General features: G+C 46.0%; 3 protein-coding genes and 1 long non-coding RNA gene across 4 annotated transcripts; all 4 read left to right on the top strand.

Annotated features, from left to right (window-relative positions):
• Positions 1-9,639: 9,639 nt before the first annotated feature.
• On the top strand, positions 9,640-10,104 carry LOC127309028 (uncharacterized). Its single transcript, XM_051340013.2, has one exon. The coding sequence runs from the start codon at positions 9,747-9,749 to the stop codon at positions 10,080-10,082; it is 336 nt and encodes a 111-aa protein (XP_051195973.1). The 5' UTR covers positions 9,640-9,746; the 3' UTR covers positions 10,083-10,104.
• Positions 10,105-10,116: 12 nt separating this feature from the next.
• On the top strand, positions 10,117-15,332 carry LOC127309027 (uncharacterized). Its single transcript, XM_051340012.1, has 4 exons — positions 10,117-10,146; positions 13,880-14,302; positions 14,618-14,779; positions 14,908-15,332. Exons 2-4 carry the CDS (start codon positions 13,886-13,888, stop codon positions 15,004-15,006), a joined length of 678 nt encoding a protein of 225 aa, XP_051195972.1. The 5' UTR covers positions 10,117-10,146; positions 13,880-13,885; the 3' UTR covers positions 15,007-15,332.
• Positions 15,333-24,421: 9,089 nt separating this feature from the next.
• LOC127310856 (uncharacterized) lies at positions 24,422-25,263 on the top strand. The gene is made up of 2 exons (XM_051341487.1): positions 24,422-24,851; positions 24,968-25,263. Exons 1-2 carry the CDS (start codon positions 24,422-24,424, stop codon positions 25,261-25,263), a joined length of 726 nt encoding a protein of 241 aa, XP_051197447.1.
• A 25,820-nt stretch (positions 25,264-51,083) lies between these two features.
• Positions 51,084-51,689, top strand: LOC127310911 (uncharacterized). The gene is made up of 2 exons (XR_007857426.2): positions 51,084-51,314; positions 51,406-51,689. It is a non-coding gene; the product is annotated as an uncharacterized lncRNA (long non-coding RNA).
• Positions 51,690-72,089: the final 20,400 nt, after the last annotated feature.

Raw genomic sequence — 72,089 nt, forward strand, 5'->3', positions numbered from 1 at the left:
GAAAACCATACTGGAACCATCTGCGAGTAAAAACTCAGTTTTCGGAACTTGCCCGGAAGTAGGGCGGAAGTTCCGCTGGCCGGAACTTCCGGCCTACTTCCGCCGAGCTTCTTCGTGGGAGGCGCTGAGATGCTGCTGTCAGGAGCATCTGGGCGGAACTTCCGCCAGCAGGGGCCGAAACTTCCGCCTAGAGCAAAACAGCTGTCAGGAGCATCTGGGCGGAACTTCCGCCTGCAGGGGCCGGAACTTCCGCCAAGAGCAAAATGGCAGCAATGACTCCAGATTTGTCAATCCATTCCACCAGCCATATATGTATAATGAAACCATGTACCTGTCTACATCAACACACATAAATAGGTGCCTGTTGTTGACATCAAACACACAAAACCCAAAAGGGCGGAAAATGTTCTATCAGGTGCTTGAACATTTGAATTGAAGTAGCGAATAATTTGCTTCGCCTATAAGATGACCTATAGTCGCCCGGCATGTCGATTTCCGATTATTATTCATGGCTATTTTACCCAAGTAATAATAATTTAACAAGCGCACAAAATTTATCTTTACAAGGCTTCTTGAAAATTTAAAATGTAGTTCCGAATAATTTGCTTGACCTAGAAGATCAATTGTAGTCAACCAGGTGTCAGTGACATGGAACCTAAGTATTGGCAAGTTTGATTATCTTTTGTGTATATATTTAGGGGGCAGAGGCGGAGCTGCGCCCAGGGCTACCCGTGCTTTAGCCAGACAAGAAAACCCAGGTAATAGCATCCATTGATTCTTGACAGAAAAATGAGAAATATAGTGATATCAGGCCAAAGTAGTCTGTTTAGCACCGGCCGTTCTTATTGGCTGGCTCCGCCCCTGTATTTAGGTACTTCAAAATTTAAACCGGTGCATGATCGATGTATTTGTAGGAGGGTTCTTGAAAAGTTATGTTGTGATGCCGAACAATTTCACTTGACCTATAAAATGACTCGTGACATCGGAAGTACTGCTACGCAAGTTCTGGAGATATTTTTACCAAGATACCGTATGATTTATTGGGTAAGTTTTCACTAAATGTATAAATTTCCAACTAATGATGCATGAGGTGTTATCGACTAGCCCATATCATTGCGTTCCACGCATGGCGCGCATGTGTGGTTCGCTCCTGAACTTTTTGTTTGCATTCGCGTGGAACCAACTGTTAATGTGTTAAGGGTGGTGCCAATGCATCACCCCACTATAGCCTGTTACGTCAGCTTTTTTCCTCACTCTCACCCCACTCTCACCCCACGGTGCCAGTGCACAGGCTATAGTGTCAGCTCTCACTTCTCTCTCCTCCACATCACCATTTCTTTTTCAGATTAAGTTATTTCACTCGATTTTTTTTAGACATTTAAAATAATGCAAGAAAATTATTTTATTCAACTCAAAATGTTACCGATTACATAATAATTAATAAAATTGCATAATAAATTTTAAAAATTACATAATAAATAAAAAATAAATTCTACTCCTCTTCCTCCTCCTCCTCCTCGTCGTCATCACCTTCCAGACCAAGCTCTTTTTCCACCATCTGGATGGCCTTCGCATGTTTGCGCTTTTCTGCTTCGTTCATGTCGGCGGTTGATCGGTTTTTCATTTTGTTCCATTGCTTGAGTAGCTTAGCCTTCACTAAACCATTCCACATGTTCTTCATCGCGAAGGATTTACTTGCTACCTCACTGCTTGATGAGGATTCCTTCCCCTTCCTCCTATCCTTACGTGCCGCGGCCTTAGCCCTATCGCGGCCCGTTGGACGCTCCTCCTCCGTCGTCGCCTCGCTAGAGCTGTACTTACCAGAAACTCCCAGACGGCTTCTCTTGGCAGTGGAATCGGTTCCACTACCAGGACCATGTTGTCCTTTCCACTTCGCTTCATTGCGAACAGCTTCCCACCATATGGCGCCGGAGGTGGAGCGTATGGCCCATATGGCCCCGGAGGTGGTGTGCCGGAGGAGTATAAAACTCGGGGAAGCGGCGAAGAACCGACATTGGAGCGACGATGTGTCGGAGAGACATCATCTAGGTGTACTGGTGACCCGTCGGGCTGTAAGAGATCCGTGAACGAGGTCATATCTGGAGTCCAACCAGACATGGTGGAGAAGATTTGAGAGAGTGAAGGAGATGAATGAGATGAAATGGGTGTGGAGTGAGTGAAACCATATGGGGGTATTTATAGGGGGTGGGGATGAAATTTTGGGGTTTTTTGGCTTTTTTTTCGAATTTTTTGAGCCAGCAACGGCTACCCCAACGGCTAGCTGACGTGGACGAATCAGATCGCGCCACGTCAGCTAGCCGTTACCCCCTCCCTCTCGCCCGCGCTGTCGCCCCGTGCTGCCAACGCTGCCGCCCCCCTCTCGCCCGCCTGTCGCCTCCCTCTCGCCCCCAACGCGGGCGGCAGCCGGGCGGTAGCGGGCGCTACCGCCGGGCGGTGGATCCACCGCCCCGCGCTGCCGTCTCGCCTGCCTGTCGCCTCCCTCTCGCCCCGTCGCGGGCGGTAGCGCCCGTCCTCCAGCCCGCGTTAGCACCAGCCTAAGGAGAGCTAGAGAGACGGTCTCAATCTGAAGTGGAACCTACTGTTTCACGCATGGCATGTGTGGTTCACTCCTGATTTTTGTGCCGATCGACACACGTGCTGCCCTTGGTCTTAGTCCATCATCATCCGCAAAACGCACAGCGCCACCTGCACGTCCCGTCCGGTCGCCCGCAGGAGAGCGGAACGATTTTTATTCCCGCATACGCGCAGTCCGTCGGCCGGCGTCCGTCACGCCAGCGAAGCGCCCACGTACCAGGACCTCCAAGGGCGTACAGAGCAGCTTGGCCACAAGCACAGACCGGCGTACAGTTTCAAACGACGTCTCTGATACCTTTTTTTCCGAGATAGACAGGCTTCTGTCCAACCGAACACAGAGCGTTTTGAATTTTTGTTTGCTCTAACGGGGAACCGCACACCCAGAGATACGATGGGGCCTGGGAAGCTTTAATTCGAAATCTCCGCGCTACGTGGCCCATCTCTCTGCACACGACCATACAAGTGGCGATTTACACAAAAATAACTTTTTTCTGAAAGTATAACACAGACCCTCCGGCCAAACTATTTCACCCATCTAACCCTTTTGTGTGGCGCCCCTCCCATCGGCGCCACACCTCACTGTGTGACGCCCATGCGAGCGGCGCCACTCGCCCATCCGACGTGGCGCGGCCGACGCTGATGTGTGCTCGCGTCTGACGTGGCAGGATGTGTGGCGCCGCTCCCATCGGCGCCACACACCGCTCGGAAGGGCGCCACACATCCACGGTCGCCAAAACGGCTAAGGACTAAGCGTCCGGAGCCCCTGGATATGTTCGCCATATAATTTGACATGTGTGGCGCCCATGACATCGGCGCCACACAGTGAAGTGTGGCACCCATGGAAAGGGCGCCACACGTTGACTTGTGCTAAACCATGCAAATTCCTATCTTATTTCAACAGTTTTCAATACAACATTGTACACAACAGGTACGAGACAACATAATTGTTCAGATAACACGTAAGGTTCGACGACATCAAGGTTAGAATTACAATAAGGTGCGACGACATGAAGGTTCGAGAAGATCAAGGTTCACACAACATCAAGGTTCGACAACAAGAACATAGCCAAATGGACATCACTGCGTGGCAAAGGCTCCCTCCCCCTTCGCCTTCTTCTTCTTAGATTGTTCAGCCAGTTCTTCCTTCTCCCTTATGTCACGAGCCAACTGAACCACCGAGTCGAAGAAATGGTGGCGCTCCTCTGTCTTTGAAGCTTTCTCTTGAGCTCTTTCCTCCTTTATGCGCTCAGCCTTCTTAGCCACCTCCTCTAGGTGCATCCTATTGGCCCTCTTCCTCGCTAGTTGAGCAAGTTCCCAGTTCCTCTGGAATTTTTCCCTCCATAGACGGTCCCGTTCAGCCTGGAGCTTCTCATTCCTCTTCTTCTCGCGCCTCTGGTATTCCTCATACTCCCTTTGCATATGGGCACGCTCGGCCATCTTCTTCTCGTGCTCCTCCTTCTCCTTCCTCACAACTTCTTCCTTCTCCCTCTTCCGCATCGTCCTCACAGCCTCCTCCCAAACGGAGTCCTCCTTCTCATTGCCCTCCCACGCCCCCTTCCCCTTGGTGGGTTGAGTTTCCATACCTGAAAACAAAATTAAAAAAACTAAAGTTAGTCACGGAATAGGAAAATAGAAAGTACAATACAATTAATATCTTAGCGTACAATACATACGGACAAGGCCCCGCTAGGTATCTTAGCATACTAGCACCCCGACGTACACCATAGCGACCTCTACTAAGCCCTACATGAATCCTTGGTTGCCTTGGAGGTTGTCACCATTGTGATTGATGCCTTGGAGCTTGTTGCCTTGGAGCTTGTTGGCTTGGAGCTTCTTGGTTTGGACCTTGTTGCGAAGGAGCTTGTTGGCTTGGACTTTCATGGCTTGGAGCTTGTTGCCTTGGGGCTTGTTGGCTAGGAGCTTGTTGGCTTTGAGGTTGATTTAAAGCTTGTTAGCTACTTGATTGTTGGCTTGTGCTAGCATCATTGCTCTTTGACTTTTTGCCGGATGTACATTTTCTTCTATTGTGCCCCTTACTATTGCATGATCCACAATTAGTTGGCTCGCGAGCCTCTTGGAATAACTTGTTTCCCGAATTACCCCATCTATCCATATCTCCGTGATACCTCTTTGTCTTTCTTCTTCCACGTTTCACAACCTTCCATTTCGGATCTGGCCAAACTTGCACTCCATGATAAAAATAAAGCTTTTGGTTTCGAGAGATCAAGATTCTTCGGCAATTATGGACGTTCGACAGAAGGCAATTTTAGTCCCTGCTCGAAGCTTTACTTCGGCCAGTCACTCGGGGGCTACTGATGTGGGCATTACCCTTCGGGTAACCAATGTTATGCTACCTCCTACGGCCCAACCAGGGACCCAGGAAGGTCATCCATCGACCAAGGTTGGCCGATACATCGGTTTCAAGAAAGGATACGTGATGAACAAGGCAAGAAGACGAAGAACAAGGAAAGTTTAGCTATAGAACTCTTTGTAACCTAGTCGAACCCGGACAGAACTCTCGGGACCAGGCCTGCAATATAAGGGCCAGGAGAGGGTCTGCCGAGGGACACACAATCAACACAGCCAGATCCACCGCAAGTCTAGAGCTAGGTCATTAGAAATCTTAGCCTCTCGACGAGATCTTAATCTTAGGCTTCGGCTACCCCATTGTAACCCGATAATTTCGACAATCAAGATCAGACAAGCAGGAAGTAAGGGTTTTACCTCATCGAGGGCCCCGAACCTGGGTAAATCTCTCTCCCCGTTTGTTTGGTATCCGATGTCTCGTGTCAGCCTGCAGGATTCCGTCAATCCTAAACCCCAAAAGATGGACATTGCCGAGGAGCACCCTCGTCAGTGGTAAATAGGGCTTAGCTTCGCTATAGCTCCGCTATAGCTTTTCATAGCTTCTCGTCGAGCTGCCGCTAAATAGCATAGCCCGCTATTTTAAATTTTGGTTTTTATACCACAGGGGTCTATCTATGGGCTATACTGGAGCATGAGCCGGGCTGAAAATTCAAATAAGACTTGTTTATACTAATACAGGGCCCAAACGAAATTGCCAAATTTTGCCCGAAATTCGATTTTTTCGTTCGAAATTCAAAACTTTGATCCGTACATGGCAACAAACAAGGCAATATCCTAACTAATCAATGATAGGTTTGTATCGTAGAATACTATGTGATAATGTGTGAGAGATGAGATTAGATTCAACTGGCCGCTTGCATCATATATACTATATACTAGGAAGGTTGGCTTGGCGATACACCGCGCCATTGGTATCTAGATCGTTGGTTAAAATATTGTAGATGTAGTACGATATTTGGATTGCTAAAGTACTGCAGAAGTGCTGGTGTGGAAGCCCTATTCAAATAACTAAAAGTGGTACCATAGCGGCACGTTTCAGAATTTTTTCCAGCGCCCGTAGGTGACTGTGAAGCGATGAAAAAAGGGGATAGTAAAAATCACCAGATGATTTTAGCGCGATGGAAAAAATAGGGTAGTATACCAATAGCACTACACCGTAGTTGTAGTGCCGGGAGCGAGGACAATGTGCCGCGGTTGAAAAAGATGACAAACAACAGAGCAAGTTTTCTCCGGAGATACCATAGAGAAGACAGTAGTATTTTCGATGACTAAAAGAGGCGGCGGATGGTGAAGTATTTTTATTTTTGGAGTTTCTATAAAAGAAGAAGGTATTAGTTTCTCTAGCTGGCACAGACGGTGGAAGATGGAGCAAGGATATTTTTCCAAAAACACCGTAGAAGAAGGCAATAGTATTTTCTCCATATAAAATGGATGACGGGCGGTGGAGTAAGAACATTTTTCTGGTGGTACCGTAGACAAACACAGCAATATTTTCCCATAGTAAAAGAGGCGGCAAATATTGGAGTATTTATTTTCCTAAATCAACGTATAAGAAAGGAGTAGTATGTGGGAAAAATAAGTATTTTTTTGCAGTATGCATTAGTGCTTTTTCCGGATAAAAGAGTCGATGAATGATAAAATAATTATTTTAAAGTAGAGGTATGGAAGAACTAATGTCAGAGAATCATGGTTCATTCACCAAAGAAATATTATAGGGAAATTAACGCCAAAAAATTATGCACCATCGAGTATTTAATATCGTGTAATTACCGTACGATATTTGGATTGCTAAAGTACTGCAGAAGTGATGGTGTGGAAGCACTATTCAAATAAGTAAAAGTGGTACTCTCGGGGCATGTTTCAGAAATTTTTCCAGCGCCCGTACGTGACCGTGAAGAGATGAAAAAAATGGGACAGTAAAAATCACCTGATGATTATAGGGCGATGGAAAAATAGGGTAGTATACCAATAGCACTGCACTGTAGTTGTAGTGCCCGTAGCGAGGACAATGTGCCGCGGTTGAAAAAGATGACAAACGACAGAGCAAGTTTTCTCCGGAGATACCATAGAGAAGACAGTAGTATTTTCGACGACTAAAAGAGGCGGCGGATGGTGAAGTATTTTTATTTTTGGAGTTTCTATAAAAGAAGAAGGTATTAGTTTCTCTAGCTGACACAGACGGCGGAAGATGGAGTAAGTACATTTTTCCGAAGACACTGTAGAAGAAGGCAATAGTATTTTTCCCATATAAAATGGATGACGGGCGGTGGAGTAAGAACATTTCTTCTGGTGGTACCATGGACAAACACGGCAATATTTTCCCTCGGTAAAAGAGGCGGCAAATATTGGAGTATTTTTTTCCCTAAATCAATGTAGAAGAAAGGAGTAGTATGTGGGAAAAAATAAGTATTTTTTTACAGTATGCATTAGTGCTTTTTCGGTTAAAAGAGTCGATGAACGATAAAATAATTATTTTAAAGTAGAGGTGCGGAAGAACTAATGTCAGAGAATCACCGTTCGTTCACCGAAGAAATATTATTGGGAAATTACCGCCAAACAATTATGCACCGTCGCGTATTTAATGTCGTGTAATTACTATCTGGAACTACTGATATGAAAAAACAGTTGAAGCTAAAGATTTGTACCGATAAATTACTTTTGAAAAAAAATATATACTTAACGACCCTCGAAAAACGACTGTTCAATATTTAACGTCCGGAAATTACTGACACGAAGCTGAAAATCTTCGCTGACAAATTAATGTATTTTTTTTTTGCCAAAGCTAAGAACTTCTACTGATAAAAGTCGAAAATTATTACGAAAATCATTGAAAAGTTATAACGCAATTCTGTCATAAAAAGAAAAAAAAAATCAAGGCCAAAACACTGTTCATCTGCAGGGGCACTGTTTGCCCGCGCATGAACATTGCCCTAGAGGGCCGGGAGCGAGGCAAAGTAGTTCGGCTTTTATTTATGTAAAATAGATACTTAATGACCTCAAAAAATGACTGTTCAATAGTTAACGTCGGGAAATTACTGGGGCGAATCTGAAAATCTTCACTGACATATTATTGTAATTTTTTTGCCAAAACTGAGAACTTCTACTGATAAATTACTGACGAAAATTATTAAGAAAATCACTGAAAAACTATAAAGAAATTCTGTCAAAAATTTAAAAAATCATAGATACTTAACGACCTCGACAAACGACTGTTTAATAGTTAACGTCGGGAAATTACTGGCGCGAAGCTGAAAATCTTCACTGACATATTACTGTATTTTTTGTGCCAAAGCTGAGAACTTCTACTGATAAATTACTATAAAAAATTATTAAGAAAATCACTGAAAAATTATAAATAAATTCTGTCAAATATTTTAAAAATCAGGCCAAGACACTGTTCATTCGCGCGCACTGTTGGCACGTGCATGAACAGTGCCCTGAAGGGCTAGGCATAGATCTTCAGACTTCGGGTTTGTTTGTTGTTTGACATCTGTGTTTCTCATAAAGGTGGAATATTCATTCAGTGGAGGTGACGTTCCCGTCGACAGCGAGGCGCCTGTGGTGACTTCGTCAATTTCAAGATCCAATCCGCCGGCTCAGTCTTCCGAAGGTGCTCATAGGGGTAGGGTGTGCGTGTGTGCGTTCATAGGGGTGAGTGTATGCGCGTGTATGTGAGCGTCTGCGTTTGTACTGTGTTTCTCAAAAAAATATTATTGGGTTTGATTTCCGTGCGGTGAGAGAGAAATATTTTTTGCTACTTGAAAGTGCATTGAAAAGATAGATGTCCACACTTAATCGAGTACAGAGGGAGTAGGTACTTATTATATGTTAGGTACGTTCACTGTACGAGAGACAATTGCTATCCATCCATTGGCCGCTGCGTCTGTAACCTGTTGCGTCGCTAAGGGAAACCGCCCCGCTGGCGTCTGCAACAGCTTCATTGTCTGTTTGCTGGTTACTGGAGCATGGTGCGTACATTATTGGCTTTTGGTCCTGGCGAAATGGATTGGCAATATGGCCAGGTGGGCGTATGGGTGATGGGGAGATTGCAGCCATGTGACATGTGAGAGAGAGAAGATCTTCCCACTTCAAAACAAAAGTAAAAATATAAAATCTTTTTAGAGGAGTACGATGAGAGAGAGCTACAGCTTTTTAAGAAGGAAAGAAATAAGGAAGGAGAGAGAGCGACGGAAAGTGCCAAGCTTTTTAAGGAAAGAAATAAGGAAGGAGAGAGCGATGGAATTTCATTCCATTTATTCACTTCACTCGCACCAAACTTTTCATCCCAGCCGCTAGGTCCTCGCGCCGCCGCTCTTGGATATCAATCAAAGAAGATGAGGTGATGTTCGCCGACGCGGGGTTCGGCTTCTCGGCCTCCTCCGCCGCCGCCGACGATGCCATCTACGCCAGCTCCGATCGATACATGCTTGGTTACGCACATACATCCCTTACCTAGTCTCATGTCTTGTCTTTTTCTTGTTCCCTCGCTTTGTGCGGCAGAGCCGATAATATAATTAATTGACTACAATAATGCAATTCCCTCGTGTCAGCTAGAGCGGAGGTAGTTGTCAGTACAGGGCTTCAATCACATCGTACGAGCACAAGAGACAGTGATGTTTCTATCTACTTGTGCTGCATCACACAAGCTGCAGTGACCCTCGTTATTGTGGCCTCGAATCTTCCACATCTTTCAAAGTCACTCACAGAAATTAGTTTCCCTTTGCTAGCTGCCCTGCCAAGGGATCGAATTAGGTGGAGTCTTGACGTAAGAAAAACCAGGATACATGGGGCAGTCGTACTTGATCTCGGAGTACGACCTGGGAGGAGAAGGGGACCTGTTCAAGGCTCCGGAGGCCATCATCGAGGAACCACCGCTGCTTGGCCTCGACCACACGTTCTCGATGATGCCTGGCTCTGGCGACGAGAACGACGACATCAACGTGGGTCTGATCAAGGTGCTGTACGAGTGCGAGAAGGAGCTCATGGAGATGTCGCTGCTGGACGTGGACATCTCTACGCTGCAGGTTCAGGAGGAGGTCCCAGCCGGAGAGCTGCACAAGAGCGTCAGCTCCTGGTGCCTCAACTCGACGGACTGGATGACCGGGACACGTCATCGGTGAGCGTGAGACCCAACTTGCAAGGACTCGAGGGCCGGGGACAGCTTACAGTGAAGGACACATCCAGGTATGACTATGATATGATGATGAACCTTTTCTTTCTAGCTCTCTTGCGCCACACTTAGCGTGTGTTTGGTTGAGGACCAGAGGGTGGATGGGATGGGATGGTCCTAATTTTGAATGTGTTTGGTTGTAAATCAAGAGGGATGGTACCATCCACATAACAGAATATACCACAAAGATGCTGACTCAAGTGATCCCTTCAAATTGGCCGGACCTCCTCATCCACGTATTTCCAATCGGTGGACCGCTCCTAATCTTTTTCCCTAGTGCTAATATCAACACGAGCCGTCCCATCGGAGCACACTGTCGCCGCGGCGCCGCCCCATAGGAGCTCACCGCTGCTGCCCAAAGCCACCACCCCATCCAAGTCCGATCTCCACTCGCTAGGCCACCGCTCGCCGAGACGCCGCCCCAGGCCTGCCCGCTTCAACCTCCGTGGCCGCCGGCCGGTTTTAGGGGAGCTGCAACCGGCCGAGACTAGGGAGCCGGCGGCGGCCGGGAATTGGAGAGCCGCTTCGCTAAGGCGCTTGCCTCAAGCTCGCCCGCCCGCCTCAACCTTCGTGGCCGCCAGCCGATTTTAGGGAGCCGCGGCCGACAGAGACCAGGGACCCGCCGGCGGCCGGGTATAGGAGTGCCGCAGCCGCCTGCCTCAAGCTCGTGGCTGCTCACCAGGGCGCGACCGGCAAGCCGTCCAAGATTAGCAGGCTGGCAACCACGCAGACCGGCGACGACGGTCTCTGCTCCCTATGCCACCCAGGACTCTGCTAATTGTTGTTAATTACTCTTAAGATAATTCTTAACCTGCTGACCATCTAAGCCGATTGCTGCTGGTTCTAATGGCGTCCTGATCCTGGTCCTGGTCCTTCCGAACCAAACAAAAGCTAAAAAATGGACCATCCAAGATTCCCATACTCAAGGTGTGGATGATCCCATCCCATCCCTACAAAGCCATCAACCAAACGCACGCTTACACTACACTGGATGTGGAATTACCCCTCAATTTGGCTGTTTAATTTTGCGCGTTCAATCATGATAGCTAACATATCTGCCACTACGTTGAACAACTTGGGTGATAATGGTTCGCTATTTTTTTTCCAAACCATGCAGGAAAACTGCATGTGTTATATTAGAAGGAAAGAAGATGCAGGGCAGAGCCCAGCCATTGAGTACAGAACGTACAAGAAGGAAGATCAAAATAAAAAACAAAGCCTAAACAAGAAGAAAACGGCCTGAAAAAAATGACCTAAATCGGACCGACCAAACACGACCGGCTAGGAACCTAGCGTAAACAAACAGCAAACAAACCCGAAGTCTGAAGATCTATGCCTAGCCTGCAGGTATACTAAGACGACCCCCACTCGCCAGGCTCCAACGCTTCGCGTCCACTTTGATTTGATCCATGATCTGCTGAACTGGCTTGTGGGCATTGTCAAAAACACGACCGTTTCATTCTCGCCATATTGCCGAAAGAGTTATCATCACTAGGGAATTTAGAACTTTGGCTTTAGGTTCCTGAAGCCTTTCTCTCGCTCTAGACCACCATCACTGAAGAGAGATGTCGCAGTGGTTGGAACAACCTGGGGGATGCCAGCCCAAATCAGAACAGAGCTCCAGATGATTTGCACTACCGCGCAACATATGAATAGGTAGTGAGGATCCTCCTTCACAGATTTGCAGAAAACGCATAATTCCTGGTGTGGGAGTCCACGTTTGGCCATTTTTTCATCAGAGGTAATGACCAACGTCGTCATTGACTTTAGTGGTCACACTAGCTCCAGTGACAAAATTATGGATCTAAGCGCGCCATACTTCAGGAAAACCTTCCATTCTTAAGGTATGCTGAAGAAATGACCATTTGACCTTGTCATAAGTCTTTTCAAAGTTAATTTTAAAGATCACCTCATTCATCTTTTTCCAGTGTACTTCGTAGACCGTCTCATGAAGGATCACAATCCTGTCAAGGATATTTGTACCTTGCATAAAAGTCGTCTGTGTTAGTCGAACCACATGGTCTGCCACCAAATTTTGTCTAATAGTTGCGGTCTTTGTGAAAATTTTGAAGCTCACATTAAGGAGTCGGATTGGTCTGTATCGTTGGATCCGTTCGGTCTCATTAATCTTAAGCAGCTAAATTATCTCACCAAAATTGAGCCTAAACAAGTCTTGCTGTTCGACGTGGAGATAGCCAAACAAATCTAGGAAGTCTGGCTTGATGACAACCCAAAAGTTTTGATAGAATATAGCGAGGAAGTCATCCGGATCTGGGCCCTGTTGTGCTCTATTTGAAAGACTGGTTTCCCTATTTCATCCTCCGTATGGTACCCTTAAATTGATATGGGCCATCTATTTTTGTGGATCCAGTGGACAAGATTAATCCATACTAGTGCTCCAAACGTGAGTAGTACGATCTATACTAGTGCTCAACACGTGAGTAGTACAAATCATTGAGGGTAAAATCGGAGAAATGCTACACCTACAAAAAGCTTTTACAGAAAAGTCTTACGGACTCATAAAGCAGCGGTGGAAATCCTGAGTCAGGCCCGGGTTTTCAGCACTGGATCAAATTCCAACCAACCAAGGCAGCCCACCTTGGTCCGTAATCTTTCCGTAACCCAATCCTTCCGTATGTCTAGGATTACCGGTAAAATCGGCATCATGCTCAAAACACTAGTGATGTCACTGTCTTCTCGATGAAGCATCGCCCGCCGGACATGTGGTGGCGTTGCCATATACAAGCTTGTGGTAAAGGCTTCGCTAAAATTGCAAGATCAATACTGCGGCACCGGTGTAAGAATCATATTATGTGTCCTTGACTTCATGTCTCCATGGTACAATTCGTTAGATGGTACAGGGCGCCATTAATGGACGCAAACGTTGTGCTTTGCCGTTGTGTCCTGCGGCCGCCATGCACACAAGAGCTCTACATGGTCTTTTTTTTACACGTACATGGCCATTAACATTACATGGAAACGAAAGAGAAAGGAAATCGGGGTGATTTGTTTCCTCAGAATATCACGGATACTAATGATCAAAGGAACGTTTACAGCATGGAGGCCGGAAATAACAGATCCGTTACCTGAATTCCGGTATAATTAATGCGATATATAAGCACCGGATTTATTTCCTGACTAAAAGGTCTATTATACCCATGCAAAATCGAGGGTCATATGTGTTTCATACTACTCGTCTCTCACATGTAGTAAAAGGTAAATTGGCCTCCATATTATCCTCGTCGGATACCTAAGATGTCTTGTCTTCTTCATCCGGATTCAACTGTTGCTTTCCCATTCTTTTTTTCCATGGATATCGATAGCACGCTAGCAGCATTGGTTTGTCGGGCCGGGACGGACATATTAAGATGCCGCTTTCCAAGCTTTGTAAATAATTATAATGATGCAACCCCTCAGTCCCTATCAACTTATAATAATGCAATTCCTAGCTGATTAATTATATATAATTAACTGATCATCTAGAGCGGAGGTAGGTGTACTAGTGCATGCATGGTGTACAGGTGCTTCTCGCCAGCATCCATCACAAGTACGCACACAACCTGCATCACATCAATTCACCAACCACTGATCGACTGACCCTCGTTATTGGCCTTGAATCTTCACATCGATCTTTCAAAGCCACACAAAGGGCCAGCCAGGTCACTCACACAAATTAGTTTCCCTTTGCGAGCTGTCCTGCCAAATGGATCGAATTTGGTGGAGTCTTGATGTAAAAAAAAAAAACAGGGATACATGGAGCAGCCGTCCTTGACCTCGGAGTACGACCTGGGAGGAGAAGGGGGCCTGTTCAATGCTCCGGAGCCCATCATCGAGGAACCACCTCTGCTTCGCCTTGACCCCGCGTTCTCGATGATGTCTGGTTCTGGCGAGAACGACGCCATCAATGTGGGTTTGATTGAGGTGCTGTACGAGTGCCAGAAGGAGCTCATGGAGAAGTCGCTGATCGAGGAGACGATATCCGAGCTGCCGGACGTCGAGATCTCTAAGCTGCATCAGGTCGAGGTCCCTGCCGGAGAGCTGCACAAGAGCATCAGCTCCGGGTGCCCCAACTCGACGGACTGGATGAACGGGACATCGTCGGTGAGGGTCAGGCCCAACTTCCTGGATTTCCAAGGGCTCGACTTGGAGGCGGCGTTCGGACACATCCAGGTATGAATATGATATGATGATCCTTTTCTTTTTTAGCTCTCTTGCGCTACACTTACACAACACTGCACGGACATGGAATTAATATTGTCGTGAATCGCCATTTTTTTTGTCTCTCACTGTCAGTGGATCATAAAGCAACTTAGAATATCATTATTTTTTATATGTCAAGGTCCTAAAGATAATGATATGACCTAAAGTGCACAGCTGTCAACAAAAGAGACTCTACATAAAGCTATCGATGACACTGGCCAGTGATGTGATTTCAGATGTTACTAATTATGCCCAAACCCATCGTTCCCTTTTTTTTTTGGACAGAATCTTGGTGCCAATACCCCTCGGCCTGGGAACTACGGAAATGTTCACACGTGTTGTGAGAGGCTTGGGGCCATCAGGGACCTGAACACTGAGGAAAGGAGGCAGAAGCTCACCAGGTACAGGAAGAAGAAGATCAAGAGAAACTTTAGCAGAAAGATCAAGGTACACAAAATCTCCTTTTTTTTCTAGATATATGCAAGTAAGAAAGATAGGAAATATCAAAGAGGCTAATCAACGGTGATGAATGAAAGATGAGTAAGTCATAAATGTTTGCAATTCTTTTGTTGCAGTATGCTTGCAGGAAGGTTCTAGCAGACAGCCTGCCAAGAGTGCGAGGGAGATTCGCCAAGATGGTCGACGGCGACATCCTCAAGCCGAGGAGGAAGTAGATCATGGAAGGCTGCTGCAAAGCTTGCAAGGAAGGCTGCAAGGAAGTAAACTACTACTAAGCTGCCAGTAAGATTGACGGCTTCTAGAAGCTTCTAGGTGAGGTGCGCCACCTTCTTGGATGGCTGCCGCGCTGCCTGTCGGCATTAGTTTTAGTTCGCTCCATTGATATGCTCCTTCGGGTGCCATCAATTTCTATTTCCCATCTGTGTAATAATAATATGATCCTTTTACTGCAAGAGAGTGAAGAGCTCCTCTAGCTAGGCTCCTCTGTGTACAAAGTCTTTATGGTGGTAATAATAAAACTCGGCTCCTCTCTTGCCAGTCATGTAATAATTATATTACTAGCTAGTATTATTACCAGCATACCTTTTGATGATTGCTGAGCTGACCCTCTCATAAAGTAAACTGTGCATGCTGTCAAGAAGGAGGCTTGCTCCAGTACAATCCCCTCCCCCAAAACTGAACCAAACCCAACCGGTGCTGTTCAAACACATGTCCAAACCCAAATTCAAAACCCGGTATGCCCGCATATAGGCGTACTGTATTTTTCAACTTCTATTCCACACGAACGGTACAACCCCGATCCATCTCACGTACGTGCTGGCGCCGATCACCGCTCCCGCCGGCTAACCGCGTGATCACGGCTGCCGCAGGACAACCTCGCGACCGCCGCCGCAAAACAGTCCGGCGCAGGCACCGCAAGACAGTCTGGTGTGTGTCCAGCGAGACTATCAAAAAAGGTGCCAAACAGTCCGGCTAGTCTCGTTCCCAACGTGCTGGACGGGCCGGCCAAATTTCCCCGGACTGTCCAGCCGTACATCGCGCCGCCGTGCCGCCGTCTAGCCTGCACGCTGCCGCCAACCCTGCCGGCACGCACCTACGAGGCATTACCGAGGCTCGTGTCGGCCAGCGCCGCCTCGCAATGCCTCATGGCCGGCCATCACCGCCTTGTCGTCCCTCTCGCCAGCCAGCCACGGCCGCCACCGCGCGGAAGATTCGCCGCCGATGAGCCGGCATACGTACTATTAGGAATATGCCCTAGAGGCAATAATAAAGTTTGTTATTATCATATCTCTGGTTCATGATATAAGTTTATATTCCATGCTATAATTGTATTAACTGGAAACATAATACATATGTGGTTTAATAAACAACATTGAGTCCCCTAACAAGCCTCTACTTAGGTTAGCTCGTTGATTAATGATGGTTATGGTTTCGTAGCCATGGACATGAGATGTCGATTAATAACGAGGTCATATCATTAGGAGAATAATGTGATGGACATACCCAATTTAGCAAAGCAATAAGATCAAGTCACTATGTTTAAATTAACTAAGTTGATTTTAATGTCAAGTAGTTAATTCCTTAGACCATGAGATTATGTTACTTCACGTCATTGAAAGAATACTTTGGGGGCATCAAACGTCATTCCGTAATAGGGTGATCATAAAGATGTATTTCTGGTACTTCGCAAGGTGCTTGTTGAGTTACATGAATCAAGAGTGGGATTTATCCATCCATGTGACGGAAAGATATTCTCCGGGCCCACTTAGTAATGTAACTTCCAAAGAGCTTGCAAGCAAGTGACTAATGAGTTACTCGAGTAAAGAGTGCTTGCTAGTAACAAGATTGATCTGGGTATGGTGATACCGATGATCTGGTCTTGGGCAAGTAATATATCGAGAGAGAAAGAAAATTGGATATAGGGTTAATTGAATCCCCGACATTGTGGTTCAACCGATAAATGATCTTCATTGAATATATGGGAACCATTATGGATATCCACGATAACGCTGTTGGTTCTTGATTGGAGAGATGTCTCGATCATGTCCGCATATTCGCGAACCCGTAGGGTCACACACACTTAAGGTTTGATGTCGCTAGGGTAGTAATGACAAATAGATGGGATCCAGGATAGCACGAGGAGGTTCGGAATAGTCCGGAGAATAAGATTCATATATAGGAAGTCATTTTTAGGGTTCCAGAAAAAGTTCAGATTTTTTCAGTATTGTATCAGAATGATCTAGAAGGTTCCGGAGAGCCACCAGTGGAGCCCACACTTTCGGGAGGCCTGCATGGGACCAAGAGGGAGTGTCCTGGCCCACTTAGGCCAGGCACACAAGGCCCTCAAGGCCCAGCCGGCCAAGCCCAAGAAAACACTAAAAAGGGGGGCATCGTTGGAAGGGTGAACTCTTGCCCCCCTCCCCTTGGCCGCCTCCCTTGAGGCTTCGAGGAGGGGGCAAGGCCCAGCCGACCCCCTCCCTTGCCTCATATAAATAGAGGAGAGGGGGCAGGGCTGGCCGGCCACTTCTTCCAAGCCCTAGCCGCGCCCTTCCTCCACATCTCTCTCTCTCTCTCGCAGCGAAGCCCTGCCCGCGGAGATCTTCACCACCACCACCACGTCGTCGTGCTGCTGGACTTCTTCTCATCTACCTGTCCACGACATCTTGCTGGATCAAGAAGGAGGAGACGACATTAAGTCATACATGTGCATATCTCAGAGGTGTCGTTCGTGCGGTGCTTGATCGGATTGGATCGCGAAGACAGTACGACTACGCCAACCATGTTCTAACGAACGTTTCCGCTTAGCGATCTATGAGGGTACGTGGATCTTAATCTCATTCTCATTGTTGCCATCTTTGTATATTGGATCTTGGCTTTCCTAGATTAGATCTACTTTTGTTCGTTCTTCGTAGGAATTTTTTTCTTTTCAATGCAACGAATCCCATCAGTGGTATCAGAGCTAGATCTATGCGTAAATGCTTCACACGAGTAGAACACAATGATTTTTGTGAGTGGTTGATCTTCTTGTTGCTACCTTCCCACGTGTACTGATTTGTTGCGCGGCATTGTGGGATGAAGCGGCCCGGACAAACTTTACTCGTAATTACTTGTACACTTGCGAGAGACCGGTTTTACGCTCGACATGCAACTTGTATTGCATAAGCAGCTGGCGGGTGTCTGTCTCTCCCACTATAGTTGAAACTATCTTTGCAAAACGTGGCCTCAATAAGGTTAATAAGCAACTTTTATTATCAGCGTTAGTGGTTTGTGATGCGTAGGTAAGAATGGTTCTTCTTCTTCCCATAGAAGCCACGTAAAACTTGCAACAACAACTAGAGCCATCTAACTTATTTTTGCAGGACATGTGATGTGGTATAGCTAAGATGTGATTTGATATATTTGATATATGAGCTGATCATGTTTTGTAAGTATTTGACAACTTGCATGTCGATGAGTTTGGAAACCGGTAGGAGCCATATATATGGTTGTCCTTATTATTATATGACCCGCGAGTCAATCTTAAACGCCATGTAATTGCTTTACTTTATCGCTATTAGTTAGCTATAGTAGTAGTTGCTCTTTGTGGTGGAGACAACCATGGAGATGGCGTCATGACGACGGAGATCACCCCGGTGCGTTGGAGATGAAGATCAAAGGCGCAAGAAATGCTATACCATATCACATATTAAATTGCATGTGATGTTTATCCTTTATGCATCTTATTTTGCTTATTAACGGCGGTAGCATTATAAGCTGATCCCTCACACTTAATATCAAGATAAAAGTGTTCTCCCTAAGTGTGCAATGTTGCGAAAGATCGTCGTTCCGAAGCACCACGTGATGATCAGGTGTGATAGGTTCTACGTTCACATACTACGTGTATAAGCCAGTTTTGCACATGCAAAAACACTAAGGTTTAGCTTGATGAGCTTAGCATGTACAGACATGGCCTTGAAACACGCTGATCAAAAGATCAAACATGAGTCATATGAATGATATGATCAACATGATCGATGTCCACCATTGAAACTACATCATCTCACGTGATGATCGGATTTGGTGTAGTGAAGTTGGATCGTGTTACGCTAAACAACTATGAGGGATGTTGAGTTTAGTAGGAGTTCATAATTAATTTTAACTTGAATTAATTATCATGAACTTAGTCTAAAAGTTGTCTTTTCAAATATTGTTGTAGATCAATGGCCCGCGCTGTAGCTTTGTTCAACTTCAATGTGTTCCTTGAGAAAGAGAAACTAAAAACATCTGGATCAAACTTCACGGCTTGGTACTGTAACCCGAGGATTATCCTCACTGCTGTAAGTAAGCTGTATGACCATGATTCATCACTTGGTCCACCCCCTGCACCCGCAACCTATGAGGATGAATCCAACATTTGGCAGTGGCGTTCTGAGGACCACACAATGGTTCAGTGCACTATGCTTTACTCCATGGAACCGGAGCTCCAAAAACGTTTTGAGCATACTGGGGCTTATGAGGTAATTGAAAAGCTGAAAATGGTTTTCCAGACTCAAGCCCGTGCTGAGAGGTATGAGAAATCGGAGACGTTCTTTAACTATAAAATGGAAGAGCATAGCAATGTGAGCGAGCATCTAATTAAGATGTCTGGCTACGCTCAACGCCTTGTTCAGCTGGGATGCCCGATCCCGGATGAGCTGGGAGTTGACCGAGTGCTGCAACCACTTCCACCTAGCTACAAAGGCCTTGTGCTGAACTATAACATGCGAGGGATGCAGAAATCACTTCCTGAATTATTCGCAATCCTGAAATATGCGGAAGTGGAGATTAAGAAGGAGCACCAGGTGTTGCTGGTCAATAAGACCACCGGTTTTAAGAAACTGGGCAAGAAGGCAAAGAACAAAAACTCGAAGAAGGGAGGCAAGCCAGCTGCCACCCCTCCGAAACCAAAGTCTGGACCTAAGCCCGACACTATGTGCTTGCAATGCAAGGGTGATGGACACTGGAAGCGCAATTGCCCCAAGTACCTGACGGATAAAAAGGCCAAAAAATTCAACAAAGGTATATTTGATATACATGTTATAGATGTATTCCTTACTAGTACTTGTAGTAGTGCCTGGGTATATGATACTAGCTCAGTTGCTTACATTTGTAACTCGAAACAGGAACTACAGAATAAACGACGGCTAGCAAGGGACGAGGTACGTCACGATGCGCATAGGAAATGGCTCAAAAGTTGAAGTTTTGGCCGTCGGCACGCTCCCTCAACATCTACCTTCGGGATTAATTTTAAACCTTAATAATTGTTATTTGGTGCCTACGTTAAGCATGAACATTATATTTGGATCTTATATATTGCGAGACGGTTATTCATTTAAATCCGAGAATAATGGTTGTTCTATTTATATGAGTAACATCTTTTATGGTCATGCAACCGTTGTGAATGGTTTATTCTTTTTGAATCTCGATAGTAGTACTCACATCCATAACATAGAGACTAAAAGATGCAAAATTAATAATGATAATACCACTTACTTATGGCAATGCCCTTTAGATCATATTGTTGTAAAGCGCATGAAGAAACTCCATACCGATGGACTTTTGGAGTCTCTTGATTTTGAATCATTTGACGTTTACGAACCATGCCTTATGGGTAAGATGACCAAAACTCTGTTTTCTGGGACTACGGAAAGGGTGAGTGATTTGTTGGAAATAACATATACTGATGTATGCGGTCCGATGAGCACTTTGACCCACGGTGGATATCGTTATTTTCTAACCTTCACCGACGATTTGAGTAGATATGGGTATATTTACTTAATGAAATACAAGTATGAAACATTTGAAAAGTTCAAAGAATTTCAAAGTGAAGTAGAGAATCATCGTAACAAGAAGATCAAATTTTTACGATCTGATCATGTAGGTGAATATTTGAGTTATGAGTTCGGCATGCATATGAAAACTTGTGGAGTTGTTTTACAACTTACGCCACCGGGAACATCGGGCGAAATGGTGTATTCGAGCGACGTAACCATACTTTATTAGATATGGTGCGGTCTATGATGTCTTTTACCAATCTACCATTATCTTTTTGGTGTCATGGGTTAGAAATAGCAGCATTCACTTTAAATAGGGCACCACCTAAATCCATTGAAACAACGCCATACGAGTTATGGCATGGCAAGAAGCCTAAGTTGTCGTTTCTTAAAGTTTGGAGATGGAGGCTTGTGTCAAAAGGTTACAACATAACAAGCTCAAACCCAAAGAAAAAAAGTGCATCTTCGTAGGATACCCTAAAGAAATAATTGGGTACACCTTCTACTACAAGTCCGAAGGCAATATTTTTGTTGCTAAGAATGGGACATTCCTGAGAAGGAGTTTCTCTCGAAAGAAGTGAGTGGGAGGAAAGTAGAGCTAAACGAGGTTATTGAACCTTCTCTTCAAGTGGAAAGTGGCGCAACGCTGGAAGATGTTCCAGTACCGCCTTCGCCATCTAGAGAGGAAGCTAATGATAATTATCATGAAACTTCGAATGAAGCCCCTACTGAACTTCGTAGGTCAACACGGTCATGTTCCACTCCTGATTGGTACAGAAACCCTATCTTAAGCATCATGTTGTTGGATAACGACGAACCTACAAACTAGGAGGAAGCGATGGTAAGCCCAGACTCTGAAAAATGGCTAGAAGCCATGAAATCCGAAATGGGATCCTTGTATGAAAACCAAGTATGGACTTTGGTTAATCTTCCTGATGGTCGAAAGGCTGTTGAGAATAAATGGATCTTTAAGAAGAAAACATATGCTGATGGTAATATTACCATCTATAAAGCACGACTTGTTGTAAAGGGGTTTCGACAAATTCAAGGAGTTGACTACGATGAGATTTTCTCACCCGTACGATGCTAAAGTCAATTCAGATTCTACTAGCAATTGCTGTATTTTTTGATTATGAAATTTGGCAGATGGATGTCAAGACTGCGTTCCTCAATGACAACGTTGAGGAAAAATTATATATGATGCAACTTGAAGGTTTTGTCGATCCTAAGGATGCTGGTAAAGTGTGCAAACTTCAGCATTCCATCTATGGACTGAAGCAAGCATCCCGGAGTTGGATTCTTAGATTTGATGAGGTAACCAAAGCATTTGGATTTTTCCAAAATTTCTCTGTACCTTGTATCTATAAGAAAGTGAGTGGGAGCTCGATATTTTTTCTGATATTGTATGTGGATGACATACTGCTGATTGGAAATAATATAGAGCTTCTTGAAAGCGTGAAGGGATATTTGAATATAAGTTTTTCAATGAAAGATCTCGATGAAGCTGCGTCTATATTAGGCATTAAGATCTATATGGATAGATCGAGACGTCTAATAGCGCTTAGTCAAAGTACATACCTTGACAAGATTCTGAAGAAGTTCGGAATGGATGAGTCAAAGAAAGGGTTGTTGCCCATGTTACAAGGTAAGACATTGAGTAAGACTCAGTGTCTAGCTACGGCAGAAGAAAGAGAAAGGATGCGCAACATCCCCTATGCCTAGGCCATAGGGTCAATCATGTATGCCATGTTGTGTACTAGACTAGTTGTGTCCAATGCTCTTAGTCTGATGAGCAAGTACCAGTGTGATCCAGGAATTGAACACTGGACAGCAGTTAAGAACATCCTTAAGTATCAAAAAAGAACTAAGGACATGTTCCTGGTCTATGGAGGTGATGAAGAGCTTGTTGTAAAAGGTTACGTCGATACTAGCTTCAACACCGACTTGGATGATTCGTAATCTTCAATCAGGGTACATATTTGTTTTGAATGGTGCAGCCGTAAGCTGGAGGAGTACCAACCAAACTGTAGTAGCGACATCTACAACATAAGCGGAGTACATTGCTGCTGCAGAAGTAGCACATGAAGGAGTGTGGCTGAAGGAGTTCACCACGGAGCTTGTTGTGGTTCCAAGCGCGTTGGACCCCATGGCCATTTACTGTGATAACAGTGGCGCCATAGCTAACGCAAAGGAACCAAGGTCTCATAAGAACTCCAAGCACATCAAACATCGTTTTCACACTATTCGTGATTATGTCAAAGATGGTGACATAAAATTTAAAAAGTACACACGGACCTGAATATCGCGGATCCGTTGACTAAACCTCTTCCACGAGCAAAACATGACCAACACCAAGAGTCCATGGTTGTTAGATCTTTAACAATATAAACTAGATTATTGATTCTAGTGCAAGTGGGAGACTATTGGAAATATGCCCTAGAGACAATTGGCGTGGGTATAACCCATCGGGTACCCACTGTTGGTGTACTTGCTTCGGCCCAGTTGAAGGCCCACCTGATGGTTTGTTGGGGACCATGAAGCCCAAGAGAAGCTAGAGGCTACGAAACATCAGAAGCCCAGGTTCCTAGCGTATGGAACAAGGACAAGCCCAAGATTAGGAAACCCTAGGGTTTTCCTCTAACTTGTAACCGACCTGGTCATGGTACCTGAGACCTAGCCTCCTAAATAAAGGCTAGGAGGGGCCGCCAGGCATAGCAATGGACTACTCATCGACTTCCGCATAATCTGCCCTAGGCAAGATTCGATATACACCACCATAGCCATTACGACAACATTGTAATCCTCATTAATAATCAAGAACAGACAAGCAGGAAGTAGGGTATTACCCTTCGAGGGCCTAAACCTGGGTAAACCTGGCCTTCTCTCTTGTTTGTTAGACGACAAATATACCAGCGCATCTCTTTCCCTAAACCCAAGTCCATCATCCATGGACATTGTCGTGGATACCCCACGTCAATTGGTGCTATCTGTGGGAAACTAGTGCGCTGGAGTCACGGCTACGGTGGCTCCAACCTCGGCGATCTGCAACTCGCTGGTTTTCGGGAGCAGATCTACTTTGGCTCCCTCATGTTCACCCCGCACTCGCCGGCCTGGCGCCCGGCCTTCAACTCGCTCCACGAGGTGATGGATCTGACGTTGGGAGATCTGCGCTTCCACATCAACACGGTGAGCATCCTCCGTCTCTCGGACCCGATCCGTTCGACTCCGGGGGAGTCGACATCGCCATCGACCATCATGGCGCCCTCCTCGTCATCTTCTGTCGGCTCTTCCAGCGAGCCAGAATCGACCCCAACATCAATCTTCTGTGTCGACTATGATGCCTACCACGTGACGGGTTTGAACGACTCTGCCAAGGATCACGATGGCGGATCTGCCGATCACGAGAGTTGCAACATCAGCGTGTACCCGACACATATTTAGTGTGCGGTCATCGACCCCATGACCGGAGTCGACGATGGAAACGGCGAAGCAGCCAACCGGACCATCGTCAACATCCCTCAGGAGGCCAGGAACAAGGCAAGGGAGGCCTTGAAACGCTCGACCCCTATGCCGGTGGACGCATCAAGGGAGGAGCTGATGGCCTACCACACGCTCCTTCGCCAGCAACACACGCTTGACTATAGCACAAGTAGAACTCGACGAGCGCAAGCGACGCGCTGATGCATCGAGCGAGCGATGGTGACAGCTATCCTCTCTCCACTCTTCCTCGTCAAGGCACACCACTGCATAGGGGGCAACAAAGCGACACTCTCGGATGCAACATCTGCCCAAAGATGACAGACTCTAGTTATCAAACAGCCTCGACTCGTCCTTCATGATGGTGTACACGGTGGGCAAACTGCAGAAATACCCGCGCGGAAGTCACACTTTTCTCCTCATCACAGTCGACAAGTTCACCAAGTGGATCGAGGCAGTGCCCATCACCAGCGCCGATGCCACCTCTACCGTGAACTTGTTCAGATCGATCACCCGCAGATTCGGAGTTCCCCACAACATCTTCACCGACAACGGCTCCAACTTCACCGCAGGGGAGTTCCAGGACTTCTGCATAGAACTGGGGATACAAATCAGCTACGCATCAGTTGCACACCCACAAGCCAATCGCCAGGTGGAAAAGGGAAACAACGTCGTCTGCAGTCGCCTAAAAAATGGCTCCTGTGACCCCTCAAGTGAGAAGCTGGGGCATGGGTCGAGGAACTACCCTCGGTTCTGTGGAGCGTACGAACAACCCCCAATAGGTCCACACAGTACATGCCGTTCTTGATGGTACACGGCACGGAAGCGGTGCTGCCATCGGACGTCCGCCACAACGCTCCATGAGTCATCGCTTACAACGAAGCCGACTCATCGCCTGCACTCGAAGACGACGTTGACGCACTTGACGAGGCGTGGGACATCGTACTTGCCCGTTCTGCTATCTACCAGCAGAACCTGCGCAACTACCACAGCCATCGTGTACGCGTTAGGTCCTTCTCCGAAGGAGACCTCATTCTATGGCTCAAACAAAAGGGCCACCACAAGCTGGAGCCCCCATGGGAAGGACCCTACATCATCATGGAGGTGATACCTGGTGGGGTATATTGCCTCAAGGACATGAAGACTGACATCGTCTACTCCAACCCATGGAACGTCACCCAGCTGCGTCGTTTGTGCGCTTAGGATTTTACCCTTCTTCAATAAGGCTACTTAGCTAGGATACTCAGCCACCCATGTACCTGCTATCAATATAGTTAAGTGTTCCTCTACCAAGATTTGATAATTATTTACTTTTGCCTCACCCGATACTCGGGGGCTGCGCCGCACAAGGCAACCTTACATGTCATCGACTCCGCGCGATCAACACCTTACATGCAAAAGCCCAAGTAGTTGGCTCTGTCTAAGCATCGAATCCTTGAAACTCCAACCTAGTTGCAGCCCAACTGACAGGTCAGCAAGGCATAGAGACCAATGGCGTCAGGCTAACAAAAAGGCCTAGCGTACGGTGGCAACACATTGAGTCCAATCGTAACCAACAACATTATAAGCTGTAAAGGCAACATTTCTTAAGTGACAAATACTTCATAATTTTTTACATTTTCTCCAGTTTACAAGATGGATGATGGAGCCTCTCCAGCACCTCCTTCACCTTGGCCGACAACCCTTGCACTTGCGCACCGCAGCCTTCGACTATGGCAATGGTGTCCATCAGGGAGTTGACGCGGACTTGATCCTTGAGGACAAAGGGAGCGCCGATTACGCCTGCGCAACAAAATGAAAAATTTAGCTTGCGAGGGCCAAGGAGAAATGTGAGGCATGGCAAAGTATCTTACCCGATAGCGCTTCGGCTAAGGTGCGCAGCCGGCCTTCAAGCTTATCCTCGCGGTCTACAGCCTTGGTGCGGCGCTTCTCCTCACGCTCCTGGGCCTCAGTCTTCGCTTAGTCGAGTGCGTCCTGAGACTCCTTCTCAAGAGCCCCAAGTTTCTTCTCCAAAGCATCGGCTTGGCGCAAGGCATGTCCCTCTCGGCTGCTGCCTGAGAAAGAGATTCTGCAACAACAACATCGTGCTCAGTGAAAACTCTACGCACCTACTAGACAAAGGAAATGTGAAGCTGAACTTATCTCGAAACTGATCGTGCTCGGACTCGACCTGGATGAAGTGCCGGCCAATATCCATCATCGAGTGCATGACCGGCTGTGCAAGAACTTTCCAAGTTAATAAAGCCTCAAAGAAAATTGAGCCTATGCTCAGCTACAAGTAGTTGAACATATCCTCGGGGGCTACTGAGGTAGTGAGCACCCAACACGATATATGACTCATGCTCATCGGCTTGGCCTAGCTACAAAGGATGCATGAGACTTACATGCTCGCCCGAAACCTACGGCGGAACTTTAGGAGTTGTAAACAAAAGAAACTCCTTTTTCTTCTCAACTCGAGAAGTGCCGATGGTGTTAGCATCGCCTTTCAGGACCGTTGACTCCGTCGACTCTGTGCCCTTCTCCTCAAGATCTATCAGCTTATTTGAGGCAGGCTCCTCCTCTGATGTGTTCCTGCAATGTTATAGTTACTCAACTGTGCGCCTGCATTGAAAAAGTCACCAAAGTTTGCACAGTAAAGGCATTTATGAGCTGATGGAGGCCGCAAGGTTCCATTCCGCCCCTAAGCACCACTTCTTGGTGGTCGTTGCTAGAGGAGCTAACCGCAAAGGCACCACGTTCAAAGATCCCTCAGGCTGGAGCCGAGCTGAGGAACTGGAGCCAGCATTTTCCTCGAGTTCTTCAGAAATGCGGCTCCCTTTGCGCATACCGCCGTCGAATTCCTCGCCTTCAGAGTGGGCTATAGGAAAAGTTGAGTGCGAATCATCTACGTCCTCATCCTCTGGCACTACATTTCCCTCTGGCGGTGGCGGAAAACATGTGAGGTGCTCATGATCCTGCAACCGTAGAGTCAATTGGCTGAGCCGACCACCAGAATAGATTCGACATCAACCAAAGAAGACTGAAGATAAAAATTTACCTCGGGAAGCTGGTTGCTTTCTCCATAAGGTGCTACTGTGGGCTCACCCAGGAATGGACCCTCAGCCGTTAAGGTGGTGAGGAGCCTAACGCTTGCCTCCAACTCGTTGGTGGAGAGCTCCTCCTTGTGGACTCACGTGTGGTCCGCGGCCCCCGTGTACTGCCACATGGTGTGAACCCTGGCTTGGAGCGGCTGGATTCGACGCCGAATGAAGGTGGAGATGACTTGGATCCCCTACACCTCCTTTCCTATTCTCTTCTGAAGGGCCATGACCTGAGCCATGAGGTTGTCAACTTTGGCCGCCTCGGTAGCCGATAGCCCATGTTTCCAGGACTTCTTCTTCGTGACATCCGCATCAGCCGAGAACTCGGGGAGCCCAAACTTTTGGGAAGCGCCCTGCTCATCGTGGATGTAGAACCACTTCTTCCTCCAACCTTGGATGGACCCGAGCATCTTGAAGTCATAGTACTCGACATCCGACCGAACTAAGATCCCGAAGCCGCCAAGAGCATAAACGCCTGCATTTCCTGCCTGCCTCTTCACAAAGTAGAGGCGCTTTCACATGCCCCAGTGAGGATGGATGCCTAGGAAGCATTCACAGAGGGTGATGAAGCAGGCGATGTGAAAGATGGCGTTGGGTGTGAGCTGATGGAGCTGAACACCGTATACAAAAACCAGCCCATGAAGAAATTTGTGGGCCGGAACAGAAAGGCCGCGAAAAAAGGAAGCCCATGAACATCGCCCGCTATCCAGTGTCGGGGCACGGGGTTACCTCATTGTCGGGGAGCCGCACCTTCTCGTCGCTCTCCGATAGCAACCCAGCATTCCTTAGTGTCTTGAGATCCCTTATGGAGCACGTGGAATTCTCCCAAGCGCCAGCCTTCTTCTTTAGCGTGGCGATGCCTGAGGAGGAGCCAGTGCCCTTCGCTTTCCCCATGGATGCAAGCTGGGAGCTTTTTTCTAGATCTAAGCGAGCAAGCAAAAGCTTGGGCCTCTGGGTGGCAATGGCGATGTGCTGTGGCAGGCAGAAGAACAACTGCAGGGGAATGTAAGGAGAGGCCATCCGGCCCCTTCCCATATCCTTTATAACGCTACCACGGCCATCCGATATACTTCACCTCCGCATGGCTCGCATCAGCAGCGACGCGTGGCGGCACGGGGAGCGAACCGTCACGCCCCCATTAACTCCACCCATGCGAGAATCGAAGAATTATTGTCGTGCTCCAGTTTTCGTGTGTCGTGCGGTCAAATCGGTCAATATTTACCATGGGTCCACCATCGACATGTCCCATTGGCTACTTAGATCAGCACTCAAGCACATCCTGCCATCACCAATGACATCAGCTACACCGAGCCACTTTATCGGGTCCTCCGATAGAATCGACAGCAATTATCCACACCCGCAGGTCCATGGCCCAAGTTGAGTACGTCCTTGGATGATGCCACAACAAAACGAGCCTATGCACGGCGACAAGTAACCGAACATAGCCTCGGGGGCTACTCCCATCGGGAGCAGTGGTCGCGCACCCGATGAAAATGACCACACAACTTGTCCGCTGCATCGACTCCGTCCGCAACATCGACTTCTAGCACCTTACGGTCGTATACCACACAGCTCCGCTTGCCACGTCAACTCCATTCACTGAAACTGATATGAGGTCGAGTACGAGAGACAATATCTCCTCGACTGCCTAGATCGCATCCGCTATGAAAACATGTCTCGGTGCCACATCTACGACGTGAAGATAAGACCCGTAGATGAAATCTACGGGCCTAGAATTTGCATCCGCTGCGCTCTACCTGATGATTTCCATGCCTACGGTGTGACGAAAATCCCGACGGATGCATTGGGTACCCATTCACAGGCTGGATTCGAATCGATAAGACCTCCGCAGCACAAGTCGAGCTACCCCAGCATATTCCAGGTTCGAGTCTGGGGACTCCAGCTTGAGTAGGTTAGCGCTGTTTTTGGCCGAGAGGAATTAATTGGTCCTGATCCGTCGAGAGCACCAGACACGCTAAACCATCATCCCTATGACTACTGAACATCTAAAAACGTGCAAAGCGCCGAACTGATGTACTTTCAGGTCAGTGTTTCTCCTCGCATGATTGTCGACTACGACTGCATCGTACATGACCTGCGACTTTGAGTCGCAACTCGATTCTACGACTCGACTAAACACTCGAGGTCTAAAGATGTGGGTATAGCCCATCAGGTACCCACTATTGGTGTACCTGGTTGGCCCACCTGGAGGCCCACCTGATGGTTTGCTGGGGACCACGAAACACAAGAGAAGCTGGCAGCTACGAAACATTAGAAGCCCAGGTTCCTAGCATATGGAATATAGACAAGCACAAGATTAGGAAACCCTAGGGTTCTCCTCTAACTTGTAACTGATCTGGTCACGGTACCTGAGACCTAGCCTCCTATATAAAGGCTAGGAGGGTCCACCAGGCGTAGCAATGGATGATACGTCTCCAACGATCTATAATTTCTGATGTTCCATGCTAGTTTTATGACAATACCTACATGTTTTGCTCACACTTTATAATGATTTCATGCATTTTTCGGAAATAACCTATTAACAAGATGCCACAGTGCCAGTTCCTGTTTTCTGTTGTTTTTGGTTCCAGAAAGGCTGTTCGGGCAACATTCTCGGAATTGGACGAAACAAAGGCCCACGATCTTATATTTCACGGAAGGTTCCAGAAGTCCGAAGGGGAGACGAGGAAGGGCAGCAGGGGACCCACACCATATGGCGGCGCGGGTGGCCCCCTGGCTGCGCCAGCCTATGGGGAGGGAGCCCCCTGGCCCCTCCGACTCCGCCTCTTCGCCTATATAATCTCTCGTGACCTAAAAACCCGATACGAATTGACGAAACTCCAGAAAGACTCCAGGGGCGCCGCCGCCATCGCGAAACTCCGTTTCGGGGGACAGAAGTCTCTGTTCCGGCATGCCGCCGGGACGGGGAATTGCCCCCGGAGTCATCTCCATCGACACCACCGCCATCTTCATCGCCATTGCTGTCTCCCATGATGAGGAGGGAGTAGTTCTCTCCCGAGGCTGAGGGCTCTACCGGTAGCTATGTGGTTTATCTCTCTCTCCCATGGTGTGATCTTTATGTGATCATGAGCTTTGTATCACTATTAATCTATGTGCTACTCTAGTGATGTTATTAAAGTAGTCTATTCCTCCTCCATGATGTAATGTTGACAGTGTGTGCATCATGTAGTACTTGGTGTAGGTTATGATTGTAATCTCTTGTAGATTATGAAGTTAACTATTACTATGATAGTATTGATGCAATCTATTCCCCCTTTCATAGCTATTGTTGACAGTGTGTATGCTATGTTAGTACTCGGTCTAAATTGCAACGGTCTATTATGCACTCTAGAGGTTACTTTAATATGAACTCCGGATGTTGTGGAGCTTGTTTACTCCGGCTTGAGGTGTGTTTTTATAGCCCTACACAATGAATGGTGTTTGTTATCCAACAAGAGAGTGTTTGAAGTAGCACAAGTGAAGAGAAGTTATTTATTTATGTGATCATTGTTGAGAGTGTCCACTAGTGAAAGTATGATCCCTAGGCCTTGTTTCCAAATATCGAATCACCGTTTATTTACTGTTCTACTGCATGTTTACTTGCTGCCATATTTATTTCAGATTGCAATTACTACTTACAATCATCCATATTACCTGTATTTCACTATCTCTTCGCCGAACTAGTGCACCTATACATCTGACAAGTGTATTAGGTGTGTTGGGGACACAAGAGACTTCTTGTATCTTAATTGCAGGGTTGCTTGAGAGGGATATCTTTGACCTCTACCTCCCTGAGTTCGATAAACCTTGGGTGATTCACTTAAGGGAAACTTGCTGCTGTTCTACAAACCTCTGCTCTTGGAGGCCCAACACTGTCTACAGGAATAGAAGTGTGCGTAGACATCAAGCTATTTTCTGGCGCCGTTGCCGGGGAGGTAAGGTAAAAGGTATTCACATCCTCCGACTACTAAGCTATTTCCTAGCACTGTTGCCGGTGTGTGAGTGCTCGAAGCTATTTCCTTTAGATCCTGCAATTGCATCTTTTTGTTTCTTGTTTTTATTTCACTAGTTAGGCTTAATGGAAAACAACAAAAAAATTAGAGATCTTTATGAAATTTATATTGAATTAGGACATGAGGTGTTTGAAGAGAAAATTAAAAAACCTATGGAACTTTATATGCATGCTAATGGCAATGTTATTAGTATGAATGCTTTGAACACCATTGTTGCTAATGCTATGGAAAATTCTAAGCTGGGGGAAGCTGGTTTTGATGAGCATGATATTTTTAGTCCCCCAAGCATGGAGGAGAAATTTTTCTTTGATGATACTTTGCCTCCCATTTATGATGATTATAATGATAGTGGTATTTCGGTGCCACCTACTATGGAGGATAAAGTTTATTATGATTATACCATGCCTGCAATTTATGATGATTACAATGATGGTTGTGATAGTTTTACTCCCACTATTACTAATAAAATTGATTATGCTTATGTGGAGAGTAATGATACTTTTATGCATGTGAATAAGAATGCTTTATGTGATAGTTATATTGTTGAGTTTGTTCATGATGCTACTGAAAATCTTTATGAGAGAGGACAATATGGTTGTAGGGATTTTCATGTTACTAAAACACCTCTCTTTTTGCTGAAAATCTCGAAGTTGCGCTTGTCTTGTTTTCCTATGCTTATTGCATTATGCTTACATGACTTGTTTATTTACAAGATTTCTTTTCATAGGAAGTGGGTTAGGCTTAAATTTGTTTCATACTTGCTTTTTGATGCTCTCTTTGCTTCAACTCTCATCCTTATGTGAGCATCATTAAAATTACTGAGCCCATCTTAATGGCTATAAAGAAAGCACTTCTTGGGAGATAACCCATGTTTTTATTTTTGCTACTGTTTTGTTGTGTCTTGGAAGTTGCTACTACTGTAGAAACCTCTCCTTATCTTTATTTTATTGCATTGTTGTGCCAAGTAAAGTCTTTGATAGTAAGGTTGATACTAGATTTGGATTACTGCGCAGAAACAGATTTCTTGCTGTCACGAATTTGAGTAGCCCCTTCTGTAGGTAACTCAGAAAAATCTGCCAATTTACGTGAATGATCCTCAGATATGTACGCAACTTTCATTCAATTTGAGCTTCTTCATCTGAGCATGTTAAGTGCCTCGAAAAATTTTGTCTTTACGGACTGTTCTGCTTTGACAGATTCTGCCTTTTATTTCACATTGCCTCTTTTGCTATGTTGAATGGATTTCTTTGTTCCATTAACTTTCAGTAGCTTTGTGCAATGTCCAGAAGTGTTAAGAATGATTATGTCACCTCTGAATATGTGAATTTTTGATTATGCACTAACCCTCTAATGAGTTTGTTTTGAGTTTGGTGTGGAGGAAGTTTTCAAGGGTCAAGAGAGGAGGATGATACATTATGATCAAGGAGAGTGAAAACTCTAAGCTTGGGGATGCCCCCGTGGTTCATCACTGCATATTTCAAGAAGACTCAAGCATCTAAGCTTGGGGATGCCCAAGGCATCCCCTTCTTCATCAACAACTTATCAGGTCACCTCTAGTGAAACTATATTTTTATTCGGTCACATCTTATGTGCTTTACTTGGAGCGTCTGTGTGTTTTTATTTTTGTTTTGTTATCTTAGTTCTCTGAATAAATTGGATCCTATCATGCTTGTGTGGGAGAGACACACGCTCCGCTTTTTCATTTGAACACTTGTGTTCTTCGTTTTACTTTTAATGTTCATGGCAAAAGTTGAAAGCTGCTGCATTTATTGCTATTTGGTTGGAAACAGAAAATGCTTCATGTCGTAGCTGGTATATTGTCTTGAATAATTTGATACTTGGCAATTGTTTTGAGCTCTCAAGTAGATCATGTTTAAGCTCTTGCATCATGTAGTTTAAACCTATTAGTGGAGAACTACCGTAGAGCTTGTTGAAATTTGGTTTGCATGATTGGTCTCTCTAAGGTCTAGATATTTTCTGGAAAAAGTGTTTGAGCAACAAGGAAGACAGTGTAGAGTCTTATAATGCTTGCAATATGTTCTTATGTAAGTTTTGCTGTACCAGTTCATACTTGTGTTTGCTTCAAACAACCTTGCTAGCCCAAGCCTTGTACTGAGAGGGAATGCTTCTCGTGCATCCAAAACCTTGAGCCAAAACCTATGCCATTTGTGTCCACCATAACTACCTACTATGTGGTATTTTTCTGCCATTCCAAAGTAAATTGCTTGCGTGCTACCTTTAAAAAAAATTCATTCCTTGTCTTTGCAATACATAGCTCATGGGAAAGTAGCCTAAAAACTATTGTGGTAATGAATATGTCGCTTATGTATCTTATTTCTTATAAGTTGCTTGTTGAGCGGTAACCATGTTTCTGGGGACGCCATCAACTGTTACACCTTTGTTGAATATCATGTGAGTTGCTATGCATGTTCGTCTTGTCTGAAGTAAGGGAGATTCGCCATGAGTTGAATGGTTTGAGTATGCATATTGTTAGAGAAGAACATTGGGCCGCTAACCAAAGCCATGTATCATGGTGGAAGTTTCAGCTTGGACACTAATCCTCAATCTCTTATGAGAATATTATCTGTTGTTGAATGCTTAAGCATTAAAGAGGAGTCCATTATCTATTTTCTATGTTGTCCCGGTATGGATGTCCTCAAGTTGAGATTTATCAAAAACGAGAAATCAAATGCGATCTATTTCCTTGGACCTTTGTACAGGTGACATAGAGGTACCCCTTTGTGACACTTGGTTAAAACATATGTAATGCAATGATAATCCATGGAAATCCAAGCTAATTAGGACAAGGTGCGAGCACTATTGGTATTCTATGCATGAGGCTTGCAACTTATAGGATGTCTTATGCATAACACATATGAATTATTACTACCGTTGACAAAATTGTTTCTATGTTTTCAAAATAAAAGCTCTAGCACAAAAATAGTAATCCATGCTTCCCTCTGCGAAGGGCCTTTCTTTTACTTTATGTTGAGTCAGTTTACCTACTTCTTTCCATCTTAGAAGCAAACACTTGTGTCAACTGTGTGCATTGATTCCTACATACTTGCTTATTTGCATTCATCATATTACTTTGTGTTGACAATTATCCATGAGATATACATGTTGAAGTTGAAAGCAACTGCTGAAACTTATATCTTCCTGTGTGTTGCTTCAAAACTTTCTACTAAGAATTTATTGCTTTATGAGTTAACTCTTATGCAAGTCTTATTGATACTTGTCTTGAAAGTACTATTCATGAAAAGCCTTTGCTATATGATTCAGTTGTTTAGTCATTGTCTTTACCATTGCTTTGAATCACTTCATTCATCTCATATGCTTTACAATAGTATGATCAAGATTATGTAAGTAGCATGTCACTACAGAAATTATTCTTTTTATCGTTTACCTACTCGAGGGCGAGTAGGAACTAAGCTTGGGGATGCTTGATACATCTCCAACGTATCTATAATTTCTGATGTTCCATGCTAGTTTTATGACAATACCTACATGTTTTGCTCACACTTTATAATGATTTCATGCATTTTCCGGAACTAACCTATTAACAAGATGCCACAGTGCCAGTTCCTGTTTTCTGTTGTTTTTGGTTCCAGAAAGGCTGTTCGGGCAACATTCTCGGAATTGGACAAAACAAAGGCCCACGATCTTATATTTCACGGAAGGTTCCAGAAGTCTGAAGGGGAGACGAGGAAGGGCAGCAGGGGACCCACACCATATGGCGGCGCGGGTGGCCCCCTGGCCGCGCCAGCCTATGGGGAGGGAGCCCCCTGGCCCCTCCGACTCCGCCTCTTCGCCTATATAATCTCTCGTGACCTAAAAACCCGATACGAATTGACGAAACTCCAGAAAGACTCCAGGGGCGCCGCCACCATCGCGAAACTCTGTTTCGGGGGACAGAAGTCTCTGTTCCGGCACGCCGCCGGGACGGGGAATTGCCCCCGGAGTCATCTCCATCGACACCACCGCCATCTTCATCGCCATTGCTGTTTCCCATGATGAGGAGGGAGTAGTTCTCTCCCGAGGCTGAGGGCTCTACCGGTAGCTATGTGGTTCATCTCTCTCTCCCATGGTGTGATCTTTATGTGATCATGAGCTTTGTATCACTATTAATCTATGTGCTACTCTAGTGATGTTATTAAAGTAGTCTATTCCTCCTCCATGATGTAATGTTGACAGTGTGTGCATCATGTAGTACTTGGTGTAGGTTATGATTGTAATCTCTTGTAGATTATGAAGTTAACTATTACTATGATAGTATTGATGCGATCTATTCCCCATTTCATAGCTATTGTTGACGGTGTGTATGCTATGTTAGTACTCGGTCTAAATTGCAACGGTCTATTATGCACTCTAGAGGTTACTTTAATATGAACTCCGGATGTTGTGGAGCTTGTTTACTCCGGCTTGAGGTGTGCTTTTATAGCCCTACACAATGAATGGTGTTTGTTATCCAACAAGAGAGTGTTTGAAGTAGCACAAGTGAAGAGAAGTTATTTATTTATGTGATCATTGTTGAGAGTGTCCACTAGTGAAAGTATGATCCCTAGGCCTTGTTTCCAAATATCGAATCACCGTTTATTTACTGTTCTACTGCATGTTTACTTGCTGCAATATTTATTTCAGATTGCAATTACTACTTACAATCATCCATATTACTTGTATTTCACTATCTCTTCGCCGAACTAGTGCACCTATACATCTGACAAGTGTATTAGGTGTGTTGGGGACACAAGAGACTTCTTGTATCTTAATTGCAGGGTTGCTTGAGAGGGATATCTTTGACCTCTACCTCCCTGAGTTCGATAAACCTTGGGTGATTCACTTAAGGGAAACTTGCTGCTGTTCTACAAACCTCTGCTCTTGGAGGCCCAACACTGTCTACAGGAATAGAAGTGTGCGTAGACATCAATGGACTACTCTTCAACTCCCGCATAATCTTCCTTAGGCAAGATCCAATCTACACCACCATAGCCATTACGGCGGCATTGTAATCCTCATTAATAATCAAGAACAAACAAGCAGGAAGTAGGGTATTACCTCAAGGGGCCTGAACCATGGTAAAACTCGCCTTCTCCCTTGTTTGTTAGCCGATGAATCTACCAACGCATCTCTTTCCCTAAACCCAAGTCCATCATCCACGGTCTTTGCCGTGGATACCCCACGTCAGCAATAATAAAGTTTGTCATTATCATAACTCTAGTTCATGGTATAAGTTTATATTCCATGCTATAATTGTATTAACTGGAAACATAATACATGTGTGGTTTAATAAACAACATTGAGTCCCGAACAAGCCTCTAATTAGGTTAGCTCGTTGATTAATGATGGTTATGGTTTCCTAGCTATGGACATGAGATGTCAACTAATAACGAGGTCATATCATTAGGAGAATGATGTGATGACAGACCCAATTTAGCAAAGCAATAAGATCAAGTCACTATGTTTAAATTCCCTAAGCTGATTTTAATATCAAGTAGTTAATTCTTTAGACCATGAGATTATGTTACTTCAGGGCATTGAAAGAATACTTTGGGGCATCAACCATCATTCCGAACAGGGTGATCATAAAGGAATCTTTCAGGTACTTCAAAAGGTGCTTGTGGAGTTACATGAATCAAGAGTGGGATTTGTCCATCCATGTGACGGAAAGATATTCTCCAGGCCCACTTAGTAATGTAACATCCAAAGAGCTTGCAAGCAAGTGACTAATGAGTTAGTCACGGGGATATTATGTTATGTATGAGTAAAGAGTGCTTGCTGGTAACGAGATTGAACTAGGTATGGTGATACCGATGATCTGGTCTCGGGCAAGTAATGTATCGAGAGACAAAGGGAATTGGATACGGGGTCAATGGAATCCCTGACATTGTGGTTCAACCGATAAATGATCTTCTTTGAATGTATGGGAACCAATATGGATATCCATGATCCCGCTATTGGTTATTGATCGGAGAGATGTCTCGATCATGTCCGCATATTTTCAAACCCGTAGGGTCACACACACTGAAGGTTCGAAGTTGCTATGGTAGTAACGAGAAATAGATAATGGTGAGACCAAAGTTTGTTTGGAGTCTCGGATGGGATCCATGACATCACGGGGAGGTCCGGAATAGTCCGGAGAATAAGATTCATATATAGCAAGTCATTTTTAGGGTTTCGGAAAAAGTTTGTATTTTTTCGGTACTGTATCAGAATGATTTAGAAGGTTCCAGAGGGCCACCAGTGGGGCCGACACTTTCGGGAGGCCTGCATGGGACCAAGATGGAGAGGCCTGGCCCACTTGGGATAGCCACACAAGGCCCTCAAGGCCTAGCATGCCAAAGCCAAGAAAACCCTAATAAGGGGGGGGGGGGCATTGTGGGAGGGGTGAACTCTTGCCCTCTCCCCTTGGCCGCCGCCCTTGAAGGTTGGAGGAGGGGGCAAGGCCCAGCCGACCCCCTCCCTTGCCTCCTATAAATAGAGGGGATGGGGCAGGGCTGGCCGGCCACTTCTCCGAAGCCCTAGCCGCCCCCCTTCCTCCACCTCTCTCTCTCTCTCACGCGCGCAGCGAAGCCCTGCCCGCGGAGATTTTCACCACCACCACCACGCCGTCGTGCTTCTGAACTTCTTGTCATCTACCTCTCCACTACATCTTGTTGGATCAAGAAGGAGGAGACGACATCAAGCCGTACGTGTGCATATCTCGGAGGTGCCGTTCGTGCGGTGCTTGACTGGATTGGATCGCGAAGAGTACGATTACGCCAACCACGTTCTAACGAATGTTTCTGCTTAGCGATCTACGAGGGTACGTGGATCACAATCTCGTTCTCGTTGTTGGCATCTTTGTAGATTGGATCTTGGCTTTTGTAGATTAAATCTTTTGTTCGTTCTTCGTAGGATTTTTTTTATTTTTTATGCAGCGAATCCCATCACGTACGTACTCGTATTCATACGTATGCAACATATTCATACAATTTAGTTGGGCCATACGGATTTTGTATAGGGCTACGTATACCCGTTTATAGTATTAATGATGAAGGGGTATCAAGCGATCTCAGCCGTCCTTGTTTTTGAGTTTGCTCTGAGTTTGGGGGAAGGGAAATACCGACAAGAAGATGAGAGTTTTCTCTTCCATCTCCAGCTACAACAAACTGTGATGACCTATAAGTGTCAAGGCCCCAACATTCGACCGTGTAAGCTGCAACGCAAAAGTACCCTTGCAAAATTCTGCCCTTTTATACACTTGGCCTCCTACGATGTCCGCCCCCATGCTTTCTCGAGTTTGAAAGATTCAAAACTATCTAGATTTCTTTCACTACATCCCTTAGAAGTACAGACTTGATGTAATTTGTAAGAGTCAACGGTGAAAATTGCATATTCAGATACCTTCTTTTTTGCGAGGAGTATCCTCAAAGACTTTGTAAGAGCATCTCTAGTCGCGTCCCTAGTCGCGTCCCTCAAAAAGCATCCGGCACGATGATTTGGGACGCATTTGGGGACAGCGCCGGACAAAAAGAGACCAAAAATATGTGCAAAAAAGAGGCCCTTTCTAGCCATGTCCCTCAAACAGCGTCCGGATGCATGCATTTTAATAGAGAGGACCAGCCCATGTGGAAAAAGTAGGTGAGAGAAAGTGTGGGAAAAGAGAATGACATGTAGGGACTAGGGGCTGCATGCATGCATCCGGACGCTGTTTTTGTATCCGGCATCGGGGATGCCGGATACAAAATGAGGCGCTATTTAGCTTTGGAGAACGCGACTGGAAAACGTTTTTCTTCATTTCTTGTCCGTCGTCCCCAAACAACGTTTGGAGGATGCGACTGGAGATGCTCTAAAGTGAAAACGGCCAAGTAAACGTTGTTTCCCCATCCAATAGCCCCCAAAAAGCACCTCACAATCACACACCCAGGAACGAAAACTAAAGGAGGAAAAAAAGACATCCTGCTACAGCGACAGTAGGAAAAGTGTAGGGAATGTAGGTCTGAATTTGATAATAGATCAAAATAATTACCATCCATCAAAGTCAAGTGGCTGAAGGCAATAGTTTGATTTAAACATCACTATTGCTCGATGTATAATTCTTCTTCCAGGCCTTATTGCATCAGAATCAGATGAGCGCGAGCAACCCAACTCAGAGGTCACCGCCGGGTCGTAGCGTTATTACAGTCTACCATGGTCTAGAAGGAGATTATGGAAAGGGAGCGGAGTTTTGTTAGTTCTTTTGAAGATGATTGATTCAACAGCTAATTCACCCAGTAGATCCACTTCTCCTCGTTACTGGTGTAAGAGACCAGCTCCTTAGGCTGAAACAAGAGAGCGATCGCGGCCTTCCCTGTCTCTGCGCCATCGCTCCCATGAATGATGTTTCTGATATACAATTGACATAATGTAATGACCCGGAAAAATACCTTCTTTGTTGTTTTTGTTTTCTCCGTTATCGTGACGGTATCATGCATGTATCACCTTACATGTCTTTGTTTTCTCCGTCATCGTGACGTCATTATCCATGTATCACCATACATGTTTTTGTCAAAACCCAAAAATTATTTTAAATAAACCCTATTTTTTTTAAAAAATTGTATGGTTGTCTAAAAACCCTCCCACACTCTCTTCTTTTTTAACAAAACCCCAAAACACAGTTGTGTGGGAGTATTTGAAATGTTGTTATAATTTAAAATATAGTCTTTGAAACTGTTTGCAAAGTTCACTAGTGGAAAACAGGGCTTCCGTGGGAGCCTTTTGTCGCAGGCGCGCCTGCACCCGCGACAAATGGCCTGGCCACGTCGCCCCGAAACCATGTGGAGCGCGCGGAGGCTTTTGTCGCGGCCTTTTGTCGCGGGCCGTATTACGACCCGCGACAAAAGGGGTAGGAGCGACGTGGCCACCCCTTTTGTCGCGGGTCGTAATACGGCCCGCGACAAAATGTCCCCGCCCTATATATATAGAAGCAGCCAGCCACCCCCCCACCTCATTTTTTCCTTGGTGGTGAAGGTGGAGGTGTATGCTAGCTCATTTTTTCTACATGTGCACAAGAGGTGTTTGATGGAATGCTTGTGAGAGGGATGCCACTTGGTTTTATTTGATAAGATTTCTCCTCTTTTTGATCCAAAAAGGTTAGCAACTATTTTCTCGACTATATATATATGCATAGTCCGTACAATATTAATTTTAGCAAGGTGATTGCATCTGATACATATATAATTGTACTTATGATGCAGATGAGTCATCCATGGATGTACGGTAACCGATGTGCTCCCGTTTTCAGAGAGGGCGTGAATTCTTTCCTGCTTGTGGCCGAGGCCAACAAGTCGAAGCAAGGTTTTATGTGCTGTCCATGTCTAAAATGTAAGAACGAGAAGGATTACTCTTGCTCAAGAGATATTAAGAGCCACCTGCTTCGGTTTGGGTTCATGTCCAGTTATAATGTTTGGACCAAGCACGGAGAAGAAGGGGTTATGATGGAAGACGGCGATGAGGAAGAAGATAATGATGAGAAGTACTATCGATCTATGTTCTCTGAATGCTTTGATACCGCAATGGACGACAATGAAGAAGAAGGAGGTGAAGAACAGGCATCAGATGATCCTGTTGATGATGATCTTCGTCGGGCCATTTCTGATGCAAGAAGAGATCGTGACACGGATAAGGAGAGGTTGCAGTTCGACAAGATGTTAGAGGACCACCACAAATTGTTGTACCCAGGTTGTGAAGATGGGCATAGAAAGCTGGGTAGCATATTGGAATTGCTGAAATGGAAGGCAGAGGTCGGTGTGACTGACTCGGGATTTGAGAAATTGATGATAATATTAAAGAAGCTGTTTCCAAGAAATAATGAATTGCCCGTCAAGACATATGAAGCAAAGAAGCTTGTCTGCCCTCTAGGATTAGATGTGCGTAAGATACATGCATGCATTAATGACTGTATCCTCTACCGCGGTGAGAAGTACGAGAATTTGAATAAATGCCCGATATGTGGTGCATTGCGGTATAAGATCAGAAAAGATGACCCTGGTGATGTTGAGGGCGAGCCACCCAGGAAGAGGGTTCCTGCGAAGGTGATGTGGTATGCTCCAATAATACCACGGTTGAAACGTTTGTTCAGAAACAAAGAGCATGCCAAGTTGTTGCGATGGCACATGGAAGAACGTAAGAAAGACGCGATGTTGAGGCACCCCGCTGATGGTCGGCAGTGGAGAAACATCGGGAGAGAGTTTCCGGATTTTGCAGGTGAGGCAAGGAACTTATACTTTGGTCTAAGTACAGATGGCATGAATCCTTTTGGGGAGCAGAGCTGCGATCCACAGCACCTGGCCCGTGACTCTATGTATCTACAACCTTCCTCCTTGGTTGTGCATGAAGCGAAAGTTCATTATGATGCCAGTGCTTATCCAAGGCCCAAAGCAACCGGGCAACGACATTGATGTGTACCTAAGGCCATTAGTCGATGAACTTTTGGAGTTGTGGGCCAAACCAGGTGTACGTGTGTGGGATGAGCACACGGAGCAAGAATTTGACCTACGAGCGTTGCTATTCGTAACCATCAATGATTGGCCTGCTCTCAGTAACATTTCGGGACGTATTTAACAAAGGATACAATGCATGCACACACCTTTGTTTAGATGAGACTGAAAGTAAATATTTGGGAAAAAGCAGAAAAGTTGTGTACCCGTTCAATCGTCGTGTCCTTCCGCGCACGCATCCATTAAGGAAAAAAGGCAAGCATTTCGATGGCGAGGCGGACCGCCGTCCGAAGCCTGTCCCCGTAGTGGTGCTGATATATTTGACATGGTCAAGGATTTAAATGTTATCTTTGGAAAGGGTCCAGCAGTCGACCTGTTCCGAAAGACGATGACGGACACGCGCCCATGTGGAAGAAGAAATCTATTTTACGGGAGCTAGAATATTGGAAAGTCCCGAAGTCCGCTCTGCAATCGACGTGATGCACCTGACCAAGAATCTTTGTGTGAATATTCTAGGTTTTCTGGGCGTGTATGGAAAGACAAAAGATACAACAGAAGCACGGGAGGACCAGGAACTTCATAAAGGACGAAACGGCAATCATCCAGGGCAGTTTGTAGGGCCTGCCAGCTATGCTCTTACCAAACAAGAGAAGGAGATCTTTTTTGAAGCCCTATTCAGTATCAAGGTTCCGTCTGGTTTCTCGTCGAATATAAAGGGGATAGTAAATATGAAGGAGAAAAAATTCCAGAACCTGAAGTCCCATGACTGTCACGTGCTTATGACACAATTGCTTCCGATTGCATTGAGGGGACTTCTACCGTAAAATGTTCGACTAGCCATTGTGAAGATATGTGCATTCCTGAACGCAATTTCTCGAAGGTAATGGATCCAGAAACTTTGTCAGGATTACATGAAGATGTGGTCCAATGTCTTGTCAGCTTCGAGTTGTTGTTCCCACCATCCTTCTTCAATATTATGACGCACCTCCTCGTTCACCTAGTTGAAGAGATTAGAATTCTCGGTCCTGTATTTCTACACAATATGTTCCCCTTCGAGAGGTTCATGGGAGTCTTAAAGAAATATGTTCATAACCGAGCTAGGCCGGAAGGAAGTATCTCAAAGGGCTACGGAACTGAGGAGGTCATTGAGTTTTGTGTTGACTTTCTTCCGACCTTAAGCCGATTGGTGTTCCTGAATCTCGGTATGAGGGGAGGCTGACTGGAAAAGGCACACTAGGAAGGAAAGCAACGGTGTGGAGGGACAAGATTTCTTTCAATCAAGCGCACTACACAGTTCTATACAATTCCAGCTTGGTGGCTCCGTACATCGAGAAACATAAGAATGTTTTACGAGAAATAAACCCGGGCCAGCCCGAGTCCTTGATTACACGTCAACACATGAATACCTTCGGCAGTTGGTTGCAAAGACATCTCATTAATGACCCATCTGCGGTGGAGCAGCTGTACTTGTTGGCCAAGTTACCATCTTCAAACATATGTACATTCCAAGGGTACGAGATAAATGGGAATACATTTTACACGATCGACCAAGATAAAAAGAGCACCAACCAAAACAGCGGTGTCCGCTTCGATGCAACAGACGAGAATGGGCAGACCACCACATATTATGGATACATAGAGGAGATATGGGAACTTGACTATGGTCCCACTTTTAAGGTCCCTTTGTTTCGGTGCAAATGGGTGAAGCTCAGCGCTATACATATTGACGATAAGTACGGTATGATAACAGTGGATCCCAACAATCTTGCGTACCTGGACGAGCCTTTTGTCCTAGCCAGCGAGGTGGCTCAAGTTTTCTACGTGAAGGACATGTCTAGCAAATCAAGAAAAAGAAATCAACAAAAGAATACATCAATTGAGGAGCCAAAGCGCCACATAGTTCTTTCGGGGAAAAGAAACATCGTGGGAGTGGATGACAAGACAGACATGTCAGAAGATTATAATAAGTTTAAAGAAATTCCGCCCTTCACGGTGAAAATTGACCCAAGCATCTTGCTAAATGATGAAGATTCTCCATGGCTACGGCGTAGAAGATCACAACACTAGATGGCGATGTAATAATGTATTCTTCATATATAGTTCCCAAGACAATCTCTACATTTATGTAATAATGAAGATTAAACTGTGCTTGGCTTGTTGATCTGCTTGGCAAGGCGTATCGATGCTCCTTTTATAGGCACGGCACCGCTTCTACTTTGTCTTATTCCTTCGACAGGCCGTCGTGCGCTACATGCTTTATCTCATCGAGCAGTGCGTCCACCCACGCGTCCTTATCCTGCCGACACCTTTAGTCGCGGTTGCAGCCACCAACCGTGACAAAAGGTTACCGACACATCCTTATCCTGCCGACAGCTTTAGTCGCGGTTGCAGCCACCAACCGTGACAAAAGGTTACCGACACATCCTTATTATCCTGCCGACATCTTTAGTCGCGGTTGCAGCCACCAACCGTGACAAAAGGCCCTCCTAGATAAGCCTCCCCCAGTCTTTTGTCGCGGTTTGAGCCTCCACCCGGGATGAAAGTTTCGCGCGCCACTTCGTTCCCGCCTATTTTCTTCCCGCATTCCCGCCATTTTTCCACTATATATATGTAGGCTTGGACTCTCATATCTGCAAACCTCATCACTCTCTCCCATGGCTTCCATCGTATGTCTAACACCCCGGGAGGCGGAGGCGCTTTGCGCCTCGAACTACCCTGCCCGCCCGGCTACCGCGTCCCGACCGGCTGGTTGCCGAGCGTCGGAGGCGTACCGGTCCCTCCTATACCTGTAGGTGTGCCACGCGAGATGGCCATCACGAACCACTACTATTTCGAGCTCACGCTGAGCAGCGGCGGAAACCCCCCTGGCATCCCGACTACAGCCCGACTTGGGACAGCTTCGTCATCCAGCGGCGTGAGAGGGCGGTTGCCAGGTACGAGGAGGACGGCCCGCCTCCTTCGAACTTCAACGAGGCCGGCCGTCGGATGTGGTGGCGCGGCCGGACTCTCCAGCGTCCTGGCCTATCGTGGCCCCCGCCTGCGCTACCCTCAATCCCAGCCCACGCGTGGTCATCCGCCGAGGTTCGACAACCGCGACCCCGATGCTAGCGACGATGACGTCGGCGACTTTGATGACTACAGTGGCGACGTGTATAGGACTAGGCACGACTATGATTGAATGGCTCCAACATTCGAATCTGGCCATGTATCTTATTTTTCGGTTGAGCTACGTACTTTAATTTCAGTTCAATCGTAATAAATTTCGTGTCAACCACTTTATTGAACAAAAACAACCGACAACGACTTTATAAACTAAATTTAAACTAATAGAACCGACAACGACTTTATTGAAATTACAATAAAATAGATAAATTACTAGTCTAGTCTCTACTCGTCGTCGGAGGTTGTCTCCGTCCAAAGGTCATCCCACCGAGGGTCGTTTTCGGTCCAAGTTGTATTCGAGTTCTCGAGCTCGAAGGCGGCGACGGCCCGACGGTGGCGCCTGTTGGACCTGCGTTGTGCCCTAAGGTTAGCAAAGAACGCGTCGGGGGACCGCGCCCTCCACTGGCGCATCAACTGCTCGTCGCGCTCGGCGATGGCGATCCTGCGCTGCACACAGCGATGCCGGCGACGGTCCTCGTCGGTGACGAGGCACGGCGGTGGCGCGAGGAACTCCGCCTCCTCTAGCGATTCAACATCCGGGAAGTTCATGTCGTGCCCTGGCCGCCGAAAGCGCCACGCCGCCGCGTCGTGGCGCGCGCCGCCTCCTCCGGCGTGTTGTACGTGCCGAGGGTGAGGCGGAAGCCACCGGCGCGTATCTCGGCGGTGAACCTACCGCTCGGACGCACTCGAACGCCACGGAAACCGGACGCCCCTCGACGACATGGAGGCATCCCGGAGATGAATGAGCGGAGGCGGTGGCGACGTGTGGTTGCGCCCGCACTCGTCGCTCTATATAGCGCACGCGGGGCATGGCACGTGTCAGCGGTGGCTACACGTCGCACGCCGGCATCGGCGGGGCGAGGCACGTGTCAGCGGTGGCTACACGTCGCACGCCGGCGTCGGCGGAGCGAGGCACGTGGAAGCGGTGGCGACACGTGGCACGGGGACGCGACACGAGTGGCACGGCGGCGGTGCACAGGGGTGAAACCTTGGTTCTCTCTAGCTAGGTCTTCTTTTTACCAAGTATACTGAACTGATTGTGAAATTATATTATCCAAAGCAATAAGAGAGTAATCTGCTCCTTATTTACAAGTTTTTTTTTGAAAGCGTAGAACTTGTATTTAACCAAGTAGGAAAACAGTACAGGTACGATTGCAAATACAAGAAGAAAAGAACAGCGAGGATACAAAGTCCGCCATCTTCCTCGTTTCCACCGGAGACCAAAGTCCTCCAACGCCGGCAGAGACGGCGGAGAAGAACAGCGCCCAAGTGGCAAACCCTAGGAGCAGGATGAGCTCCATGCCCGAAGGCAAAAACAAGCCGCAGTTAGAAACATAGAAAAGGGGTCTGAGGGACTGATCCTCGTCCAACGGCTCCTGGCCGTTGGATTCACTTGCCACGGATCAGCCGGAGCCGTTGGATTCACTTGCCACGGATCAGCCCCCACACCCTTTTGTCGCGGGTGGTGGCTCGACCCGCGATAAAAGGGGGGGGTCTTTTGTCGCGGGTCGATCCACCACCCGCGACAAAAGGGGGTGGGGGTATATAACCTCCGCGTCACGGGCGGAGCAACCACCCGCGACATTGGTGGCCAACCCTAGACCAAAAAAGCGCCGCCAGGCTGCCGGATTTTCTAGCCGCCGCCGCCGCCCCCACCTCCGGCCATCGGGGAAGAGCTCTGCGCCGCGCCTCCGTCCCCTGGAGCTCCTCTGCCGCCGCCGCGCACCTCGAGCTCCTCCGCGAGAGCTCCTCTGCGCGCCGCCGCCGCGCGCCGGCCGCCTCCTCGCGACCTCCCCTGCCGCCGCGCCACCGCCGCGCGCCGGCCGCCGCCTCGCGCCCTCCCCGGCCGCCGCGCCCCCGCCGCCGCGCGCCCTCCTCTGCCGCCGCGTCGCGCGCCTCGACAGGTAGCCACCGGCGCGTGGCAGTACCGGCGGCCGCGCGCGCCGTCGCCCCTTTTTTTTTATTTCTTAGTTTTCTTGTTAATTAGTTTTTTATGTATTTAATTGGTTAGTTTTTAAGTTAGTTAGTAATTTAGTTAGTTAATAATTTAGTTTATGTATTAAGTTAGTTAATTAGTTTTCTTGTTAATTAGTTTTTATGTATTTAATTGGTTAGTTTTTAAGTTAGTTAGTAATTTAGTTAGTTAATAATTTAGTTTTTAAGTTAGTTAGTAATTTAGTAATTCACGCGTATATGTCAACAATCCATGTGTGTATGCCAAGTTCCGCGCGAAACCAACATTTTTTGTGTCATGTGTAAAAATGACAAGCAAATGTCTTGTGAAACGACTTTGCAAACACATAGAACATCAAGATGTATCTGTGACATTTTTTGTCAGAATTTTTTGACATTAAATAATATGGTGAAATTTTATTTTAAAAACCAGGAGCATGTGCTCCCGGGAGCAGAAACGACATATCCATTAAGTTAGTTAGTTTTAGTATGTAATTAGTTAGTTTATTTTTGTAAGTATTTTGTTGTAATTAGTTAGTTTATTTTTGTTGTAATTAGTTAGTTCAAATTTGTAGTTTAAATTTTGTAAGTACTTTGTTGTAATTAGTTAGTTTATTTTTGTTAAATGTAATTAGTTAGTTCAAATTTGTAGTTTAAATTTTGTTGTAACCGCCGCCGACACACCCCTCTCGCAAACACCCGCCGACACCCCTCTCGCAAACACACCGCTCTCGCAAACACCCGCCGAGACCCCTCTCGCAAACAACTGACGTCGACTCCCTCCCCCCTCGCAAAAACCCGTCGCCGACACCCTCCCCCTCTCGCAAACACGCGCCCTCTCCCTCTCGCAAACACGCGCCGACACCCCTCTCCCTCTCGCAAACACGCGCCGCCGAGACCCTCTCCCTCTCGCAAACACGCGTCGCCGACACCCCTCTCCCTCTCGCAAACACGTGTCGCCGATTAGGGTTAGGGTTTGGTTTGTGTTTGATTAGGGTTAGGGTTTGGTTTGTGTTTGAACATTTACTTATCGATTTAATTCTTTTGCAGAAACAATGGATCAATTCGAACGGGACTTGGAACAGGAAGACATATTCGCGGACATAATCCGCGATGGTACAGAAGCCGACCGAGCCGACTCCGGTGATGGAGAAGACCGCGGCTCCGGTGATGGAGAACCCGACGGCTCCGGTCATGGAGAACCCGACGGCTCCGGTGATGGAGAAGCCGACGGCTCCGGTGACGGAGAAGCCGACGGCTCCGGTGACGAGGTATTAATGGATTTCTTCTATATGTACATATGTATTGAGGCATTAGTATAGAGGCATTAATGCAATTCTATATGTATTCTCTTAGGCCTCCGAAGATAAGATAGAGAAACGAGGCCCGGCAAAGAAGTTGACCAAGAAAGACCACTTCACAATTGAAGTTATATCACCGGAAGGCCAACCGGTGGTACCCGAGAATGTCGGAGTGAAGTTCAAAAATCAGTGCGGAGTTGTGGTTAGAGATCGTGTCCCGATCACTGTCAGAGAATGGAACAAGACGAAGAATGTGTCCGAAAATCAGGTTGCCGATAGGTACAAGGACACACTTTTCACAGACCTCATGGCACATTTCACTTTGCCAGATTTGGGATCGGAGTCTGAGAATGCTAAGCAGCGAGCGCTAGTGAAGAAATGGGCTCTTAAGAAGATGGGGGAACTTTTCCGGGCGTATAAGAACCGGTTATGGAAAAATTATAAGAAAGACAAGAAGCCTCCATTATTCGAGAACTACCTAGCGAAGCAGGAGCATAACTGGGAAGAATTTGTGAGGTACAAAGAATCAGAGGAGGCTGTGAACCTGTCAGCGAAAAACAAGAAGAATGCAAGCGAGAAGAAATATCACCATCATACGGGGCGAGGGGGCTACGGAAGAGCCATGCCTAAGTGGGATGCACAAGAGGCTGAGATGGAGCTGAACGGGATCACTCCAGAACCCACGCGAGAAGGATGGGACATAAGGGCTCGAAATTGGTTCCTCGCGCATGGCTGTGAGTATGACATGAAGACAGGGAACATTGTTGAAAGTGACACCAGGGTTAGGGTACCCAGGCAAAAATGGATTGAAGTGACGACAGATATAAAGGCGGGAAAACTAAAGTTTGCTCCCGATAGAGAGAAAGACTTGGCCGCTTGTCCTCGGTAATCCTGAGAAGGGAGGACGAACAAGAGGCTTCGGCCCTAGTGTTCCGTGGTCGCTTGGGTTTCCGGCCGACGCGGAGACTTATAGAAGCCGAGCGAGAGCTAAACAACGCCACCGGAGGTGCATAATGACCGGATGTCCGATTTCCAACGCCGACTTGACCAGCAGCAGCGGGAGCTTCAGCAGCAGCAGCGGGAGTTAAATGAACTAAAAGGACAGCGCCCGCCGGATAATACCGCTGAAATATCTCAGCGACGAGACAGCGAGCGTGGCCGACTCGGAGGCCCCTCCTACACGGATGATGATAGATGCCGGTCCTGGCGACCCCTTGGATGGAATCAAGGAGACAACACCTTGTGATCTCCATGAGGTGTTCAGGAAGGTTTCTGTTAAGGTGGCGGTCGGCTATGTCTTACCGGCATTTGGACCTGAAGGTGAGCCGGCAACATGGCATGGCAATCCGATTCCAGCTGGCTATGCTCGTGTCGGGGTGGATTCAGTTGTCCCGCAGTGGGAGACATTGGAGCTCCATATCCCCTGGAGGTGATGGGGGGCTTACACTCGGAGAGAGGTGCTGGGAGTCATCCTTCTCTGTGAAAAGCAGCACTTCTGGCTGCCCGGCTGGGTAGCACGTAGCCCCGGTCGTCGCTTCCGGTCACCATCACCTCCTCCAGGTGATCGCAGGCCACCATCACCTCCTCCTACTGATCACATGTCGCCACCATCACCCCGTGGGTACGACGTCGACCACGACATCGGTAGTCCATCTCCATCTCCAGCGCCGCCGCCTCCGCCCACTAAGACTCGGAATGCACCCAGCCGGAAGCGTTTCAAGAGTCCTGTCCCCAAGAGGTCGCCCCTCCCAAAAGTACCAAAGGTTCCTCCCCCCCGTCCTTGGGATCTTACTGTCGAGGAAAATGCGGCCGCTGTTGCGAAACACAACTATGATCATTTCCATAAGCCAAAACCTCCAGCGCCAGAGCCATACACAGAGAAGCAAATAGAATATGCTACTAGTTTTCTGAACACACCATCGCAGTATGAGTTACACGAGAAGAAGGATGACTATACACGCACTCTTGCGAAGGTAATTGACCAAAAGAAGGATGAAAAGGCTAAGGAGAAGGACATTGCTGGCACGAGCAAATCATCAGCTAGAAGTGCAGATGAGAAAAGGTCAAGTTCAACAAGTGCACCCCTCAAGGCCAAGCAAACGACAAAAGGCAAAAAGAGAAAGGAAGTTCCCCTCCTCGGTGCTCAGCCCAAACAATCGATCCCAGCACTCAAAGTGTTTAATGTTCCCAAGGTATACCAGGAACATGGTGGTTTCGATATGGAAGAAGCTGCTAGCCTAGCGGCTGCCTGTAAAGTTTCCGTGGAGGAATTGCTACTTGCAGCAGATGCTGCACTACCCACTGCTGATATAGCTCCTAAATTTGTCTACGGGGCCGACTTGGTCAGCAGAGAGCAGCTGCATAAACTACCAACACATATGCGGAATTTGCATCAGTGGTACCTTGATGCATGCAAGGAGAAAAAAATGTACATCGTGGCGAGTATACCATGGGAATATTACTACCGAAAGGAGGAGATCCATATTGAGATGAATGAACTCATGGCAGTTATTCAATCTAGAAGCCCTCGACAAATCTCTCATGAGTTGCTATTGCTTGTAAGTTGTTAACTACATATAAGTTCATTTTCATTCAGTTCATGTTCGTTTTCATTGCATATATATACTCATTATATCTTATGGGTTCTCTTTTGCGGTGAAGATCAGTGAGTGCAAAAGTAATAATATTATCAATGTTGGGTTTGTTGACCCAGATAAAATACATGTTGAAACGGTGAAGCATAAACGCGAAGAAACGGGGGGAAACCTACTAAGGTTTTTGGGGCAGCAATATTTCTGTGATTCAATATTGTTTCCTTACAACTACGAGTGAGAGTCTTAATGATCTTTTATATATGCACATTCAATTTTTCTTACTCGATGTTAAGTGTAATTCCTGACGTATATGCATAACATGTGCAGCTTCCACTGGATTCTACTAGACATTCAACCTGATAAGGGAATAGTTGAAGTAAAAGACCCACTTTGAGTAGAGGCACGGACGGGTTCCGGGACTTGCGAAGTTGCTCCAAGTGTAATTTCCTTCATCGCCGCGCTTTATCTTTCGTGAGATATCAATTAATTATCCACTCATTCAATCATTCTTTTGCATGGCAGGGCTTGGCAAGCTTTGAAGAATGTTCATAAGGAGATTACCTTTGCAAAGAAGCTAACATTTAATCCTGTACCGTGCCCCCAGCAGCCACAAGGGACGAATCTATGTGGATACTACGTTTGCGAGTCCATTCGCATGTTAACCACTGAGAAGCAGAACAGAAATAAATTCGACGTAAGCAATAACATTCACAACTTTATTTATTATCATCAATATTTCGTTATCAAGACTGATATAGTCATACTCATCTCATTTTCGTATATAGGTCGACTTCATGCGGGACAGACTCCAACCAAAGGAACACGCACTAGGAATCGCGGAGGAACTGGCGGGACTTTTGGTTAGAGAAGTAATAAACAACAAAGGCTTGTTTAGTCCAGATAGTTGTTCTACCTCCAAATAGACGGTCGTTAGTACCGTTTGTCGATCGTGAGCTCCATGTATATATGTAGGGAACCTACGAATATGTGTAAGGGGAATCGACTTCTGCTTCCAATCTTTGTTTGATCGATCTATATATATATAATGAATGAATGTGTACAACTTCTAGTAGCGTACAAATATATGCAACTTTTATTTTCGGACGAAAAAAATGAAATAACAGGCGGTCGGTGGCGGGGGGGAGGGGTGCTGCACCCCTCAAACCCTAAAGCAGAAGCGTTGTGCGCGCGCCACGTAGAGGGCCTTTTGTCGCGGGTGGTAATACCGCCCGCGACAAAAGGGCCTGTGCCCTGCGCGCCCCGCGGCTGCCACGTGGTGGACCTTATGTCGCGGGTCGTAAGTGACCCGGGATAAAAGGCCACCCTTTTATCGCGCCTTGCTTGTCGCGGCTGGCCGCCCGCGACAAAAGGCCCTAACCACCCGGATCAAAAGGCCTGTTTTCCACTAGTGGTTCTTCCCCCTATTCTTTCTCTCTCTTTTTATTCATGGAAAATTCGAAAATGCTGCAATTCCTTAAAATGGCTGGCGGCTCACTTCTGGCCTTTCTCCTCTTTGGGCACATTTTGCCTCCCTTCCCGGTGGCCCAACAGCAATGCACGCCACCTCGTCCTCATCCTCCACAGCATGAGGAGAACGTGAACGTCCTTCCCTTCGCTCTGCCATCCGCGCTTGCATCACCGATCTCCCACGCACCGCGCGTGCCTGGCCCCTCTTGCTTTTCTTTGGAGCCACCACAGCCACAGAAGTCCTATCCGTCCTTTTCGAGCTCAACCACATTTTCCCTGTAGTTTTCCGGTTCTCCCCGTCCTCTTCTCGGTCTCCCTCCCCTTCTACACCATCCTGCCGACATTGACCGTCGTTGGCCACCGTTGCAGGTCGTCAACGGCTCCTTCCAATGGACATGCGACTCGAGGACCACCACGTTCTGACTCCCCTTCGTCTCCCGCATCGAAAGTGCCTGCTCCCGCGTCCAGGCGCACACCGCTCCGTGAAGTCCGTGCCTGGCGGCGCCGTCCTTCTCCGTCATGGCCGCCATGACCCCAAGCTTCGTCGACATCTCCTTCAAAACCTGGCGTGCCCCATCTCTAGCAAGATCTTCAGTTCAGCCCAGTTAACCAAGCGCAGCGCTTGTCCAGATCAATTGTGGGATCGAATCCCAAGGGAGGCAGCGCTACCCACCTTTTTGCCTCTCCCTGGTCTTCCTGATTATACCATCCATATGCCAGTTTGCATCTCGCATCATGTAGTGTCGTGCTAGTTTGCATATCACCTAATACATAACATGTGGAGTACACTAGTATAGAATAGCCTAGTAGTGGCGTTGGGTTTTCGTAATTGGTGGCGTTGATTCGGCACGCCACCAGTAGTGGCGTGGTGGCTCAACGCGCCACTATTCCCGAACACAGCAGTGGCGTTTCGCCAGTGATACACGCGACTAACGAATTTTCCAGCTTTTTTTCCTTTTTTGATTCAGCTTGTGTGATAGTGATTCTCACCGCACTATGCAAAAATTATACAGTGAAGATAGAACTGCGAACTACCTCTGACATTAGGCCAAACTTATATTTACAAATGGTTCAACATCGAGACAAAATCCTAGATAGAAGTACTTATTCACTCATAATAACTAGACCACTCTAGATCATGTTGAACACAAATATCATGTGCAGGTTGGGCCACCTATTGGTCTTGATTGTGATGAGCATAGCTTGTCCAACCTATAGGTCATCTTCACCCATGTGGAAGTCCCTCCATGCCTCTCTGTTGAAGGATAGACGGCCATCAGACTCTTTCTTGTATGCAACAGTGCTAACAGGACTTGCTCCAAGATGCATTCCAGCTAAGCCTTGATCACATATTGGCCTGGATGAAATCATCTTCTTAGGTAATTTCTAAGTTGCCGCCATGGATGCAAAACAAATACGAGAAATGTTGTCAAAAGACCGTCAAACTAGATACCAAATAGTAAGCCTGTTAACAAGCTACCATCACAATCACTCTTGCACACGGTACACGGAGCCATAGCCTGCTAGAAGTTGATATAGAACTACTTATTGGACATATAAACAGAATTTACAAAAAACATGGCATGACATTTGCTAAATATTGGATTTCTAATTGAGGTCAGCGAGTTCTGATCTAGGGAGTTCCGATCTACGGCGAGTCCGATCGATGACCGTGACGGGGACCCAATGCAAATCCTAAATATTGGAGTTCTAATCGAGGTCGGCGAGTTCCGATTTAGGGAGTGCCGATCTACGGCGAGTTCCGATCGATGGCGGCGATAGGGACCCAATTCGAATCCTGAAATACTGGAGTCGTAATCAAGGTCGGCGAGTTTCGATTTAGGTGAACTCACCGACAACGGAAGAGGTGGAGACGTGCATGACAACGGGCGGAGGAGGCGGCGGAACTCACCGATGGCGGAGGAGGCAGATCCGGGAAGGCGGCGGTGTCCGGGTGATGAAGATGAGGCAGTTGCGGCGGCGGTCGGATGAGGAAGAGGCAGCGATGGGGGTAAAGGGAGGAAGAGGAGTCGGAGCGTCGGCGAAGGTGGCGGCGGCTCTCGTGGGTTGTGGATAGAGGACGCGAGAGTGAGTGGGCGCAAAGTGCATTGTGTCGTTTCAAATCGCTCGATCCGGCCGGGGCAAGGGGTTAGGGTTTTTGGGCACGCGTGGGGGGATGGCCCCCGCACATAGATTGGTGGCGTTGGTCGCAATGAAATGCCATTGCTACGTTAATAGTAGTGGCGCGGATGATTATCACGCCAACACTACCAAAACACTTGTGGCGCTGCGCTAAAGTGAACACCGCTATTTTATTCCGCCCGGTCGGGACACTGGGTCCCACATAATGGTGGCATTCGACTTTTCGTAACACTACTAGTAGTCACTTAATGGTGGAGTTCGACTTTTCGCAATGCTGCTATTATTAACCGTGGCGTTGCACAATTGTGGTGCGCCACTAATTATCTGTCCCCACTAAGCATATCCCTACTAGTGGTATTTGGGAATTGCCAAATATGGCTTCCCCACTTTGCTTAATTCTGTGTAGCTCACCCATGCCATCCATTTTCCATGCTAATCAACATTTAAATTGCCGGTAGAAAAGCATATGGAACCCTAATTGTGTTTGTCAGAATTCCGATTCCGCTTAATTTGGATAAGTTGCATCACATCATCCTTGCCATACCATGCATGCTTAACATGAGCATGCCGGTTATTTTGCCGTAGTAGTAATGTTTGCATCCGTTGTTGTGTTCTAGCATTTGCTTCTTCATGGATAGGACGTCGAGGTGATGTGAGCAACGGCAAATTCTACGGAAGTTCCTCGACAATCTTTTCCAGGCAAGCGCCCCCCTCTGCTACCTGTTGTTTTGCAGCTTTTCCTCTCTCTTATATTCTAGCTTTGTCTTACGATGCTTTTTTTGAGTCACTTGTCGTATCCACCTATTTACCCTATTTACCCTAAGCAACCCATACAGCCTCCACCTCCCGCTTATTACGTGTTGCTTGCTTGTTTTGTTGGCCTTGCGAGTCATAGCGCATGGTTAGTGTTGTTGTTCCTATTATGTTATCTTTATCGGGTGATGTTGGGAAGTTGTCACATGCACTACTTTATGGATATCAGTTGTTGGAGATAATCATGACCTACTTTAAATGTTAACAACTATAATTGCTTAATCAGAGGCATCGGTGGGTCAGTTACTTGGTTTACGATGGCTCACTTGTATCCCCTAGGACCCGAGTTCTTGTTATCTGTTTCGAGACTGAGCGCGCTAACCATATGTGAGGTTTAATGGGAACCCCTCTACTACTGCTGGAATGTACAGCTTCGTCTAGGAGCCACAACTAGATTTCGGGTGTTTTCTTTTGGTTCTTGCGTGCGTGCAAGCTCTCTTACTTGATGGTCCGATTATGTTACTTTCGGGGAAGCCCATGTGTGCCTTGTAGCCCCTTGCATGTTTCTCTTGTATGCACGTATAAGTTTGCAGCATGAGCGTTTACCACATGCTGAAGCGGGTTATCTCCCATGTGTGTGATCTGACCCTCTGAAAGTCGTGCACTCAATAGCTAGGTCTATCTCGGAGATTCGGCCGGACTCTCGACACGGGTTAACTTAGTTAGGTGGCTTCCGGGACTTAGCTGTAGGGAAGGAGACTGTGAGTCATGACCTTATGCGGCACACCGATGGAAGTGTGTTAATCGTAGGCATCAAGGGGTGAACGTGCGTATGGGTACTTTTGGGCATCGCTGCAAGGTTAAATCTTTACGAAAAGCCGTGTCCGCGGTTATGGATGACTTGGAGCTGTTTAACTCTTTCATAGTCAACTTGTACTTAATTAATAAGAACTTGATTAGAAGTTAGCACAATTACAGTAATAATGTATAAAATTGCAAACCGTGTGAGTGCCTTTGGGATTGCTTCCTCGTGACATACGAATGGGTGATACATCGGTTGGGTTATGTTTATTGTAGTATCTAGTTGGTTCCTTGTACACTCTCTTACCTTCGCTATTAGACGGAAGTTGTAGCGAGTTCCTATAGGTTTTTAGTGCACGCTTTGCAGCTGCTTAAGTCCACCATACGTCCTTTGATGACTTCCTTTGCATCTACAAAGTGGGTCTGAGTACCTCACGTACAATGACGGCTTGTTGGCAAACCTTTTACATCTCTTTAAAGTCTTTTCTAAGTACACCCGTACTTATTGCAGCTCATCTTTGGAATTCTCGCCAGGAGTAGGTTTTGAAGACAGGTACGATGAAGGACGATGCTAGCATGGTTACCCTTCCGGCTAGTCTTGGGCAGGGTTATGGACGCCATCATTTATCTTCGGGCCTCTTAGGCCCATTTGTATTCTTGTCCGTACTTGGACGCTATTCAATTTTCTTTGTGAATTGTATCTCTGTACTGTATCTTTTTGTTAAACTAGGCTCGTTGGAGTCATTGTTGTATATATGTTTCTTATAAGTTCTGTTGTGAACTATTGTGATGTAATTGCTTGTGACAAATTCCAGATGCATCACATGTATATTATGTCATGATGCACTATCATTGTTATATTTGCTCATTTATTAATCTATTTACATCTGATATTGAAGTTAGAAAAGATTGAATACAATCTATATGGAGCATCTACTATTTTGAATCATGTTTGTATTATTTTCTATATTTCCCTTCACTCTCTCCCCACTATTGCCCACTCGCGTATCTTGTGATTTTGCACCTTTTCACATGTATTTGATGTATCATGTAACACGCCGGCTTGAGTAGCATAGCTCCGGCATGATAATCACTTTTACCATGTTTCTAAAGCCATGTAATATTTTCCAAATCCATCGCACCACCAAATTATGTTCCAGTGGGTCAACACTCTTTAGTAGCTTTGTGTTGGCACCGCAGAGGAAAGCTACACTCATGTTGTGAAGTGACGCGACCTGATAACACTACAAGAGATCTGATATACTGTGAAGAAAATCCCGCTGACGGTGGTTCGTAACGTCACGAAATATCGTAATGAGTGACGTTTCACACCTAGCGTCACAGTTTTTGAGAAATCCGTGACGGTCACACAATCACCGTCACTCATTACCACATTCCGTGACACCTTTATTAGCTTCCATGACAATGCTAGCATTTCGTCACATATTATCTAGCGATGGGATACAGGGAAGTGGGACCTAATTGTTAGGAAGAAATATGGAAAATCGATTAAAAACATAATAACTCAACATGTAAGGGAAAATCTGTGTAAAATAAGCTAGGGCAAAATGCACCTAGCCAGGAGTCGAACCCGCAACCTTGATAATTTCTAGTGTCTGGAAAGTCAGTGTACATAAATCTAGGCAAAAATCGTGCAAGCTGAGAGTCGAAAGCACATCATACCATCACGCTTTCAATTTTACATGGTCATTTCTTATTTTTGAAATTAAATGTATTTAACATAAACAATAATTTTCCCTCCACTTATATCTATTCCCTGCAGTTTTCTAAAAAACTTTCATGTATTTACCCTAGAAATCATATTTCCCTCCATCCAAATTTTCCCCCACTTCTCCAAATTTTCGGCCGTAGCTACTCTATGGCCCCACCGGTCGGTCACCAAATTTTTTTCCGGCCCCCACGATCTTATCCCGCATGGAGCTATCGCCCCTCCCCCATTTTTTCTGCTCCTCTTCCCTGCATCTCGCCATCGATAAGATCGGAAGAGGAGCCCCTGATCCAACCACCCCAACCTGCTGCAACGCGGCCGCCGCCAGCCTCCCCTCCGATCCGCCCCGCCTAAACCTGCTGAAACGCGTCGGCCACCGGCTGATAACGTTGGGACTCCAAGTGCAGAGTGTGCAGTTTAGGAAGCAATTTTCCCCACAAGGGTGACTCGAGGGTTATATCGAACTCCCGGGGAACTGCGCAAAGAGGTATCTCTCCCTCTCTTCTTCTAACAATCCTGCATAGTAAAATAAAGCCTTGTGTCCCCAACTCCACCGTGTGGTTGTCAAGCACAAGTTTTTGTGTAAGTAAATAAAACACAAGTAGTAATAAAATAAGTAAAACTAGACAAAATAAAGTAACTAAGTAAAAACAGTAAAAAGGTTAAATATTTTTGGGGTTTTGGATGCAAATAAGATAAGTAAATATTTTTATATTTTCGGATTAAAATAGTGCAGCAAATAAAAAGTAAGATAAAAGCAATATAAAAGTGTTTCTTATGATAAAAAAGTGGACCGGGGTTCATGGGTTCACTTGACTATTCTCTCTTTTAAGTTGTAGTGGACAATAACAATTCATCAATGAGATATTGATACGTCTCCAACGTATCTATAATTTCTGATGTTCCATGCTTATATTATACCAATTGCTACATGTTTTATATGTATTATACATCATTATTATACATTTTCTGGGACTAACCTATTAACAAGATGCCACAGTGCTAGTTCCTGTTTTCTGCTGTTTTTGGTTCCAGAAAAGCTGTTCGGGCAATATTCTCGGAATTCGACGAAACAAAAGCCAAACCTCCTATTTTTCCAAGGGACACACGGAGCCAGAAGGGCAAGCCAGGGGGAGGCCCACGGCCTCCTCACCATAGGGCGGCGCGGCCAGGCCCACAGGCGCGCCGGGGTGTGGGGAGCCCACCTCGGGACTCCACCGACATCGCCCCTTTGCCTATTTATTGCCCCACGACGCGAAAACCCGAGATATATCGATCATACTCCAGAAAGACTCCCGGAGCGCCGCCGCCATCGCGAAACCTAGTTTCGGGGGTCAGAAGTTCCTGTTTCGGCACCCTGCCGGGACGGGGATCGACCCCCGGAGCCTTCTCCATCGACGCCACCGCCTCCATCATGCTCCGTGAGTAGTTCCCCCATGGACTACGAGTTCTAGCAGTAGCTAGTTGGTACTCTCTCTCCCATGTACTTCAATACAATGATCTCATGAGCTGCCTTACATGATTGAGATCCATCTGATGTAATCGGTGTTGTGTTTGTTGGGATCCGATGAATTGTTACATTATGATCAGACTATCTATAAAGTTTGTGAAGTTATTGTTGCTGAAATCTTGTTGTGTTTAATGCTTGTCACTAGTGCACGAGTGGTATGATCTTAGATTTAAGCTCTATAATTATTGCTTAGATTGTATCTACAAGTTGTTTGCACATGTCTATGTCCGGAACCCGAGGCCCCAGAGTGACAGCAACTGGGATAACTGGAGGGGATGGCTTAGATATGAGGATCACATGTTTTCACCAAGTGTTAATGCTTTGCTCCGGTGCTCTATTAAAAGGAGTACCTTAATTACCAGTAGTTTCCCTAGAGGCCCGGCTGCCACCGGCTGGTAGGACAAAAGATGTTATGCAAGTTTCTCATTGCGAGCACGTATGACTATATATGGAAAACATGCCTACATGATTAATAAATTGGATGTTCTGTCTTAATGCTATAATAATTATGTCAATTGCCCAACTGTAATTTGTTCACCCAACACTTGTTATTGGAGAGTTACCACTAGTGTAGATAGCTGGGAACCCCGGTCCATCTTTAATCATCAAATACTCACTCGGTCCTATATGCCATTAGAAGTAGTATCAACTATTTTCTGGTGCCATTACCTCTGTGTTACTGCTACTGCTGCTATGTTACTGTTACTATTGCTCTCATATTACTGCTGCTTTCACATCACCCCTGTTACTAGTGCTTTTCCAGGTGCAGCTGAATTGACAACTCAGTTGTTAAGGCTTATAAGTATTCTTTGTCTCCCCTTGTGTCGAATCAATAAATTTGGGTTTTACTTCCCTCGAAGACTGTTGCGATCCCCTATACTTGTTGGTTATCAAGACTATTTTCTGGCGCCGTTGCCGGGGAGCATAGCTCTACTCATAAGTTCACCTGGGGAGTACACTCTACCTCTCTCTCTGTTTTTATTTTATTTTGTTTTGCTTAGTTTACTTTTGTCTAGTTTGTTTGTGCTTAGTTTATTTCTGTCTAGTATTATTTTGCTTAGTTTACTTTTGTCTAGTTTGTTTTTCTCTTGTTTTATTTTTCTTATATACCCGAAAATCCATAAAAATTTGAAAAACTGAAAAATGAAAAACTGTTGTTATGAAAGAACCCACAACCTGTATGGAGCTTCTAGAATTATATATGAATTATAGAGAATCAAGAAAGGGTAAAGTCATGAGTGCCGTGTTAGAAAAATTGAATACAATTGCTAAAATCCTGCTTAAACGCCATGATATAAACTGTTGCTCTAAACAGGATACTAAACATCTTAAATTCCAATGTGGCTTTAGTGAAGAAGTTTTAATTGTGAACTATCATTGGAATAACTATATTCATCTTGGGTTCGAAGAAGTAGAACAATTTGTTTTATTTATGGGAGCCTCTGAGATAGAATCCTTCATGGCTAAAAATTATGAAACTTGTATTGTTTGTACGGACCTTAAAGATTATGTCTCTTCTATCCTTGATTATTGCATAGAACATTACAGCAATAATCCTTACATCATTGATTATAAAGAGAGACTCATTCATGCACAAGAATGCACTCACAATTTGCAGGAACCTGTGAAAGAAGAAATTGATGAACCTGAAAGCTCATTGGATGAAAAAGAGGAGGAGAGTGATGAACAAAAGGAGGAAGAATGGATTAGCTACCCATGCCAACAAAAGGAGTAACTCTTTATCTCTTACACAATTTGATTGTCCTCCATGCTTACCAAAGGAGGATGAATGTTATGTTCATGTGGATTCTCTTGAAATATTCCCTATGAGTAACACTTGTGAGAATAATTATGCTACTGTTATCTATGATAATCCATGCTATTTTGATAAATCTTATGATAATGCTTTGTTTGTGCCTGATATCGAAATGCATGATACTAAAGAGTTTTGCTTAGCAAATGTTTATGATAAAGCTCTAGATGATGGTCCTATGTTACTTGATAATATTAATTGTACTACTAATGAAAATGGGATTGGAGAGATCTTGACTTTATCTAGGAGTCCCATATCTCTTGAGAATGATCAATCATCTTGTTATAGATTTTTAAAAAGTGGGTTTGAAAGTTTTGATCCCACTATTTTTGAGCTTGATAAAAATTATGTGTTTGTAGATCATGAAAAGCATGCTGTATGTGATAGTTATATTGTTGAGTTTGTTTATGATGCTACTGGAAATTATTATGAGAGAGGAAAATATGGTTGTAGAAATTTTCATGGTACTAAAACACCTCTCTACATGCTGAAAATTTTGAAGTTACTCGTGTTTTATCTTCCTATGCTTGTCACTTTGTTCTTCATGAATTTATTTGTGTACAAGATTCCTATGCATAGGAAGCGGGTTGGACTTAAATGTGTTTCGAATTTGCTTCTTGATGCTCCTTTTGCTTCATTTTCTATTTTCATGTGAGCATCATTAAAATCTTCTGCGCCTAGCTGAAAGGCGTTAAAGAAAAGCGCTTATGGGAGACAACCCATTATTTTATTTCTGTAATTTTTCTTTTATTTTTGAGTCAAGGTGCTGTTTACTTCTGTAGCAATGCCTTTGTATCTTTATTTTATCGCATTGTTGTGCCAAGTAAAGTCTCTAATAGAAAGTTGATACTAGATTTGGATTTCTGCGCAGAAACAGATTTTTAGCTGTCACGAATTTGAGTTTTTCTTTCTGTACAAGAATCGTAAAATCCTGAAAAAATTCATGCGTTATCCTCAGATATGTACGCAACTTTCATTAGTGTTGAGTTTTCTGATTTGAGCAACGGAAGTACCTCGAAAAAATTCATGTTTACTGGCTGTTCTGTTTTGACAGATTCTGTCTCTGTTTTTTGCATTGTCTCTTGTGGACTTTAAGTAAGGCTTTCTAGATGTGGAGAGCTGTAGCTAATGTTTTATTGAGTTCTTGCAATGTGTCACTACAGAACTAAAGTGGATTAAAGTTTTTTGAGTACTAACCCCTCTAATGAAGTTTATGAGAAGTTTGGTGTGGCAGAAGTTTTCAAGGGTCAAGAGAGAAGGGTGATATAATGTGATCAAGAAGAGTGAAGAGCCTAAGCTTGGGGATGCCCCCGTGGGTCACCCAAGCATATTTCAAGAAGACTCAAGCGTCTAAGCTTGGGGATGCCCAAGGCATCCCCCTCTTCATCAACAACTTATCAGGTCATCTCTAGTGAAACTATATTTTAATTCTTCCACATCATATGTGCTTTACTTGGAGCGTCTGTGTGCTTTTATTTTCGTTTTGTTATTTTTATTCTCTAATCATATCAATATTAGATCCTATCTATCTTGTTTGGGAGAGAGACACGCTCCGCTTTTTCATTTGAATACTCCTATTCTTCACTTATATTTGTTGAGTATTCAGTTTTCGCACTGTGTAGCTTCTAGCTCTTGGTTTTCATGTATCTCTTGTTCAGAGCTATTAGTTATTTTATAGAAAGTACTCTCTTACTTCACTTATATTTGTTTTGAGAGTTTCTTGCTATTTGGTTGGAAACAGAAAATGCTTCATGTGGTAGTTGGTATATTGTCTTGAATAATTTGATGCTTGGCAATTGTTTTGAGCTCTCAAAGTAGATCATATTTAAGCTCTTGCATCATGTAGTTTAAACCTATTAGTGGAGAACTACCGTAGAGCTTGTTGAAATTTGGTTTGCATGATTGGTCTCTCTAAGGTCTAGATATTTTCTGGTAAAAGTGTTTGAGCAATAAGGAAGACAGTGTAGAGTCTTATAATGCTTGCAATATGTTCTTATGTAAGTTTTGCTGTACCGGTTCATACTTGTGTTTGCTTCAAACAACCTTGCTAGCCAAAGCCTTGTACTGAGAGGGAATGCTTCTCGTGCATCCAAAACCTTGAGCCAAAACCTATTCCATTTGTGTCCACCATAACTACCTACTATGTGGTATTTTTCTGCCATTCCAAGTAAATACTTCATGTGCTACCTTTAAACAATTCAAAACTTTATTACTCCTTATTTGTGTCAATGTTTTATAGCTCATGAGGAAGTATGTGGTGTTTTATCTTTCAATCTTGTTGGGCAGACTTTCACCAATGGACTAGTGGCACATCCGCTTATCCAATAATTTTGCAAAAAGAGCTGGCAACGGGGTTCCCAGCCCCAATTAATTAACTTTCATTAATAATTCTCTTCACATGTTTTGCCCTGATTCATCAGTAAGCAACTTAATTTTGCAAATAGACACTCCTCCATGGTATGTGAAATGTTGGAAGGCACCCGAGGATTCGGTTAGCCATGGCTTGTGAAAGAAAAAGGTTGGGAGGAGTGTCATCCATAAATAAAACTAAAGTACATGTGTAAACAAAAGAGAAGAGGGATGATCTACCTTGCTGGTAGAGATAACGTCCTTCATGGGAGCCGCTCTTTGAAAGTCTGTTTGACAAGGGGGTTAGAGTGCCCACTACCATTCGTTGACAACAACAAACACCTCTCAAAACTTTACTTTTATGCTCTCTATATGATTTCAAAACTTGAAAAGCTCTAGCACATGATTTAATCCCTGCTTCCCTCTGCGAAGGGCCTTTCTTTTACTTTATGTTGAGTCAGTTTACCTACTTCTTTCTATCTTAGAAGTAAACACTTGTGTCAACTGTGTGCATTGATTCTTACATGCTTGCTTATTGCACTCATCATATTACTTTGTGTTGACAATTATCCATGAGATATACATGTAGAAAGTTGAAAGCAATTGCTGAAACTTAAATCTCCCTTTTTGTTGCTTCAAAACCTCTTATTAAGAATCTATTGCTTTATGAGTTAACTCTTATGCAAGACTTTTTGATGCTTGTCTTGAAAGTACTATTCATGAAAAGTCTTTGCTATATGATTCAGTTGTTTAGTCATTATCTATTTGTTAACAAACTATAGACCATTGCTTTGAATCACTTCATTCACCTCATATGCTTTACAATGGTATTGATCAAGATTATGTTGGTAGCATGTCACTTCAGAAATTATTCTTTTTATCGTTTACCTACTCGAGGGCGAGTAGGAACTAAGCTTGGGGATGCTTGTATTATACACGGATTTTAGCCACATTCGGAGTTGGGCCGTGATTGAGATGGGCTTATAGGATATGCACATAAAGTGTTTCTGAATCGGCCTCTTGAGAGAGTTTGGGCTAGATTGCCCGTGTATCTGTACATTATGGTAGATTACGAGATAGAGTTTAGTTCGTACATAGTTAGGTTTATTCCAAAAATAGGAAGTCCACGGACTATAAATATGTACCTAGGGTTATTGAGGAAAGGAAGACGATCACGTTCACAACAAACACAATCTTGGCGCATTCCCACCCCTTGTTTCGAGGGTTCCTTCCGGGTAAGCACCATGCTGCCCAGATCGCATCTTGCGATCTGGGCAGTATCAGTTTATTCGTTGTTTTGTGTTGCTCGTACTGAAGCCTTGTTGATGGCGAGTAACACTGTTATCATGGATGTGTTGGGGCTAACATCGATACTTTTTTTGATATGTTTGCTTAGTTAAACTACCCCCGCATATCTAGCTGCCTCTACACCTATCTTAGGTGTAAAGGTAGCAACTTGCTTAGTCTTTATTTAGTAGATCTGATCTGTTATGGTTGTTCCTTGTTTTCCAAGGATTAGTTTGATATCCGCATGGTTAGGCCTTGCAAACTGGTTGAATGATCCAGTAGTGCGTAAGGTATGGTTTGCCGATCCTAGAAGAGTTGTTCCGAGAATCGACTCTATGTTGGTTTTTAGGCCTTTTCTAGGATTAGCCTTCTGTTATCTTTCGTATCTGCCAGGCTCAACTACGTGTAGGATGTTCCGATCACGCGGTGAAAACCCTAGACTGTCGTAGGTCGATTTAACTTGGTTTTGATAAAGCAGGACCCCCATATCATCGTAGATCTAATACGAACCATGGGTCAATTGGCTCCTTGAGCCGATTCACAGGGTAACCTGAGAGCCGATCGAGGCTCGGATTTAATGTTTACGTGTCTGCAATGCAGGAAACTAATTGAAGCAATCCATCACCTTCCTGACCAGGTATAGGTCAGGTAGCACGCCCTCGCAACAGCCAGGACGCGTGCCGGAGTTTTGCGGGCCGTTGCCCGAGGGACCAGGACCCACCAGCAGTTCTGGGAGCCTCCCGGCTCTTCGTGTTGCTCGTCGCTGCTCGCCGGTGGGTTTTGGCAGGCAACACATTCTGGCACGCCCGGTGGGACATTCTACAGCAACGGCGTCGACATCTGCAGCTGAGATGGCGGAGACACCAGTCACGTACGAAGAACTGCCTGAGGAGCACAAGAAGAAATATGATGAGTTTAAAGCTGTCTTCGAAGCCGATCTCATCGGCTCTTTCGAGAGGACCCGTAAACATGGCATTAGGTGGAAAGGGTTCTCACCTGAAGGCGTTCTCGATGAAGTAGATTTGTCTACCCCTTCAGAAGAACGCACCAGAGCTCTGCGCCAGGAAGTTAATTACATGGTGGCTCATTCTCTACACCGTCATTCTGAGAGCCTGGTAAACGCTTTCGAGCGCATTGCGGTTCGCGTCGTTCAGGAAATCATGAAGCACCAGTACTCTCCGTCAGGGCCTGCTCTAGGAACTCACCAGGGAGAGATACCGTTCCAAACCAGACCGCAGCTGCCATTCGCACTTGCAGCTCCAGAGCCGCCGGGTTCACCGGCATACATCGTCTACAAGATTGGAGGCGATCCTGGCGATTACCAGTTCCTGCAAGAGCCGCCTAAAGAGGTCCCACATGGATACGTGTGCACATACGTGCCGGACTGCAATAACATGGCGCGGACTAACCAGATTGCAACAGGAGGGATTTCTGGAGCGGACGCCGATAAACAGGCCTGGCTATCTAAATATGCCACCGGAACGAGTCATGAAAGCTCAGCCCCTGCAGCTAATACCGTGGAACAAATCAGTACAATCTTGAGAGACCAGTTCGGCATCCTGCCAAAGAGAAGAACAGTCGGCTATTCCAAGCCGTACCCCAATGATTACGATTTGATTCCACTGCCGCCCAAGTATCGGCTCCCTGAGTTCTCAAAGTTCAATGGATCAGAAGGGTCTAGCTCGATTGAGCATGTGAGCCGATATTTGGCACAGTTGGGCATGATTTCAGCATCTGACCCGTTGCGCGTAAGGTTTTTTGCGCAATCTCTCACAGGACCAGCTTTTGGGTGGTACACCTCGTTGCCACCAGATTCAGTCCGGACGTGGAAGCAGCTGGAAGAGCAATTTCATATTCAATATCACTCAGAAGCTACCGAGGCTGGCATTGTCGATCTGGCACAGGTGCGGCAGAAGCGTGGAGAAACGGTGGCGGAATATATCCAGCATTTCAGGACTGTCAAGAACCGATGTTATTCGGCTCGTTTAACTGAGAAAGAAGCAGTCGATCTGGCAGTGTTGGGCCTCGCACCGCCCATCAAGGATCTGGCTTTCCAAGTGGATTACAATTCGCTGGCGCACCTGGCTCAGAAATTAACATTGTATGAGCAGCGCCACCCAGAATTGTACCAAGACAAGTTCAAACGCCCGATAGGCCTGGTCGAGGCAGAAGAAGTTGGGGACTCTGCAGAAGACCAGGAAGTAGCCGTGGCTGAATGGGCTCGGGGGGCAGATCCCGTGTGCTGCAAATGGGTGAAACAACAAGGGCCTGCAAAAGGGTTCGACTTCGATGTGAGCAAAGCTGAGCAAATATTTGACTTATTACTTAAGGAAAAACAGCTGAAGTTACCCGAAGGCCATAAAATCCCTACGGCGCAAGAGATGAACGGGAGGCCGTACTGCAAGTGGCATCACTCGTTCACCCATATCACCAATGACTGCAAAGAGTTGCGTCGGCAGATCCAAACGGCGATAGAACAAGGCCGTTTCATCTTTGGTCAGTTTGCCATGAAGGTGGACACGCAACCGTTTCCTGGCGTCAACATGGTGGAGCATAATCTCTCCACGAGGCGTCAGCTAGATTTCTCATTCGGTGTTAACATGGCAAGGCCTGTGTACCACCATCGCAGGGATAAAGAAGAAAACGGTCACCCCCGTGGCAAGGAAAAGGAGGAGGCCGGCCCACGTGACCGGCCCCGATATGATGACAGACGGTACATCACCGAGGAACAAGTGAGGAACGTGCGGTATCAACGACCGCTCTCCGAGCATCTCCTTAACAAATATGAGCATCAGTACGATCGACGCCGGCGGTACGATATAGATGACGAAAGATATCGTCGGTTTAATGTAGACAATGGAAAATATCGTCGGCATGATAGAGACGACGAAGGATATGAGCGTCGCGCTAAGGGGAAGTCAAGAGAGCAGGAAGACATGGACAGACACTGGGATTGTCCTTTCTTTAAGCACTGCTGGGACTCAGGTATGAGCCGATTGCCTACAATCGACAACTGCTCGGAATGTAGGCAGCAGAAGGAGGACACAGGTGAGGTTTCAGTGTTCAAACGTCTAGGGCCTCTCCCATCTCAGAACAGGCGAGCTGGGTCATCTCGATGGGAAGATTTCGAGGAGTCTGAAGATGAAGAAGAAGATAGATACCACCGGCCAAGGTGGTGCCCTGATGGACTCAGTCACTCCCAAAAGCGTAGGGTTCAGCGGCTACGTAGCTTGGAGGAAGCCGAGGCGCAATACCTGCACACGTTGAGGAAAGCGCGGCCCGATCTGGCCGTGAAAATTCAGCAAACCTTGGACACGGAGATGCGTCCACAGAAGAGAGAATGGCGCCCCAAACAAGTAAAAACCGATGCAAAGGCATCGGCTGGCACAAATATGGTGTTCATTCTTCCATCAGAGTTTTGTGCTCCAAGAATCGAAGAAGCGCCGGTGGCACAGTTCGACTGCGGCCCACGGCCAGTTGTCTTTGAAAAGCCACGAGAGAAGAGCTACAGACATTTGAAGGCCCTGTACCTGAGAGGTTATATCAACGGGCAGCCTGTCAGCAAGATGTTGGTTGACACGGGAGCGGCAGTCAATATAATGCCATACTCCATGCTACGGCGTTTGGGACACTCTAACGCAGATCTGATCAAAACCAAAGTCACACTAAGCGACTTCAATGGCCAAGCATCAGAAACGCAAGGCGTTCTGAACGTGGATCTAACCGTGGGCCGAAAAACCATCCCTACATCATTCTTCATCGTCGACAGCAAAAGCACCTACGCTGTCCTGCTAGGGAGAGATTGGATTCACGCCAACTGCTGCATTCCATCCACAATGCACCAATGCCTGATACAGTGGGATGGAGATGAAGTGGAGGTCATTCATGCAGATGACTCAGTCGAGATCTCAATAGCTAGCATGAATATTTGGGACGCAGACGACCAAGAGCCGATCTGTGGAGTCAGTTTGGACGGCTGTGAGCGCATCGAAGCTACAAAAAACGGGGTGAGGCTGGTCTTATCCACCGGCCTGACAGAGTAGCAAGAGCAAAGTCAATGGACGTTCGTGGCAAGGCCGATCCCTGCGATCGGCCCCAAAATATAAAAAGCAATGATCTCACCTCAAGCATGTCACGTAGTTGTAGTAGGGAGACTCCCTCCCGTAGTAGAGCACAAATAAGTTGTAAACCTTCATTGAGCAATACAATCAAAAGGGGGGCCGATTCCAGCAATCGGCCCAATTTATCCTCCCCGTACGTTTTGCCTGTGTTCAGCATCGATCTAACAGGCGACGGAAAGCTAGGGTATGGATTCACATCGGCTGATGAGCTAGAAGAGATTGACATTGGTCCTGGGGATAAGCCGCGACCAACATTTATCAACAAAAAGCTAGTTCCACATCTGAGGGGCCTGATGACAGCTCTGTTGAAAGAATACCCAGATTGCTTTGCCTGGGATTACACAGAGATGCCCGGGTTAGACAGGAGCATCATTGAGCATCGGCTCCCTCTCAAGAAAGGATTTCGGCCGTTCCAACAGCGAGCACGACAAATGAAGGCCGAAATTTTAGAAGAAGTCAAGAAAGAGATCGAGAAAATGTTGAACGCCGGGTTCATCAGGCCATGCAGGTACGCTGAGTGGATTTCTAGTATCGTGCCTGTACATAAAAAGGATGGCCGATGGCGCATCGCCATAGATTTTCGGGATCTCAATAGAGCCACTCCAAAGGATGAGTATCCAATGCCGGTAGCAGAGACATTGATCAATGCAACTGCTGGTCATAAGGTTTTAAGTTTCATGGATGGCAATGCCGGTTACAACCAAATTTTCATGGCTCCAGAAGATATACTCAAGACTGCATTTAGAGTACCAGGTTCAGTGGGCTTGTTTGAATATGTAGTCATGACATTTGGACTGAAAAATGCCGGCGCAACATACCAAAGAGCCATGAATTACATCTTTCATGATCTGATCGGCAAGTTGGTGGAGATTTACATTGATGACGTGGTAGTCAAGTCTGTTTCAGTAAAAGGACACTTGGAGGATCTACGACGCATCCTGGACCGAACTAGAAAATTCGGGCTAAGAATGAATCCAAAGAAGTGTGCTTTTGGTGTAACGGCCGGTCAATTCTTGGGTTTCTTGGTTCATGAACGCGGAATTGAGATCGGCCTGAAAAGTCAGGAGGCAGTGCGAACAATGAAACCGCCTACCACGAAGAAGGAACTCCAGTGTCTCATCGGCAAAATCAACTTCGTCAGAAGGTTCATCTCCAATCTGTCAGGGCGAATCGAGCCGTTCATGGGACTGGTAAAAATTAAATCTGATGAGGAGTTTCACTGGGGGGCAGAGCAACAGCGGGCATTTGACGAGATTAAAGAGTATCTAACGAAGCCACCTGTGTTGGTTCCGCCCCAGCAAGACAGACCATTCTATATTTACTTGTCAGTAGCAGACACTTCCATCGCCTCGGTGGTGGTGCAACTTTATGATGGTCTGGAGAGAGTTGCTTTCTACCTCAGCAGAAGGATGTTGGATGCAGAAACTAGGTACCCTGAGGTCGAGAAGTTGTGCCTCTGCCTATTTTTCACCTGCACCAAGCTTCGTCACATCTTGCTGTCAGCGGAAATTGTCATCATATGCAAATCAGATGTCATCAAACATATGCTGTCGGCTCCTGTGTTGAAAGGCCGACTCGGCAAGTGGATGTTTGCATTATAGGAATTTGATCTCCGGTATCAGCCTGCAAAAGCAGTCAAGGTACAAGCGTTGGCCGATCTTATTGCTGAACGAATCAACACTGATATAGCAGCACTGTCTGTGCGTGCATGGGCCATGTTTTTCGATGGATCGGCTTGTGATGAGGGTTGCGGCATCGGCATTCTACTTGTGTCGCCCCGGGGGGCAACATATTCCTTCTCCATCAGGCTACCAACCCCTTGCACCAACAATGTCGCTGAGTATGAGGCAATACGCAAGGGAATGGAGTTGCTTTTGGAGGCCGGGGCAGAAGCAGTGGAACTTTTTGGTGACTCAAAATTGGTGATTTCCCAGCTCACGGAAGAATACAAGTGCGAGAGCGAGTCGCTCTTCCCATTATGGATGCAATGCCGTGAGCTGATGGCACAATTTAGGTACATAAACTTCAGTTGGATCCCGAGGTCGCAAAATACCGAGGCCAACGATCTCGCACAGATGGCATCAGGCTACAAGGACGTAGCAGGCGGAGCCGATGTTCAGGTACAGTTCCTGGAACCGGATGACTGGAGAGCCGATATCTTCAATTACTTGAAAGATCCGGCTCGGGGGGCACCTAAATGGATAAGGTACAAGGCCATGAAATATGTCCTTATAGGAGATGACATGTTCTATAGGACTTTGGAAGGGTTACTTCTCAAATGCCTGGGACCAGCCGAGTCAAATCGGCTCTTACATGAGGTACACGAAGGCGCCTGTGGAACTCACCAATCGGCGCATAAGATGAAATGGTTGATCAGGCGATCGGGGTTTTATTGGCCCACCATGCTTGAGGATTGCTTTAAGTACTATAAAGGGTGTCAAGCGTGTCAGATGTTTGGGAAGATTCAGACGGTACCCGCATCAGCAATGAACCCCATCATCAAGCCTTGGCCATTTCGAGGTTGGGGCATGGATATGATCGGCAAAATAAATCCTCCATTGAGCAAAGGCCATAATTGGATTTTGGCCATTACAGATTATTTCACTAAATGGGTGGAAGCCGTCCCTATGAAGTCAGTGGCATCACAAGATGTTATCAATTTCGTGAAGGAACATGTCATTCATAGATTCGGGATTCCCCAGACGATCACGACCGATGGAGGTTCGGTCTTCATTTCTCGCGAGTTTAGAAAGTTCTGCGAGGACATGGGAATTAAGTTGATCCGATCATCTCCATACTATGCTCAAGCAAATGGGCAAGCTGAAGCGTCCAACCAGAGCCTTATCAAGCTGATTAAGAGGAAAGTCGACGAGCACCCTAGACGTTGGCACGAGGTTTTGTCAGAGGCTTTGTGGGCTTATCGCATGTCATGTCATGGAGCGATAAAAACCTCGCCATACCTTCTGGTCTATGGACAAGAAGCCGTATTGCCCTGGGAAATCACGGCTGGATCGAGACGCGTTACGTTTCAGAATGATCTAACAACTGAAGAATATGCAACCCTGATGAGTGATAGTATTGAGGATCTAACGGAACTTAGACTTTGGTCGCTTGAGAAAATTAAAGAGAACAAAGCCAAGGTAGCTCGCGCATATAATAAGAAGGTGAGACCAAAGGAGTTCCACGTTGGTGATCTGGTATGGGAAGCTGTATTGCCATTGGGGACTAAGGATGCAGTGTATGGTAAATGGTCTCCAAATTGGTACGGGCCATACATGGTCGACCAAGTTTTAAAGGGTAACGCATACATGCTTGAGGAGCTGAGCGGTGTGAAGTTTCCAGTGGCTGTCAATGGTCAGCATCTCAAGAAATATTTCCCAAGTATGTGGGATGACGGACAGTGAAACATGGGGGCCGATGCATGAAATCGGCCGGGGAAAAAAAATATATAAAGCATAGCCGATGCACAGACGTCGACTTTAGAAAAATATACAAAG

The sequence above is a fragment of the Lolium perenne genome, chromosome 6 (assembly GCF_019359855.2).
Source record: "Lolium perenne isolate Kyuss_39 chromosome 6, Kyuss_2.0, whole genome shotgun sequence".
Lineage (NCBI taxonomy): Eukaryota > Viridiplantae > Streptophyta > Magnoliopsida > Poales > Poaceae > Lolium > Lolium perenne.

Excerpts from the sequence above, each read along its gene's own strand:
- LOC127309027 (XM_051340012.1), top strand. The coding sequence starts at position 13,886 with ATGGAGCAGCCGTCCTTGACCTCGGAGTACGACCTGGGAGGAGAAGGG. Across the intron at positions 14,303-14,617 it reads CGGCGTTCGGACACATCCAG|AATCTTGGTGCCAATACCCC; the intron begins GTATGAATATGA and ends TTTTTTGGACAG. Across the intron at positions 14,780-14,907 it reads ACTTTAGCAGAAAGATCAAG|TATGCTTGCAGGAAGGTTCT; the intron begins GTACACAAAATC and ends CTTTTGTTGCAG.
- LOC127310856 (XM_051341487.1), top strand. The coding sequence starts at position 24,422 with ATGGTGTACACGGTGGGCAAACTGCAGAAATACCCGCGCGGAAGTCAC. Across the intron at positions 24,852-24,967 it reads ACCCCCAATAGGTCCACACA|ACGACGTTGACGCACTTGAC; the intron begins GTACATGCCGTT and ends CTGCACTCGAAG.
- LOC127309028 (XM_051340013.2), top strand. The coding sequence starts at position 9,747 with ATGGGGCAGTCGTACTTGATCTCGGAGTACGACCTGGGAGGAGAAGGG.